The sequence below is a fragment of the Triticum aestivum genome, chromosome 6B, assembly GCF_018294505.1.
Source record: "Triticum aestivum cultivar Chinese Spring chromosome 6B, IWGSC CS RefSeq v2.1, whole genome shotgun sequence".
Lineage (NCBI taxonomy): Eukaryota > Viridiplantae > Streptophyta > Magnoliopsida > Poales > Poaceae > Triticum > Triticum aestivum.
In genome coordinates this window covers 724,681,094-724,753,182 of record NC_057810.1, presented here as the reverse complement: position 1 = coordinate 724,753,182, position 72,089 = coordinate 724,681,094, and positions in this window count along the sequence as shown.

Sequence of the window (72,089 nt, the reverse complement as noted above, 5' to 3'; positions counted from 1 at the left end):
CGTCTACCACAACTTCCTGGTAATCACTGCTGCTGCTGGCCACTCTGCCTTCCCTTCAACACCCATAATCACTGCTGCTGCCGGCATGGTTCATTCGGTCCTGCACCTGCTCATGCATGCACACTATCCCGTGTTTGTAACTATTATAGTTACTATGAACAGCAAGCAACCATTCTAGTTACTACCTAGGTGTTCAGAGATTGTTGTATTATTTATGTTCTTTTTACTCCTAGAGTTATTGTTCGCATTGCCTGTTTTTCTTGGTGCATACATGTATCTCAAGCATTGCACTTCTGTGTTTGCTTAGGCGGATAGTGGGCAGATCTACTTTGCTGCTTTCCTGCTTACGTTAGTGTTGCCATTGCATTTGTTTGGTTCTGGCCTTAGCAGCAGTATACTAATGCTTCAAGATCTATTTATTTTTCTGTTCATTATACTAATGCCTCAGCAACAGTATACTAATGATTGGTATTCAATTTGCTGCTTACGTTAGTGTTGCTACTGTTATCCATGCCCTCATGATTGTGTATCTGTTTATTATTCTGTTCACTATTCTTTTCCTAGTTGTTCTTTGTTGGAAGATATTGCTTTCATTGACAGCCATGATAATGATAATTTCCTCTCTTCTATAGGAGCTCTGGGTTGAAGAAGTTCGAAGAAGGGAACACTTCATCTTTGTAGCTAGTTTTATGTTCCTAGGTGTTTACTTCATAGATGTTCCTAGGTGTTCCTGGGTGCACTAGTAGAAAAAGGACCTAATATGTGAAACATTAGTACCGGTTCGCATATGAGCCGGCACTAATGCTCCCATTAGTGCCGGTTCAAATGACTTGGCGGGAGGTGACCTTTAGTACCGGTTCTTTGGGAATCTTTAGTACCGGTTCGTGACACGAACCGGTAGTAAAGATGCTGGTGCCCAGCCAGCACCTTTAGTACCGGTTCGTGGCACGAACCGGTACTAAATAGGTTGTGGCAGGCGCTATGTTTAGTCCCACCTCACTCCCCTAACAAGAATTTGACCACCTTAAGTATGTTACTTCTCAAACTATCCCAAACATTTGGTCTTCATTGAACTCTATGTGTAGGATCTGTGGCTGCAATAGGAGTCTTCGCCGGTTCTTAAATCGGTGGTAGATTCCTATTGACGATTTAGATTCTATACAAAAAGATCTTTGATGATCAATGTATTTTTTATATGTACTTCTGTGTAGCAGTAGCGCATTTTGGCTGAAAGGCGGTACTGATCAATGTATTTTTTCTGTGTTTAGATGCACAATTTAAATATGTTATTATTCGAACTATCACAAGCATTTGGTCTTCATTGAACTCTATATATAAAAAAGAGGAAGAAGAAGCAGAAGAAGAGGAGGAAGAAGAAGAAGAGGAGGAGGAGGAAGAAGAAGAAGACGAAGAAGAGGAGGAAGAAGAAGAAGAAGAAGAGGAAGAAGAAGGAGAAGAGGAGGAGAAGAAGAAGAAGAAGAAGAAGAAGAAGAAGAAGAAGACGAGGAGGAGGAGGAGGAGGAGGAAGAAGAAGAAGAAGAAGAAGAAGCCTAGGAAGAAGAGGAGGAAGAAGCGAAATAAGAAGAAGAAGAATAAGAAGGAGAAGAAGAGAAAGAAGAAGTAGAAGAAGGAGAAGAATAAGAAGAAGAGGAAGAAGAGGAGGAAGAGGAGGAGGAGGAGGAGGAGGAGGAGGAAGAAGAAGAAGAAGAAGAAGAAGAAGAAGAAGAAGAAGAAGAAGAAGAAGAAGAAGAAGAAGAAGAAGAAGAAGAAGAAGAAGAAGAAGAAGAAGAAGAGGAAGAAGCCCAGGAAGAAGAGGAGGAAGAAGAAGAAGAAGAAGAAGAAGAAGAAGAAGAAGAAGAAGAAGAGGAAGAAGAAGAAGAAGAGGAAGAAGCCCAGGAAGAAGAGGAGGAAGAAGAGGAAGAAGAGGAAGAAGAAGAGGAAGAAGAAGAAGAAGAAGAAGAAGGAGAAGAAGAGGAAGAAGAAGGAGAAGAAGGAGAAGAAGGAGAAGAAGAAGAGGAGGAAGAAGAAGGAGAAGCAAAAATATTCACAAAGAAACTAAATACAGTAAAAAAACTACTCAGAAATAAATAGAAGGAAAAAAAAGCAGAAAAGAAATAACTATATAAAAAAATTAATCAAAAATAAATAGAAGAAAATAAATAATGCAGGAAAGAAAAAATTTGTATAAAGCAAAAATATTCACAAATAAACTAAATACAGCAAAAAAAACTACTCAGAAATAAATAGAAGAAAACAATAAAACAGAAAAGAAATAACTATATAAAAAAATTACTCAAAAATAAATAGAAGAAAATAATAATGCAGAAAAGAAAAAAATTTATATAAAGCAAAAATATTCACAAATAAACTAAATACAGCAAAAAAACTACTCAGAAATAAATAGAAGAAAAAAATAAAGCAGAAAAGAAATAACTATATAAAAAAATTACTCAAAAATAAATAGAAGAAAATAAATAATGCAGAAAAGAAAAGAATTTATAAAAAAATGTTGGGGCACTGCCCGGTGGGCCTGCCAGACCTAGGTGTGCAAATTCAGGCCCAGAAGGGCCAGCAGGCTCACAGGGTAGCGCACCCTAGTTAGGCCGCGAAGCCTGCTATATAGAGGAGTTCGAAAAGGCAGCCGCGACTGGGTTTATAAACCAGTGCGGCTGCCCTTCGCTCGGCGAGGTGGGACTAAACATAGCGCAACGCGGGTGGCAGCGCACGACCATTAGTACCGGTTGGTGGCTCCAACCGGTACTAATGTGTTGCCCGTTAGTACCGGTTGGAGCCACCAACCGGTACTAACGGCCCATTCTATATATATGGCACTTACGAAAATTCAGTTATCGTCGCCAGTTCGTTCCACTTCTCGCGCGCGCGAGTATCGATCTCGACAACGCCGATGCCGCCGCGCCGTCGTCCTAGACGCCTCCGCCGCCCGCCGTCGTCGTCGCCGCGTGCACCCGCCGCCCATCCTCGTCGCCGCCCCCGCCGCCCCTCGTCGTCGCCGTCCCCGGTCGCCGCCGGCCCGTCTCGTCGCCGTCCCCAGCCGCCGCCGGCCCGTCTCGTCGCCGTCCCCGGCCGCCGCCGCCCGTCTCATCGCCGTCATCGGCCCCCCGCCGCCCGCCCGTACGCGCCCGGCCCGCTCCATACACACACACATGCACACTACACACACACACACACACACACAGAGAGAGATAGACACACACACACACACACACACACACTACACACACACACACACATACACACAGACACACACTACACGTACACTACACATGTACGTACACACATATACACACACACTACACACACACACATTTTTTTACTTATTTTCTGTTTAATTTCTAATGTTTAGATGAATTAGAACTATCTAGTTTATTTTAGAATGTTAGAAATGTTATCATCGATGAATTAGAAATATGTTAATGTTTAGTTCAACTAGTTGAATTAATATAATAACTAGTTTATTTTTAGTAAATATAATACTTAGTTGAACTAGTTGAATTAATATATAGAACTAGTTTATTTTTAGTAAATGTTTAGTTGAACTAGTTGAATTAATATATAGAACTAGTTTATTTTTAGTAAATGCTTAGTTGAACTTGTTGAATTAATATATAGAACTAGTTTATTTTTAATAATTAAATGCTTAGTTGAACTAGTTGAATTAATATAACTAGTTTATTTTTAGTAAATGTTTAGTTGAACTAGTTGAATTAATATATAGAACTAGTTTATTTTTAATAATTAAATGCTTAGTTGAACTAATTGAATTAATATAACTAGTTTATTTTTAGTAAATGTTTAGTTGAACTAGTTGAATAAATATAACTAGTTTTATTTTTAGTAAATGCTTAGTTGAACTACTTGAATTAATATGTAGAACTAGTTTATTTTTAGTAAATGTTTAGTTGAACTAGTTGAATTAATATATAGAACTAGTTTATTTTTAGTAAATGATTAGTTGAACTAACTGAATTAATATAACTAGTTTATTTTTAGTAAATGTTTAGTTGAACTAGTTGAATTAATATATAGAACTAGTTTATTTTTAGTAAATGTTTAGTTGAACTAGTTGAATTAATATATAGAACTAGTTTATTTTTGGTAAATGCTTAGTTGAACTAATTGAATTAATATAACTAGTTTATTTTTAGTAAATGCTTAGTTGAACTAGTTGAATTAATATAACTAGTTTATTTTTAGTAAATGCTTAGTTGAAATAATAGAAGTAGTTGAATTAATTGAATTAGTAAGTGTTTAATATTTTGCCTAAGAACATAGGAAATGTCGTCTGACGACGGAAAAAATTTCATTATGTGCGAATACTGTGAAGACCAGCGCGGCTAGTGCGACAAAAATTTCCTTATTGATGGTAGGCGATTCAGCATCAAGCTGGATGAGACTTTCGAATTCGATACAGTAAGTCACAACGACAAGTCTGTTTTCGTAATTAAGCATGACTTATATATGCTTCATTTGCCTGACTTATAATTTTTAATTTTCACTATTCTACTAGCGCATCCCCTGCCATGCAAGAATTTTTGTCTTGGATAAGATAGGTTTCAAAGATATGGAAACTATGGAGGTAAAGAGAGCTTACCTGAAAACTGAGCATGATGGTTATACTTTCAACGTCAAAGTATACAATGCACACACGTACACCTATTTTGAATACAAAACTTGGCAAGCACTATGCAAGGCTTATGCATTTAAGCCTGGTATGGTTATCACCTTTGATATTCGTCCGGAAGATGATATTGAAGGTAATTGAGACATATGGGTTGATGTGCAGACGCCTCCAGTTCTACCATTATGTGAGTTCTTCTCAACTATATTTTTGTCTTTGATATTGCTTATTCAAAAATAACTGACAACTAATTTCTATTGACAGCTTATCTCCATTCAACCAAACGTGTCCGGCGCTTGGTAGACAGGACCTACTACTGTCCCGGAGCTGAACTAAACTGCGAGGAGATAAGTCATTATGTTTCATGGCTTGAGGATCTTCATACTGTCAAGACAAATTGTCTTCCTGCACTTAGAAATGTTAGTACTCAAAACGTGCGACCAATAGTTATGGTATTGAACTACGGTCACATCTATTTAGGAATGATGGTAAGATATTTACTATTTGTCCTTAGTGCATATTTTGCATACATAATTTTTTTGCTAAACTTTCATTCCTAAGTATATTAATTAAGTACTATACAATGTTCTTCAACAGGGACTCCCGATGACAGTTGTCCTCAGGGGATCGAGACTAAAGGTCAGATGTCAATTGTTAGCTTACGACCAAGATATCATGCATTGCACATGAATGCATTCAGGATTTCTAGAAGCGATAAATGCTTAATAGTGAAAGATTGGAGGAAAATTGTTAATGATCGCAGAGAAGTACTAGGGGTCAGCAATGAGAAGCGCAGCCCACGATTAGGAGACAGGTTCATCGGCATGCTCCAGTATGATCAATCAGGAGAGCTATACATGTTCTATGCTATTTTATCAGAGAGAGAGTAGCTAGCAGGAGTGATTTAGCTAGTTTCATTCTGCTCTTAATTAGTACTTGTCCTTTCATGTCCGTGTTCTTCATTCTGAACTTAAGTGATTTGTTTTTGTGGTGTTATATATGAACGCTTATAATATCATGACAATCATGTTGAACTCGATGATATTTTTGCTTCTGGTACAAGTGGATGTTTCTTCTTTAAGCTAGTAGCTAGTGCTGGTGGTGATCAGCTAGTTAATTATTATATCATTTAATGAAACAAACCGCAGATCACTGTAGTTGATCAAGTATAATATATATGGATATGGCATATACTTGATCACTTTGCTAGCTAGCTAGCTAGCTAGAGATATATCCATCCAGTCGAAACTAATCCGCGGTACTTTCACCTAATGATTTAACAACTCATTATAATGTAAAACAATCACTAAATTAACTTGAAAACACAAAATTCAAGAAAAATTAAAAAAAACACCCAAACATTTACTACCGGTTGGTGTTACCAACCGGTACTAATGCCCTACACGCAAACGGGCCTGGCTCGTGCCACGTGGTGGCACTTTAGCGCTGGTTCATGATGAACCGGTACTAAAGGGAGGGGACCTTTAGTCCCCACTCTTTAGTGCCGGTTGGAGAACCGGCACTAAAGCCCGTCACGAACCGGCACTAAAGGCCGGTTCTGTACTAGTGGTGTTTGTTTACTTCATAGATGTTCCTGGATGTTCCTGGGTGTTCTAAATTCCTGGATGATGTGGACTACCGCATGATTGTAATATATATAATATACTCAATTTGGACGTCATTTGTGAAAATTTGTGTGGTTGAAATATTGGAAATATTGATCATTTATTGTTTTTTTGAGGTGCTGATCCTTAATTGTTGATACACCAGAAATGAAGCAAATACTATTTGGGCCCTAAAAAGGCCACAAATCAAACAATTCAGAAAAAATGAACAAAAATCGCTTAAAAATCAATTGTGAAAAGGTGAAGGCCAAGAAAATAAAAAGGCCTAGGCCCAAAAATAACGAGGCTGAAATGTTGGGCTTGGCCCATCTACCGAATCAAAATTAATATGAGAAAAAAACACGAATAGGCCGAATTGTTGGGCTCGGCCCATGTAGAAAACCGAATTGGACCGGGCTGAATCTTGTGCCACATCAACTTGCCACGCTGGATGCCTACGTGGCCTGGGGAGGTTGCTAGTGACCAAAACACCACAGTAGGCATATTTTGGTCCTAAACGTCTACGACCTTCTCACAGAGAAGGTCGCTATAGTCAGTTTACGACCCTCAGCTTTTGACCTTCTGTTTTTGGTTACAAAAAGGTCGCAAATGAAAAACCATGACCTTTCGGTGACCAATAGTGGTGGTCGCAAGTTGACATATTTCTTGTAGTGAACGAAGAAGAACTAAAGCTCAGAGAGCTCTCCACCATGGCATCTCCCCGATCCCCGTAGTCAATGTTGCGCCACTCCCGCTCGCCATCATAGCCACCTATAGCACCAGATCTCAGTTTTTCGGCCTGCAGCAATGGAGGAAGCATGGTATAATTAGAGGGATAAGATACACAGCCCACGGTTTCCTCCTCCCCAGTTTATAAATATGAGTGCGGAACACGAAATAGTGGCACATCCCCCAAGGCTTGCACCAGAAATAGGACGACACGTTGAGCTCTGGTGCGGGAAACAAGGATAAGACACTCGTTGTGCTCGTCTTGATTCGTGGCTAGGCAAGAAATACCTCTTCAGAGATCTTCGATGACCATGATCCAACTCATTTAGTGGGACCCCATCTTGCTCCTTCAAAAACCTTTTGGACCAAATGCGTGTTCGGAAGCCACAATGACACAATTCCATAGGCCCCCAGCCCGGACATGGCGTATGCCCGAACAACAAAGTTTCATGATTATGAAGCCGCGAGCTCAACACGGGAGCACCGAAGAAACACATGTTCTTGAAGCCACACCCAAGAGGCCGCATGCTTGGCAAGCCCACATATTCCTGAAGCCGGGCTCATGGAAATGGACCACGATAGGAGGAGCCCGCGTGGGTTCTCATTCACGAGAACGAGAAGACTCAAAGTCTAGACACGCTCGGGGGCTAATGACGGTGTAATACACCAGGGATGTTCCTGCAATGGGAAGCCCGATAGCAAGCCTGCCTAGGGGCCCAGGTGGTCTGGCAGATGTCCGGCGTCAGGGGGAGCCCGGAGGCCTAGATAGGGATCAGGAGACCATCTTGGAGTGCAGCCAAGATGAAGGCGACATGAGATTTGTTAGGCCCCCATGTAAACCCTAGCCCTCGCCACCTGTATCAGGCGAGGCTAGCAGTAGCCATAGACATCTACATCATAGACTATACTCTCAGTAGTCATATACTTCTCCTCCATTGTTGCCCCCCCTAGACCATGTGATCTGCCATTAATACAGATCCAGAGTAGGACACGAGTATTTCCACACCATGAGGGCCCAAACCTGGGTAACCCCCTTGTGTGAACTCCCTTCTGGTACTTCTGGCCGGATTCACCACTCTACCGAGGGCATTGACAGATTTCGGAACCGTCAGCAGCCAACTGAGCTAGCTTTAATTTTTTTTGAGACAAAGCTAGCTTGAGAGCTCCTAACCGGTCCCTTCAGCGCCGGTTTCACGTTTTGGCGCTCGAAGCGCATGTTACTGGGCCGGCCCAGGTGAGCTAGATAGGGATCAGGAGACCATCTTGGACTGCAGCCAAGATGAAGGCGACATGAGATTTGTTAGGTCCCCATGTAAACCCTAGCCCTCGCCACCTGTATCAGGCGAGGCTAGGGGTAGCCATAGACATCTACATCATAGACTATACTCTCAGTAGTCATATACTTCTCCATTGTTGCCCCCCCCCTAGACCATGTGATCTGCCATTAATACAGATCCAGAGTAGGACACGCGTATTTCCACACCATGAGGGCCCAAACCTGGGTAACCCCCTTGTGTGAACTCCCTTCTGGTACTTCTGGTCGGATTCACCACCCTACCGAGGGCATTGACAGATTTCGGAACCGTCAACAGCCAACTGAGCTAGCTTTCATTTTTTTTTGAGACAAAGCTAGCTTGAGAGCTCCTAACCGGCGCCTTCAGCGCCGGTTTCGCGTTCTGGCGCTCGAAGCGCACGTTACTGGGCCGGCCCAGGTGAGCTTCGACCGAAAACCACGACGCGAAAAAATGAACATGAAAGAAATTGCGTCAACTGGGTTTCGATCTCAGGATCACAGTATTCTTTGTCTGACACAAGAACCACTGGACTGTTGTTCTATAGCTAGGAAAATGTGCTACTTAACCGTTATACAGTGAAAACATTAACGTAAACTCTGAAAATTAGTTGAAAAGTTCATTGATTCTGAAAAATAAGTTCATCGATTTTGAAAACTAGTTCACCTTTTTTTTAAGTTCACAAAATTTTAAAAGTTTCATCGATATTGAAAAAAAGTTCGTCGGTTTTGCAAAAAGTTCATTGATTTTGAAAAAAAGTTCATCGATTTGGAAAAAAAGTTCATGGAATTTGGGAAAAAATGTTCATCGAACTTGAAAAAAGTTCATCGAATGTGGAAAAAGTTCATCGAATTAAAAAAAAATCATCCGATTCAAAATATGTTCATTGATTTTAAAAAATAGTTCATTGAATTTGAAAAAAGTTCATTGAATTTGAAAATAAGTTCATTGATTTTGATAAAAGTTCATCAAAATTGAAAAAAAGTTCACGAATTTGATAAAAACTTCATTGAATTTGAAAATAAGTACATCGATTTTGGTAAAAGTTCATTGAATTTGAAAAAAGTTCATCGAAATTGAATTTTTTTTCACAAATTTGATAAAAAATTGGCGCATTTAAGGAAAAAAAACAAAAGGAAATGAGAAAAGAAACATGAAAAAGTAACGAGAAAAGAAACGCCCAGAAGCTGACCAGCGAACGACCTAGATAAGATTAAAAATAAAAAGAAAGAAGTTTGTGGGCATAGGCGCGTTGTTATCCTGATGGTGAGTGCCCTCCACTTTCAATCAAGTGATCCAGTGTTCGAACCCTTGCTAGACCACGTTAATTTTTGCTCTAGTTTCAATAGGAGAAAAACGAAACGGGCCGGCCCAGGCGGCGCGGGGTGCGGCGGGCGATGTGCGCCCGTTTGCGCCAATGCCTGTATCGGGCGCAACGGGCGCCGAATAGGAACCAGCAGCTAGCTTTCATATGTGCTTAGAAGAGGAGGTTTGCACCATTCATATATGTGGGCCAAACTAGATGGATACCCACGTAGGGGCGCTGCAGTGGTGGCCCAGGAGGCAAAGAAATAGTGAACAATAATAGCCACGGGTGGCGGATTGAACTCCAAACCTATGCCCAGTCCCAAAGGCCATGTTCAGTGGAGATACCTCATGGTTGTGTCTAGGAGAGGATTCATTCAGTTATTAAATTGTCCCACCTCACTTCCTTACACCTCATCTGACCAATTTATATATGTCTATGACTTGAAATCGACAAGCCGCCTCAAGGAGTGGATCCTTTTTGGTCACAAATATGAGCAGGAAGGAAATGAATTGAAAGAAGGATAATTTATGTTCTTTTGTGCAGGAAGAAAAGGAATTAAAAGGAGGAATTAAAAGAACAAACAAATTCTGTTGTCTATGGCTACATGGGCCAATGGAAGAGAAGACCAATTAAATAAATTGTGTCATCATCCGTTGCGCGTGGGCACCTGCAAATGCTAATTAACCTACATGTACGTTGCATGGATAGCTTGGCAAGTGACCATGATGTTTGCCTGCCTCTCCATTTCTTTATAATGATGCTTTGAATCTCTTGCTAGGTACATATAAATTATGCTTGGCCATGTGAATCTGAAGTTAACCATTGATTGATTTGTAACCAACGGGAATGAACTTCCGTGAATATTATTTTCCGATTTTTCTTATACTTGATGGTTTGAACAATTGGTTTGATCTCACACTACTTTGTCATGGAGTTATCATCATGTGATAATAGTGATTTCTATGTATGTGAGAGCCTATTGCGAGAGACCAAAAATATAATGTTGCAGAATCATTATTGACCACGGGTATATGGAAGTTAGGGATGCTCACCAGTTTGGTTTTTTAAACTATGGTTCAATGGCCATGTCAGAAGAACACTACATAGTTCGTTGTCAGAAACATGCCCAAGTTCATGGTACAGATGAAGAAGGTGGAGGGTGCCGACGGTGATGTGTATGCAACTTATGTTCAGTCAACAAGTTAATAGCCTCACACCTTCACATAATTTGTACTAATTACATGGTCAAATAGGAAGTGCGCCACCTGATATGTCAAGACATGATTGGTGCTGAACCACGTGAAGATGAATGTGACGGTGGCAACACACGAGGAATTATAAAGGCAACACATATGACTTGCTTGGGGTGCACAAGAGTTTGTTTTTTCCTGTCAGTGGCGGAGCTAGGGGACGAGCAGGGGCCGACCCCCCCCCCCCCCCCCCCCAACGCGGTCAAGCATACGTGTTAAGCTTCTATTTTTTATGGATCCCCACACTTGATTAATTCGAACCAAAGATCAAAGGGATACAATGAGTGTCATGCGGGTGTAGCACGTATGGCGACCCGTATTAAGTAAAACAAAAACTTTTACAAGTCTGTGTACCTCCTGGTTCGACGCTCAGCCTTCAAATATGAAATCACATCCAGCAAAACTTGCTCTCCTTTTACCTATTTGTGATATGCCGGTCTCCCGGACCTTGTTTGATATTATCCATGATTGGTTTTCAATCACAAGCAATCACTAGATTATCCAAAGACAGATCAACAACTAGTGCTAAGCTCTCATGACATGCTAGGGTCTCAAGTGTTGTTGGATTATTCATTTCGGGGAAAAAGATTGCTGAAGATCCTTGGTAATTACCATGTTCATCTTTGCACAGTGCCACAACAGCACCATCACATCCATTAGGGGACAGTCCACCATCGACATAAATTTTTGTGTGACCGGTTGGAGGCGGATTCCATGTGTTTGGCGTTGTGATCATATGAGCGTGTCTCCTTGGCTCCTTGTGATCCTTCTCAAACAATCCAAATCGCCGATAACTATTTCTACAAAAAGGTGAGTTGGCATCTTACTTTGGTAAATGGCTTTGTGTATAGCTTTCCTTTGTGCGGTCCACACCGCCCATAGTGCGACGCACATCTTCACGAAATCCACATGCGATAATGATTCCAACATGTTAAAAACCAAAGCTTTGCATTGGGTTCATGGGACTCATATGTGTGGTCTATCAAATCTTCATCGCCCAACGCCCACACACACACACATCTCCCGGCTATGCAGTCTATCAGTGAGTGCCTCCAAGAATCAACCCCACCGCAAAATTTGCAATTATCTGAGTCACTCACATTCCAATGGCAACGCGAATCTTGAGACTGTAGTGAATGTTTGTCCAGCCTCCAAAGGAATGTTCTGATCTTCCCGGGGACTTGGGTGTTCCATAAATAAGTTCAACTCTTCTCTTCTTCCGCACCATTAGAAGAAGCTCTTTTTTGTACAAACAAATCTTCCCTGCAATTCCTTATATTGACCAACATGTGAGATGCCGATCTAACTGAAAAATCACCTTTCTTTTTGAACTGCCATGCCCAAAAGTCTGCCATTGGCGCTGTGCAAAGGGGGACATTTTTTGTTTCTTAAGCATCAGAGTGAATAAAGTATTGCCTCAGCTTGTCAACTCTCCATGCTGTCGAGGTGTTGTCAATGAGAACACTAACAAAGGTAGGAAGATCATTAGTCAGGCACACAACTTGCCTCATAGATGCATCTCTTGGGATCCTCCATACCCGCATAGTAGTAACGTTGCCGTTACACCCAATGAGGCCATGCAAGAGAGAATCTCTGCCCTGCAAGATGGACCTCCAAACTTGAGATTGGTGAGACCCCAGTTCAACATTGAGAATGCCACTGTTAGGGTAATAGACAATCTTGAGCATCCTGGCACAAAGAGATTCAGCTGTGGCGAGGAGGCACCATGATTGCCTAGCCAAAAGAGCTATGTTGAAGAGCTTGAGGTCCCGAAACCCCAAACCGCCACACTTCTTTGGTTGAGTCATAGAACTCTAAGAAACCTAATGTTGTTTTCGCTGCCCCTCTCTGCTACCCCTCGTAGAGACACCTTGGCAATATAAAGCATGACATCGAGAAAAACAGAACAACCTGCACAATTGATTTTACAAGGATTCTTTTACCCATTGCTGAGATGGTTTACTCAGTGAGTTAATTACATCTGCAACACATAAACTTGTAGGGAGATAAAAAATCATACATAATCTTGAAAACCTCAGAAAAGTGGTATACGAACTCTGGTTCGGGCAACAAAACCATGCATCCACAAGCCCGCGGTTTCTTTACCCAAAACCCCCCGAAACTAATGTACTTTGTACGATGAGGTTCTCAACTAAAGTCCTAAAATCTACCACCGTGTTGGTTGCCGCAGATGGTGGTTGTGCAGCCGAATCCCAGCGGTGGTCGAGCGAACCCACCACCACCAGCGCGTCGACGCCGCACGTGCAACAAAAAAAATCGGCAACCCCGAAGTATCAAGATGCACGTCCTGTAGCCGGGACGCTTGGGCGGGCGAGCCATGCTAGATACTACGGGAGAAAGAGGCAACTGAAGAAGCTACTTTGGTAGCAACAACAGGAGAGCGAGGCCACGACACTGTGGTGGGCGAGTTGTCAATGCCATGGTGGTCGTTGTCATTCAGACTTCGGAGGTTGTCCGGTTGCTAGGGGTGCCACATGGTGATGCACCTCGCCCTCGGCAGTGGCGGGAAGCGCGCCGTCATCTTGCCCCTGCTACGATTTCAGATACATCTTCGTGGCTTTGTGCGTGCCGTGGAGTTCAGCCCGTTCACCGCCATTATCGGTGTTGTCGATGAGAAGTGATGCCAGGACACCCTATTGAGCATGGCGAGCATCCGACCATTGGCACGACATTGTATGGGCACTCCTCCACTGCCTCATGCGTTGCTATCGAGCATGTTGTCCCTCTCATGCGTGAACACCTCATCATTGTCTATCGATGCCTTTCTGCCTGCTCACCTCACAGTGCCTGGCGTCACGCCCTTGCTCATATTTGTAAGATAGCCAGAGTAGCTCCATGCAAGGAGGGTGCACCAGCTGAGGTAGAGAAGACTAGCGGTAGTGGCCTAGTCTGATCTATGGATGTAGCTGTGTCGCCCACGCAGCAGTGGCAGTAGGCGCAGTCACAAATGAGGCAGTGGTACTGGAAGATGTTCACGCACCGGCAGCATGCCACGCACAAATCCGAGTGTGGGTGCCTGCACGCCTTCCATGACTTGCATGACTACTGGCAGCACCAATAAGCACTCTCCAGCCATGAGTAGGTTTCACTACTGGGGCTTGTAAGCTAGAACTCAGGTTCCTATGCGGACGGACTAAAACACTATGAATATGCTAGCGGTCATGATTGAGCGTGCCAAAGTTGATGGCCAAATTGATAGGGTGGTAAATCATCTAATTGATGGTGGTCTCTCCATACTTCAATATGCGGACGATACGATTCTCTTCATGGATGATGACCTTGAGAAAGCGCGGAATATGAAACTAATTTTATCAGCATTCGAGCAACTCTAGTCTTAAGATCAATTTTCATAAAAGTGAATTGTTTTGCTTTGGCAACGCTCAAGACTAGGCCCACCTGTATGCTGAACTGTGCGGATACTGGTTGGGCCAGTATCCGATTACATATTTGGAGATATCGATAAATTATCTGAGACTCACAAATGCTGAATAGAAACACGTCGAGGAGAGACTGCAAAAAAGACTTAGCAGTTGAAAATGTAAACTGTTGTATCTGGATGGAAGATTGGTATCATAAATTCAGTACTAAGTAATATGGTACTATATATGATTCCCTTATTCCAGTTGTCGAAAGGAGTTTCACATAGATTGGATTATTTCTGGTCAAGATTCTTTTGGCAAGGAGATTGGGAGAGAAAGAAATATCGACTGGCTAAAAGGAGTGTGGTTTTCCTTGAGGTTAAGAATAGGGCCGTACTCGAGAAATGGTTGTTTAAATTATTGACGGAAGATGGTGTATGGCAACCCTCCTAAGGAGGAAATATGTGGGTTCCAAGGTGGTATCCCAAGTATACTAGAAGCCTGGGGATTCCTACTTTTGGGCGGTTCTAATGGCTATGAAGAAATATTTCTTCTGCTACAGATCCTTCTCAATCAAGGACGGCTCGGAATTTAGATTCTGAGAGGACAAGTGGCTAGGAAATGCCACACTCCGGGAACAATATCCAGCTTTGTACAATATTGTGCATCACAAGAGTGATACTATCACCACGGTAATGGAAGCACTTCCACCAAATGTGACGCTCAGAAAAGATTTAATTGGACCCAGACTCCAATCATGAAACATCCTGCTTTAGCGGTTGTCGATGGTGCAATTGCCACATGGACCTGATGTATTTCGTTAGAACCTACATGAGAATGGTCAGTTCTCAGTGGAGTTCATGTAGAGAGCTTTGATCCAATCTGATGTGCCAGTGATAATAACAACAAGATCTGGAAGATGAAGATACCTCTTAAGTATAAAATCTTTGCATGGTATCTTCGTTGCGGAGTCATTTATACTAAAGACAACCTTATTAAGAGGAATTGACATGGAAATCCGTTATGTGTTTTTTGTCACCATGATGAGATAATAAAACATTTATTATTCCAATGCAAATTGGCTCGTTCTATATGGTCAGTCATCCAAATAGCTTGTGGCTTGTATCCTCCTTGTAGTGTTGCTAATGTATTTGGCAACTGGTTACATGAGATTGATTACAGATTTATAACTCTTCTTAAGATGGGAGCGCTTGCCGTTATTTGGTCGCTTTGGCTATGTAGAAATGATAAGGTTTTTAATGGCAAAAAATACTTCTTTGATATAGGTTATCTACAGATGTACCAGAAATCTTCGTTTATGGTCCTCTCTACAACACGTGGAGAATCGAGACCTATTTATGAATGTGTGTACACGATTGAAGGCTGCGGCGAGGGCTACTTTTACCCAAGATGGGTGACAACATGATCTTAGGATTGCCCCCCTCCGCTTTAGGCATTATATGGATCTTTTTGTATTTTGATTCTTTTATTTTTTGTTTGTGCGAGAGGACCTTATTTGACTGTGTGCATCTTATTATCCAGAGGCCGGGTGTAATGCTTAAATCTTTTAAGTAATAAAGCACCCCTTCTCAAAAATGAATCAGCTAATCAATAAACTATCTAATCTCTAGTGTAATGTTGTGATCGTTCGTTCATAGTTCATAGCTAAGCCAAACAGAGAGATAGCTTATCCTTTGGCCCTTTGCTGATGTTTGTGTGCTTCTTATCGTACCTGCCGGTCACCACCACCTTGAACTGTAGTGACTTTGGTGGCACTTGGCTCGTGCTCCACGACCCCAGTGCCTCGACGACGAGCCCACCATAGTGCCCGACGCTTGTCCTAGCTCATCAATGCCCGCCACTTGAATGGCTCGCACTTTCCCCGTCATTCTGCCCTCTGACGACGGTCATCGTTCCTTTGAAGGCTATCGTTGTTCTTACTGCTCCACATCCTGGTTGCGGGATTGTGAGTAAGCGGCAGTGCCACGTTGCTGCTAGTGGGTTCACTCGACCACTAATAGAATCCAGTTGTTCAACTATCCTTTGCTCCGACCAAAACGGTGGGGGGATTTATAGCCGAGGACCTCATCGCACAAATTCCACTAGTTTCAGAGGTTTTTTGGTAAAAAACAATGACACGAGTCAGCTCATTGACATATTTGTATAAATTTGTTATCTGAACCAGAGTTAGTGGACCAGTTTTATGGGGTTTTCAAGATTATGTATGATCTTGTTATCTCTCTACAAGTTTATGTACTGTGGGTGTAATTATGTCTTTCTTAGTCTATCCGTTCACTTTTAACCATAACATGTTTGTTAGGTACTTGAAAGCACCCATCCTAGAGGAACCAACGTCAGATGGCAGACACAAATATTTCTCATCCGGAGTCTCAGTATGGACACTGAGCAGCCCTTTGACTTCATGTCTGACATTACCTGGTGTTTCTTTACTGAAATAAACCGAAGACTTATTGGTATTGATTTGTTGCCATGAAGCTTTACAAAAGGAATCAAGTAGGTTTGCCACTTCCATCGCCCTGAACGGTTTTCCTTAAAAATTAGCGGGCTATAGTCAGCAAATAACAAGTGTTTAACTCGTACCGCTGAAGGAGGCACTTGAATCCCACTCGAATGCAATGACTGGTCTCTTTTGAGGAGGCTAGAAAGGCCCTCTGCTGCTAACATGAAAGGGTAGGGGGATACCGGGTCTCCCTGCCGAATACCTCTCTCAGAAAAAGCGAGCTTCAACATCAAAGCCTCAAGGTATGCCACTCCACCCTGTCATATGCCTTCATCATGTCTAGTTTCAAAGAGCAATGACAGTGTTTCAAAGATATGTTTAGTTTCATAAAATGTAGACACAAGCTATTATGATGTTATCCGTAATAAGCCTCCCGGGGACGAACGCAGACTGCTCTGCAAAAATAATATCTGGGAGGGTCTCTTTCAACCAGTTAGTAATGACTTTGGAAGCAATTTTGTGTAGGACATTGCACAAGCCGATGGGGCGGAATTGAGTTAGCGAAGAGGTGTTCTTTACCTTTGGGATCAAAACCATATAAGTATCATTGATGCACTCGGTGCTCTCTATGCATTCCACAACGCGCATTATTGCGCTTGTTACCTCATCTCCACAGATGTCCCAATCATTCTGAAATAGTGTGCCGGGTAACCATCTGGGCCTGGTGCTTTCATGGGAAACATTTGGAATAGTGCAGTGTTAACCCCCACATTAGTATATGCAGTATTTAACGAAATTCTCATTGCGCCAGTCACTTTAACCGGGACCGCGTCCAAAACCTCCCGAATATTAGCAACACCCTCTGTCGCAAATAGATCTTTGTAAAATTATGTTGCCATCTCCTCGAGCTCATTTATTTTATGGATCATGTTGCCATGGGATGCAGTGACTTTATGAGATTTTTCCTTCTCCTCATCATATCTCTCAAGTGGAAGTACTGAGTGTTTTTATCTCCACAACTAAGCCACTCCACACGCGATCGTTGCTTCCACAGTAGCTCTTCCCAGTGGTATAGTTCCACTAGCCGCTCCACAATTTTCACATCCTGGTGTGACAGACAGACTCGACAAGGAAGGTGTCTCAATATCTCCAGCTCGTGCTTGATGCACTTGATTTCCCTACGTACGTTCACAGAGGTAAGGTGATCCCAACTAGAGAGATCACCTGACAACTCCAGAAGTTTATCTTGCTCCTCCAAAACTGAAGCAGCACCCGGGCTCCTCTTCCAGACCCCATTAAGACAAGTTTTCAAACGGGGGTTAGTTTCCCACATCATCTTGTCCTTAAAGGATCTAGTGCCCTTATTATTCACGAGCTCATATGAAAACTTCAGTACGATTGGGCTATGATCAGAACATGCTGTCGAGGCTTGATCGAGCTATGCCACCGGAAACAAGGAACACCATAAGTTGTCCGCCACTTCTCGATCTAATCGGACCCTTGTTAAGAGCCACATGCTACTTTTTTCTTGAAACTCCATGAGATCCCACTGTAACCCATATAAGTTGAACTGCATAAGTCCAAGGCATATCTGAATCCATCAATGAAAATGAGTCTTCAAACCCACTTTGTCATGCTCTAACTGATGCAAGACTTTGTTAAAATCACCTATGGCTAGCCAGGGGAGAGCTGAGGTCCCGGCCAGCGAATGATGGGTGTCCCATGTTTTGTGACGATCAACGACTTTGGCCTGGAGCTGGTCCCAAATATGAAACAATGACAACAGTATGGTACTTTGAGTAACCTTTAACATCCAAATTTATTTCATCATTCAAGAAAATTACTAGGCCTCCACTCCTGTCTGAGCTACTAATAGCAAATGATTTATTATAACCAAAAGAAATCAATAAAATTTTGGCTCGTGCCCTATCCAACTGGGTTTCAACTAAGCATAACATGCCGGGGAAAACTTGTTTGAAGCTTGTGAACTTCTCGTACTATCGCGGGGTTGCTCAACCCGCAACAGTTCCAGCATAAGAGACTCATTGATCCTGGCGGCGCTCCATCCGGGAGCCCACCAAAAGTTCAGAAATATTCATGTCAACTTTACCAGCATGGTCACCACCCTTCTTTGGTTTTTTGTTACTCCTTGGTGAGACATAAACCAGAGGAAGAGGGGCACTCCCTCCGGACGCTTTTTGTACTGTACCATGACAAGGTGGTCATTTGAAGAGCTAGTAGTTGAGCTAGCTGCCTCCACATCAACTGTAGCTGTCGAAAATAATGCCTCTTGAGAAGAACGCTTTTTAGCCGCCCTGTTATTTGGTTTAGGTGCACCACTGCCTCCACGGCTGCCACCACCTCTTCTACCACCATTGACCATCATGAAATCACCTCAATCTAGCTTGGACTCGTCATGCTCGCACATACCACATTCCTGATGCCAGTGGCCGAGGAGACCACAATGGCAACAAAAAGTAGGAAGCTTCTCGTGCTGCACTTGATACTAGACCTTCTTTTCTTCCTTGGTAATCGACACAAACCTGGTGAGCCTCTTGTTCACATCAATCTTTGCATGCACGAGGACAAACTTGCCAACATAGCTAGCCCGGAGTCTAATACGAACTTCTAGTATCTCACCCATAGGACGACACATGCCTCTGATCACCTCATCATGAAGATAGTTATTTGGCAGCCTTAGAACTCTCTCCCAGACGGCAAACTTATCCAGTACTACCTCTCTTGGGTTTTCGAACCCGTCGTACTCTTCTAATATCACACCTTGATACCGGGGCAACCATGGCCCCATGTTCATTGCCTTGTTTGAGGCTCCCAGGCAATCCAATTGCACTGTGAATAGATTCTCACCAAGTCTCCTCCACACAACCTCCTTTGCAGGGTTCCACGCCGAGCGCATGTTCGCATACAACGCAGTAGGGCTGAAGCCTCTGGTGGTGTTTACACGAGAAATAGCTAGCCACGTGGCCACCGTCGGTAGCTCTTTGATCTCCATCTTCCATATGAAATCACCTTCTTCTTCCTCATGCAGTGTAGCCTACTGAGCAGATCATCAATCTTCTCCTTACACGCTCTTGAACTTGCTCCCCCAGCGTCAGCCATCAATCAAACACGGTCTAGGTTAAAGCCCTAGATCAGATGCAAGACGCAGCCAAACCCTCGATACCCACCCACGCAACCAAGGACATGAAGGTGTACTGGATGCCCACTAGATCAGCCCGAGTCACATATGGAGGGACCGCTAGCGGGTCTGACGGTGATGAGGCAACCCTCGGCAGCGCCGGAGGACAAAGAGACCCTAGGTAGGTTTCTCGCTAGGGGAGGAAAAAATCGCCGAAGCTTTACTTGGACGAGGCGTATAAGTGCGGTAACTTGCTAAGCTTCTGTTAATTGAGTTTAAGAATGATTGGCCCCTACCAAGGCCTGAGCCGCCATAGAGAAGCCGAATTACGTCCTAGGTAACCCAAACCCACTAGCGAATAAAACAGGTTTGATCGAACGCAGTTACTATATGGCGCGTACCGTGCCGGCCAACATCGTAGCGCATACCCCTTCACGCACGCTACTGTTTCAATGGGCCATCCCATTTCGGGTTTTCCCACACAACCGGTTTTGGGAAGGTTCTAGAACCTTCCCTAAACCGGAATTTTTTTTCTGTTTTTTCTTTCTTTTCCTTTTTTCCTTTTTTCATCTTTTTTTCATTTTTTCATTTTTTGCGTTATTCTATTTTCATTTTTATTCTTGTTTTTCAATTTACGAAAATCTTCTAAATTCACATTTTTTTCGTGAATTTGATTTCAAAGATGAACATGTTTTTGGAAAACATGGTTTGCTTTTACAAATTTTTGAACATTCTTCTTAAACCATTTACATTTTTTTGGAAACCGTGAAAACATTTTTATAACTCATGACCATTTTTTCAAAATCGTGAACATTTTTTTATAACTTTATAAACATTCTCTTAAATGATGAACATGTTTTGAAATTCCTGAACATTTGTTTAAACTCGTGAACTTTTTTCAAATCATGAACAACTTTTAAATTTAATACAATTTTTTGAAATCATGACATTTTTTAGAAATTCTTGAAAAAAATCAAATTCATGATTTTTTTAGAATCATGAACATTTTTTGAATCATGAATATTTTTTGAATCACGAATTTTTTAAAAATTCTAGACAACTTTTTGAAATCATGAATATTTTTGAGAAATTCGTGAACATTTTTCAATTTCACGAACATTTTTTGAAATCATGGACATTGTTTACAAATATTGTGAACAATTTCCAATTTCATGAACATTTTTTGAAATCATGAACATTGTTTGAAATTCATGAACATTTTTAAAAGTTGTGAACATTTGTTGCCAAATTCATGAACAATTTTTGAATTTTCGTGCATCTTTGTGAAATCTTGAATATTTTTTTGAAATCATGATTGTTTTAAAATTAACAACTTTCTGAAATTTAGAAGCTTTTGTTATCGCGAATTATTGAAAAAAAGAAAAAAAGGAAAAGAAGAAAAAGAAAGCTGGTCATTCGCCAAAAAAAAGGCGGCGTCCCAGCCGCAAATGGACCGGCCCAGAAGGGGAGCGGGGGGTGCGCGCGTGCTGCGCCATATAGGAGGCCTCTTGATGGAACACAGAGCTTCTATTCTACATTGCAAGCGCGGGTAAGCGTTGTTGCTCGCAAGGGAAGCGAAGCGGCCAGCCCAGTAACCTGCTGAAGAAAAGCAAACGCAAAGAGAAAAAACAGCAAAATAATTCTTCATCTATTTTGGAAAAAAATCAGAAATTTTGAAAAATAGTACTCCCTCTATTCCCTTATACAAGACCACTATGAAAAATACGTTTTACATCTATACAAGCTACTAACATTAATCGAGGTAAAAATTCATGATGTTTCCTCGTAGTAGCAACTTATTTAATACTTGCATGCATGTAGTCATAATGACACTATATTATTTCCTTCTCATTCCTTCCTTGCATGCATGTGGGTATATTAATGATCCCGGTTAACGAGAAGAAAAGTTAGCTTGCAAAGCAGTCATTAAATTTTACCTTGGTAGCTGTAATATGAGTTTGTGACCTTGTATAAGGGAATGGAGGGAGTACATTGATCTGAAAAAAGTTCATCAATTTTGAAAAAAAATCATGAAAATGAAAATTTCATCGATTTGAAAAAGTTCATCATAAAGAAAAGAAAAAAAAGAAATAGAAAAATCAAGAATTAATCAAACAAAAGCGGTCTTAGAAAATACCAGATCGAACAAAAGGTTGGGAAGCTTCCCAAAAGCATAGATCCAACTCCCGCGTACCTTTTAATGGACCAGCCCATGCAACATCGATGGGGGAGGGTTGGGGGGTGCCCCCGTTTGCGCCAATGCCTGTAACCGGCACAATGGTCGCCATATAGGAAATGCCTCCTTTCTATCGATTTGTTTCGGCATGACAATGTCCTCAATGCGGCTAGGGCAAGTTGTGGAGGAGAAAACTAGCACACAAGCTGGCACCGGCAGTAGGGTTGCGACCAAATTGATTGATGGTTGCCGGTGAGGCAACCATGGGCCCTGGCCGTGACTGCGCAAAGACGCAACGGCGGGAGGCTATCTTGCAGTTAGTCTATTTTGCTGGTGTGGGCTCAATAATATTGATGTTTATTCTACGGTTTAATCCTTGATTTTGATCAATTAGCTTTTGTGCGTAGCAATTTTGTTTTATTATATGATTGTAAGAGGATAACAATTTAGCAGAATTGGTTTCGTTATATGATTGTAAGTTTCAGTAATCCTAGTCCAACAAATGAACACTCTTAATTTAGCTAATTGTAAAGCAAAATGAGTAAATGATTGGAGATGCAAGACTAAGGTTTGTGACTACAAATATTTTGGGTGTGTCTAATTTTTCTCTTTGTCGTCTCCTGTTGCAACTCACCGGTATCTGTGCTAATAGAAAGGGAAAGGGAACTCTGCTTTTATTCAAAGCATGCATGCATGCACGCCTCCGCCGGCGATGAACAATTCCTCGCGGAAAGGCAAGCTTGTACCTGCGCACCGATGCGCTATCTGTCGACCGCTCACTCGATCGGCCCGTTTGGTTGCATGTAAGTTGTAGACCTTCATCAGAAATGTACATTTTGGTTGCTTCCGTTTCCAAGTTATTACCACCACCACGTTTTACCTCACCTGGTACGTACGTTTTTTTCACCACGTTTGATTCATCCATCGGTCACATGTGCTGTAGTAGTCCCGCCGTTTTCTTTTTACTTCGTCTATAGGATTTGTCTGACAAAGTTTGACCATGTTCATAAAAAAAATCAATATTTACAATACAAAATTAACATTATTAGATGCATCATGGATTAATTTGCTTATTATATAACTTTAATATTGTAGATGTTTTTACTATAAATTCAATCAAAGTTTAGGAAGTTTGACCTCAGACAAATCTTATATGTGGAGTAAAAACAAACAGAGAGAATACATCAACGAACCCTAGCCGCCGCTGCCCCCAACCCACCCCGACCCACCCTCCCCCACCGCCGTCGGAGGAAGCCGTCGAGCAAAGCTTGTCCGGCGGACGGCGGTGGCGGGCTCGCCCTTCATCCTGGGGGCGGAACCGGGTTGCGCGCGATGGCGACCTTGGACGCCAGGTGTGGCAGAAGAAATAGGAAGCTGGAGCGGCGGCTCCAGAGCTTTTTGGCGGGGCTGTGCCTCCATGGCTGCCAGGGCAGCATGGTGGCCAGCCATGGCGCCCCCTGCCCAAATTTGTCTTGCTGTGGGTGGTGGCGGCCCGTGGTGTCGTCGGCGCCTGGCTGCGGGTCCGGGTGGTTCTCCACTCCCGCGTGTGGAGGTGGTCTTCGGCGCGGCGGGCGCAGCGGATCTGGGTGTGGCCAAATCTATGGCCGGCGTTGTCGGGTTCGGCCTGTTCGGCTGCCGGTGCGCGCGAGCGGTGGTTTCTAGCGCCAGATCTGGCCGCAGTTATCCGCCCCTAATAGGTGGGCTTCTCTCCATCGGGTTCCTGACGTTGTCGGCGTGGTTGCCTAGACCCTGGGCGCAGGTGAAGTTGGTGGAGGAGATCCAGATTGGTGGAAACCCCTTGGTCGGCCCCGGCTGGCCAAGCCGATGGCGACGCTCAACGGCATCGCTTTTCTTCTTGGAGATGTCAGTCTATGTCTGCTCCTTCATTTCCCCCATCTCTGCCTCTCGGGTGAAAGCCTAACTCCGGTGGGCGGCGGCGGCGTCCTTAACGACGTGACCTTCCTGAAGGCTCTGCCTTGAGGGCTAAGTGGTGGTGGACACTGTGTGGGTCCTTGACGGTTGCTGGTGATGGGCACTGCTTCGGGGGAAATCATAGGATCTGGTTTTCTAGATCAGATGATGGCGGTATTGCGATGTCGTTTCTCTCCTGGGAGCATCGTTTGTGGAGCAGCGCTGGAAGACACAGGCACGAGGTGGAGCGGCTCCGTCTTGCACGGAGCTTCGGTGGAGCTGTCAAGTCATGCCTGGCCGACAGGTGCTACACTGAGTCATGCCTGGTTGGCAGGTACTACACACGACAGATCTTCCAGGGTCTTCACGTCTAGACAGACGAGCACAGGGCGGTGGCGCCGTTGGGCGCCGTGGTGGCGTCGACAGATGTCCGGACTGGGAAGGATGATGCGGATCTATCACCTGAAGATGGGTTAGTGGTCCGATGAAGATGACGGCTTCTAAAACGTGTGCATGTGGTGTGCACTTTAGGTCTGCTGCACCGGTTGTTAGTCCCGATACGTTATGTGGATGGATCGGTGCCGACATTGGTTTTAGATATGGGGAGTGAGAGCACTCCTCATTATCGAATTGTAGGTGTGAGCGGTGGCTTCGGATGTTTTGATGTATGTTTTTGTCAGACCTTTGTGAAATAATTAATAAAGATGGCTGCATGCATCTATTGAAGCAGAGGCCGGGGGCTCAACCTTCTTTTTAAAAATAAAATAAAATACATCGGTATGTATGTGTGCATTCACTCACTTCGCTTTGTTACACACCTCGATCGGTCGGGCAAGCCCGGTGAAGTTTCTTATCAACTTGGGTAAGCATGCATTATACTAAATTGGAAATGCCCCTTGGCGCACTCTGCACGTCCCAGCGCCATGGTCCAGCATGTAATATTTCAATATACCATAACTTATTTGGTGCATCCAAAGAAAATTACAACACACGCTCAGGACTAATGAGTTTAGTAGACCACCAGCTGTAGAGATATAACAGAAGTAAGGTAGGTTGAGTATTTGTTCCAAGCTTTATCTATAGGATAACTGATCTGAAAGCTCATGACAAAGAAGAAGCATTTAATTTGTTCCAAAAGCAAGGCAGGAAAATTCATCCACGTCAAGCTCAGCACAAAGAGTTGAGTTATACGACACCAAAAGCAAGCTAGTGGTAATGCAAAATAGGAAAAAAAACTGGTTCACATCTTGTAAAGATACCAAAAGCTTTAATGTTAATCTCCATGTTTCCTTAATAGGAAGGCAAGTTTAGCATATATATACTATGCAGGATAACTGATTTTTGGGTTACAAAGAAGAAATATCTAGTCTGTCACAAAAGCAAGACAACATCGAGTTCAAGACTAACAACAGGATACAGACAATAGCATCCACATGCATAATGCACGTGTAGAATTCAACTAAGAAGGCATGGGATATCATCCATAGTCATAATAATATGGTAGTCGAACATTCTTTTACATCCATTAGCAGCACACGGCTAAACAGATAGAATACACAAGTTAAGACCCACTACAAATTAAACATTAATTGCAGTGTATGGTTGTCGATGAACGGTACATTACAAATAGCCAAGAGCGGCAAAACTCAAATGTACCATAAGTGACGGGGTTTCCTGAATGCCAAGTTATACCAGAAAGACCATCTTCCGGTAAATGTGAGAGAGGTTGGGAGGAAGTATACACGATGTCGTAAGAAATCAGGTTTACAGAAAGCCTTGAAGGGTTATTTTTTTTCAACTCCCCATAAATGGTAGTTTTTTGTGGATGGTGGAGCTATTGGAGTTGCTCTTAGAAAAAAAACTTCCCTTATTTAAGGGCAAAGAGAGGTTCCACATTTTTTTCCACCCAAAGAACATAGTCCTGCCGAGAGTTTACTTGCAACATGACCGACCAATCAAACTGCAATGGAGATAGTAGATACTACTATTTATTTCAAATATGACTTCGGCATCACATATTACTTCTTCAAACAAAAGTTCAATTTGATAGGAGTGCACTTTTGCATTCCTGAACACATAATTCTTGTGGCGAATAGCACCTATTTGTCACAAGGCAACAATAGATGCCATTTCTATTGACGCACAACCCGCCTGGTAAATTGATCGGATCATTATCCATGTCGTCGGCAAGTTGACCTACGAAAAAATGTACAAACAAATGATCCACATTAGTATGATTTCGCATTGATTAACAAAGAAGCATCAGATGGCACAAGAATAGAGAACAAACCAGTCATCATGCACTAACAAAATACCTACTTCCAAACTAAATAGGAAACTAAATTATTACGCGGGTATAATGAATCTGTGCATGCACATCGACCAATTACCAGAAGTAGAATTGTGTAAACGCTTACATTGTGTAGTAGTAGCAAGGCATACGAGAAGAAGTAGAGAGAATAGGAGTGGAGCATTCATGTACTTGTCCATCTAGATAATGTAATGTAACAGTGGCGCTTGTTTGTGCTTACTAACAAGATTGAGATTGACACGAGAGTATGTGTTGTAAGCAAAACTGCAAGATGATTTGACCATCCACAGAAGCATAATCCTGTATATATAGAAATTTTCCGGGTGATTTGCATAAACCTTTCCATAGTTTGGAAAGATTTAAAAAAACAAGGTGGTGAAAATGATTGCCATTAGTATTGAGTGAATATTCTCCTAAAATGGCCTTCTATCATTACTTTTGTGGGACAGATTTCCAAAATAGGGTCACGAAAAAATGAATGCAGGTCAACAAGTTATTATTAGTAGCTAGATTTTACCACCTTCTAATTATAGACGTTTGCATAAATTATACTCTGTTTTTCTAGGGGTGGCAAATTACTCTGTTTTAAAATTGTACCGGGCAAGATTTCATCTGTATGCATCCATAGACTGCAAGACATGCACACATGATCAGACAAAAGCTTAATCATACGGTATTGAAGCGGGCGGGTGATGGCTCATGGCTTGATAATCAAATCAGTAGCCTACCATTACCCTGCAAATATTGTTATGATCCCACTTTTTAGGCAGTCTGGCCAACCTTAATCTGACGTCTGTAGTCACAAGAAACAGTAAATTTGGGTGACCTACGAGGCTTCACAACGCTTTGGGCCGCAGCTCCGTAGAACTCTTTAGATTGGCCTATTGAGTCGATGTCCTGATATGTCTTTGGGCCGCAGCTCCGTAGAACTCTTTAGATTGTTCGGCCAAGATTGCTTACTAGGCCGGTGGATTGCTTGATTTGCTTCAGCTGATTAAAGTTTAAAACGGGGCGCAGCTATACCTCGCTTCACGCGAGATGACAGGAGCGCTCGCTTCCATGAGTGCTCCTCTCCGGCGCCCTCAGCGCCTGCTAACGTAGTTGGCGCTCGAAAGGAGCGCGGTAGTGGGCCGGCCCAGTATCTCTCGCACCAGATGCTCAAAAACAAACGTGAAGAAAAATTCATAGCAGCCGCGCTCCTACCACTGCACTAGGATAGCTTCCTGTGTTTTGTGTGGAAACAGCTCTATTTGACCCATGTTTAAGCCCCAGAACAAATTATTTTGAAAAAAAGGAAGGACAATTTGACCAAGAATTCATGAATTTTAAAAAAAGTTCGTCGATTTTGACAAAAGGTCACGGATTTCAAAGAAATGTTCACAAAATAAATCATTATTTTTTCAAAAAAGTTCACGAATTTGAAAAAAGTTCACCGGATTTTGATAAAAGAAAAAGTTCACGAATTTGAAAAAAGTTCACCTGATTTTGGTAAAAGAAAAAGTTCACGGATTTCAAAAAAGTCCATGAATTTCAAAAAAGTTCACCGGATTTTGAAAAAGCTCATCGATTTTGATAAAAAAGTTCATGGATTTGACAAAAGTTAATCGATTTTGATATAAAAAAAGTTCATAGTTTTAAAAAATGTTAATCGATTTTGATAAAAAAGTTCACGAATTTCAAAACGTTCATGAAAATTGAAAAATGTTAATCAATTTTGAAAAGAAGTTCATCAATTTTCGAAAAGTTCATCGATTTAGAAAAGAAGTCGATTGATTCTCAAAGAAAGATCATCAATTTTCAAAAAAAGTTCAGCGATTTTGAAAAAAGTTCACAAAATCTGAAAAAAGTTCATCAATTTTGAAAAAAAAGGTCATCGATTCTAAAAAAAAAGTTCATCAATTTTGAAAAAAAAAGGTCATCGATTCTCAAAAAAAGTTCATCAATTTTCAAAAAAAATCGTCATTTTTTAGAAAAGTTCAAAAATCTGAAAAAGTTCATTGATTTTGAAAAAAAATATTTTCTCAATTTGAAAAAGGTTCATTGATTTTGAAGAAAGTTCATTCAATTTAGAAAAAAGAAACAAAAACTTTCCAATAAAAAGAGGAACACGAAAAAAGAAAAAGGGAAAAAGAGGAAAGAAGAAAAGTGGTCAAAAGATGGAAAATGAACAAATCACGTGTTGTTGGTGGGGTGGTTAGTGTAGCTTAGGTTAGAGCAGCAGATCGCGGGTTCGAAACTAACCGGGCGTACAGTTTTTGCCATTAGAATCAGAAAGAAAAAACGAAGATGGGCCGGCCCAGCGCAGAGGGAAGGGTGTGCGCCCGCTTGCGAAATGTGAAGAAAGGGGCGCTCAAGGCGCCGAATAGGAACCAGCCGCTTCCATCACCTGCGCTAATGACCTGCCCAGGGTGCGATCGAGGAGTTAAGCACTTGTTTTTTCATTTTTTTCATTTTTCTGATTTTTTACTTTTATTTATAAATGGAAATGTTCTGAATATATATAATACAAAGTCACTTTATGCAAATATTTAAAAAATATTAATCATGCATTCGAAAAATGTTCAACATGTATAAAATATTTTTAATGTGTATGATAAATGCTCAATGAATAACATTTTGGCACCATGGACAGGAGTAGCTGTGTGACGAGAGAGTGAGAGGAACGAGCCGTTGTCCGCAGTGAGGATAAGGCTGCGTGTTTTTTACCAGTGAAGGTAACAGGTTGCATGTTTTTCTAAGGGGGATAAGGCTTTGTATGTGAAAAAAAAACAGTTTGAATTCGGAGCAAGTTTGAAAATATATAATATTTTAAATGTATAAAACTGTTTAGTAGTATGAAAATATTTTTTACATATGTTTCACTTTTGTTGATCAGAGATAAAATAGGGATGAATTCAGGCCATGCTTTGAAAATATCGACTGGCATAAAAATGATGGACTGGACAGAAAACCCATTGAGTTTTACAAAACCAGAAGAGATACATACAAACAATTATTCCTCTTTGTATGTATGTTACACATAATAAGACAAAAGGTGTATTTTTGTATATGATTACTTTTGTCCCATATGAGAGAGACAAAGATGGATTCGACGACTTTCAAATGGCAACAATCGACAAGGTTATGAGGCGACGTTGTTGGAAGCGGTAAATAATTCACCGAATTTTATATAACAAAATGATGTGCAAGCGATCATATTTCATAACGAACCAGAGAGAGGAAATATAATTGTTATCATCGTTCTATATAGTACATTTTTTGTCAACGAACATTGCGGGTGCTTCGGATTTCAGTTATTTTGCTATTGTTACTGGCTATCTTTTTTATACATGCAAAATTTAACATGCATGCTCTCTCTCTCTCTCTCTCTCTCTCTCTCTCTCCCTCTCTCTCTCTCTCTCTCACACACACACACACACACACACACACACACAAAAGAAAAATATTTAAAAATGGTCGTGGCAACGCACGGACATTCTACTAGTAGAAGGGTAAATTCATTGGTTGGTTGTTTCAAGAGTTAATAATGGACATTTTTCATTAGGATACAACGGTAAATGCATGGGTTGGTTGCTTCAAATGTTAATAATGGATACAGTGGCGTATAAGTTGCATGCCCAACAATGGACATCATATTTTTGTTTCATGATAATGCACAACATTCAACTATATGTTACAACGTGGCAATGGCTTAGGAGACATCGGATACGCCTTCTTGCCTTGGGGGGGGGGGCATCAAGGGTGGTGCACGCCTCCTCCCGGCGGTAGATCGACACGAATACCGGGGGTGGGGGGGGGAGGGGATCAAGAGGGAGAGCGGGGTGGTTCGCGGGAGACTCCTCCTTTGCGGTCCCTGGGGAAGTACGGTGTGAAGAAGAGAAGACGCCATGGAGAACATCAGGTGGACGCCATCCGACTTTAAAGGAGAGAGCTCCAACAAGAGATGTCCCGCTACGGCAAGAAACCGAGCAGGAAGGGGGTGGCCTGACAGGAAAAGGAAAGGGTGTGCCGTGGGGTAGGGTTTCTGTGTTGGGACGACATGTTGGAGAAAAATCGCGGATAGTCCGGAAAACTTTATTTGTCCTCCATGTATGGGTTGGATATGGGGGAGCCTGGATTGTCCAGATAGTTGAGTTTTGGGGAACCCGTTAAGCGCCTGTTTGATGTTTGAACAAGCCCAAATGTAAATGAGTATCGACCTTAAACATATGATTGATTCATTTATATTCTTTTAGCCCGTAACAACGCACACATGTTGTATTAATATTTATGATAGTTTTATTCAATATTTTATGGAAGTGTGTTGAATTACATGATGTTTGTTTAATTTATGAGAGATGCTGGAGGGCTATTTTTGGTTCAACTCCCCTTAAATGGTACTCCCTCCACCCGGAAATACTTGTCATCAAAATGGATAAAAGAAGGTGTGTCTAGACGTATTTTAGTTCTAGATACATCCTTTTTTTATCCATTTCAATGACAAGTATTTTCGGACTGAGGGAGTAGTCTTTTTACGGATAGTGGAGCTATTGGAGTTGCTCTTAACAAACAAAAGTTCCCTCATTCAAGGGTAAAGAGTGGTTTAGGATATGTTTTTCACCGCAAAAATCTAGTCCTACCCAGAGTTTACTTTGAAACACGATCTACCAATCAAACGACAACTGAGCTAGTACTCTTTATTTCTAACTACCAGACAAAGGCGCTGCGGCGCGCCGCGCCCATCATGAAGCCCGTGTGCGTGGCTGTGTTGTTTTTCTTATAGAAGAAAAGAAGACAGTGGGAAAGCGAGTTGGCACAATTTCACTCAGATAATACAAAAAGGTACCAAAAATTAGTTCACGCATGGTTAATATACTTGGCCGCTCCGCAGGCTGCAACTGCAGCCGCTCCTAGCCTTCAACTCTACTACTCCCTCCCCCACCGTCATCGTTGCAGGTCGTCGGGCTAAGCCTTGTGACGGACATTGGCAGTGGGGACGTGTGCTGCCTCACCTTGGTGCCTCCAAACCATTCCTCAGATCCAAGATTCTAGAGTCACCTTCTCCTTTTCGGCCGGGGATGCTGACCCTTTGACGTATTCTCGCACTCGTCGCCGCCATGGAGAGGCCTCGGATGAATCCGACGTGGATGTTGCGGCTAGGCGGTCGGCGATGCCACGGACTAATCTACCTTGCTCAAGATCTGGTCATGCCTGCTCCTTGGCCGACAGGTTTCGCCAAGGTTATCTTAGGTGAGATGGGAGTTGATTATGATGTGCACCGTCTTGGTGTTGGTCGGTGTGGTGACAACTCCGACCTGTGGCGGCGGTCTCACCACAGATATTGGGGCCACCAAAAGATCTTTGCGAGGGTTCCTCTTTCCAGATCTGGTGGTTGCCTCGGTAGTGAGATGCATTCCATGGACGACGACTTGCCGCCGAGGATATGATTGTGCAACTGCGACAATCGGTGTTCAAGCCCAACGCATGCATCTATTAGGATCGCGGGAAAGTGGTGGCAGCAACACATGGCTGACTTCGATGATGGTGCTTCCCGAGTACCCAGTCTCCAGCACTGTGGTGAAAACCTAGGCTTTGCCCGAGTTGGTTATACCTGACAATGGTGATGTTTTTTCATCATTACCTTGTTCAAGGCATTACTCAAATATGCTCGTACCAGCTATTCAGGGTGAAAACCTAGATTCCGGTCTTTGGTGGTTAGATTCGGTGGTGGCGACGCTTGAGCAACCCTCTTCTCCTGAAGGCGTTGTTGTTGAAGAATTTCATTGTCCTTGCGGTGTTACGATATGATTGGTGCATATATGGTCATTGATATAGTTTGCCGTTTGTGCATTTGATCGCTTCATTTTTTTCCTCTCGCTTAGGCTTAGCTTTGGTGTTATTGCACTTTTTTATTTGACGGTGTTGTGTGTGTGTGCGCGCGCGCGCGCATCCTATCTACGCAGAGGCCGGGTGTGTCTTCACCAAGTTTGTATCCATTTGATGCTTCATTTTGAGTATATAAAATCCATCCTTTGTTGAAAAACAAACACTTAGCTATACATTTTAGATATTCCAGCCAAAGTTGTTTCTAGCAAGATAGACAAAGTTTGAAAATCGTATGGGGCAACCAAAAGTTATACTTCCTCTGTTTTTATTTACTCTGCATATTAGAGTTGACTGAAGTCAAACTTTGTAAAGTTTGACCAAGTTTATAGAAAACAATATAGGCATTTATCATAATAAATCTATACGACGTGAAAGTACATTCAATAATAAATATAATGTTGTTGATTTGTTATTGCATATCTTAATACTTTTGTTTATAAACTTGGTCAAAGTTTGTAAAGCTTGACTTTGACCAAAGCTAATATGCGAACTAAATAAAAACGGAGGGAGTACGAACTGAAGCTTCCTTTGAACCGATGGAAAATTGCTCCTATATACATTTTAAAGATCATATTTTTTTACACATAATACCCCATATAGGGGTTGGGTGTGTGTGTGCGTTCATAAGGATGAGTATAACTAAGCATATGTGATGTACAGTTGACACTGGTCCTCGCACTTTCCTGAATTTATCCAGTAACGCATAGTCGTGAAAAATAGCACGCATGGGAAACGGAAGTAGAGATGCGTTATCAACCAAAATCAAGTCTAATTCTCATTGTCTAAATGATACTATCTGGATACTCTGAGGCACTTGATTTTGTTTGATTTGCTTATGCTATGGTATCCAGCAGAAAGAGTTGCTAGGTGTTGCATCATAATTAACTTAACTTTATATAGAAGGTAGAATGAGCAAAAATTGTTGCGCTTTGTACTACTAACAGCGTCATACGTGCAGGGTGTTGAATATATGGTTTGTACATGTCTATTGTATAGTCTGGCCCACCTCCTAGTCTTTGTATAGTTGAGGTTGTGGCCCACTTTGTACTCCATATATATGTGCGCTTTGCACCGATCAATACATCGTGAAGCATTGCCAAACTCTCGTTTCCAACATAGTATCATACCTACGATCCTAACCCTAACCCGTGCCGCCGCCGCCGCGATCTCATCGCCGCCGCCGCCGCCACCACCTGCCGCCGCCGCCACCTCGCGCCGCCGCTGCCACCGCGTCCCTACGCCGCCGCGCCGCCGCCCTGGTCCGCCGCCGCCGCCCACGCTTCCGCCAGCCCCGCCGCGCCGCTACCCGCCGCGCCGCCCTCTAACCCGTCGCGCCGCCCCCGCGCCGCGCCTCCTCTTCCCCGCCGCGCCGCCGCTACCCGCGCCGCCGCACCCACCCCCCTTCGGCCATGGCCTCCCCCGGCTCCACTGGCACCTCCCGCAGCCGCCGCACCAACCCCTTCGACGGTCCCGACCCGGTAGTCATCTGCGACCTCAACATCCTTGCCCGGGTTCCCGTCGTTCTCGACCACCTCACCTCCACGTACTATGCATGGAAGACGTACTTCTCCCTTGTGTTCCGTGAGTACAATCTCCGGGATCACATCGATGGATCCATGGACTCTCGCTTCAGGGAGGACGACGAGGAGTGGACGGCGATCGACGCCACCCTCATCCGCTGGTTCTACACCACCATCTCGAAGGACCTCTTCCACACGGTGGTCTCCGCCGACGATGACGCTCACGCCGTTTGGACCAAGCTCAACGGCCTCTTCACCGACAACGTGCTGCAACTCAAGGTCTTCCTGCACGGTGATTTTTTTGGGTGCCAGCAGCTTGAGTCGTCTGTTGACGATTATTGCATGCGCCTCAAGAAGCTCGTTGATCAGCTCCGTGACCTCGGCGAGAAGGTCTCCGATGAGCTCCTCCTCAGCACCCTCATCGCCGGCCTGAACGACGACTTCGGGAACGCCGCCTCCAACATCCCTCTCATCACCAACCCGACCTTCCCCAAGATCGTCGCGTACCTGAAGCTGGAGGAGAGGCGGATGCGGATGTCACGCACTCGGGCCACGCACACGGCTCTCACCGCCGGTACCCGCCGCGGTGCGCCGCCCACCGCCCCGGCCCCACCACCGCGGCCCGCCGCGGGCCCCTTCCAGGCGCCGCCGCCGCCCGGGTTCCCCTACCCGGTGCCGCCGCAGGCTCCTCCGCCTCCCGCCGAGCAGCAGCAGCGCCGGGGCGGGCGTCGCGACCGCGGTGGCCGCAAGCAGCAGCAGCCGCAGCAGCCCGCTGCCCACGGCGGGGCCCCCCGCCACCGCCGGCGCCCTGGCAGGCCGGCCAGAACCCGTGGACGGGGGTTGTGCACGCGTCCTCCATGCCTATACAGCGTGCCCCTATCCCCGGCTCCTTCGGCGCCCGTCCGGCCCCTCACCAGGCCCTGTACGCGGCCCCTCAGGCGTACCAGCCCGCGCCGCTCTACGGCCCCTCGGGCTATGGGTACGTGGCGCCACCGCCTCAGCCGGCGCCGTCTGCCCCGGCCCTCCCGCCGGCGCCTTGGGATCCCGCGCTCCTAGCGGCTCTGCACACCGCCCCCACGCCGCAGCAGTACACCGGCGGTGGCGACTGGTATATGGACACCGGTGCCACGGCTCACATGGCCGCCAACCCCGGTAACCTTCTCGCCGCTCACCCCGTTCACACCGCTGCTCGCATTACCGTGGGTGACGGCTCCTCCATGCCCATTACTCATGTCGGCCATGCTGCTTTTCCTTCTAACTCCATGCCATTATACCTTTCTAATGTGCTTGTTTCTCCTGACATCATTAAAAATCTTGTTTCCGTTCGTTCTCTTACACGTGAAAATCCTGTTACCGTTGAATTTGACATGTTTGGCTTTTCTGTCAAGGATGCCCGTACCCGGATGGTGCTCCACCGATGTGACAACCCCGACGAGCTCTACCCGGTCCACTCACCTACCTCATCCGTTGCTGCACCCATGGCGCTTTCCGCCGGAGTGGATCTTTGGCACGCTCGTCTCGGTCATCCAAACATCGCCACCCTTCGCCACATTCTTCGGAGTTTTTCATTCACGTGTAATAAGATCGACGATCACACTTGTCATGCTTGTCGCCTCGGCAAACATGTTCGTCTTCCTTTTAGCAATTCCTCGCATGTCGCGTCATAACCATTTGAGTTAATTCATAGTGATGTCTGGACCTCTCCTGTTGCAAGTAACACGGGCTATCTTTATTATCTTGTCATACTTGATGATTTTTCGCATTATGTGTGGACCTTCCCGTTGCGGCGAAAGTCGGACTCTGTTGCCACTCTCACCGCCTTCTACTCCTATGTCTCCATGCAGTTTGGACGTCCTATCCATGCGTTGCAAACAGACAACGGGAAGGAGTTCGATAACCTTGCGATCCGCAACCTTCTCGCCACACACGGCACGATCTTTCGTCTCACTTGCCCGTACACTTCGCAACAAAACGGCCGCGCTGAGCGCGTGCTACACACTCTCAATGACTGCGTTCGCACCCTCCTCTTTCACGCCAACGTGCCACCACGTTTTTGGCCGGACGCGCTTGCCATCACTACTCATTAACATTCGTCCCTGTCGCACTCGCGGGAACTTCGCTCCTCATCATCTCTTGTTTGGCACGCCACCCTCCTATGCTGAGCTCCGCATCTTCGGTTGCCTGTGCTACCCCAGCATCGCTTCCACCGCTCCTCATAAGCTTGCACCTCGGTCTGTGGCTTGCATCTTTCTTGGCTATCCTCCTAACACCAAAGGCTACCGCTGCTATGATCCCATCTCTCATCGGGTCATCACTTCACGGCACGTTTACTTTGATGAGATGATCTTTCCGTTTCAGCAGGTACCTTCGGACGATGTGGCCTTGCCCGCTCACGGTGATGGCCGCCCCCGTACATTTCTAGGGCCGCCTCCCGGCTTTGAGGGTGCCCCCCGCGCCACGGGTCGAGTCGCTCCCCGTTTGGCTGCCCTAGGGGCTGCACCCCCCTCGACGCCCGCGACGCCCCCGGCGTCCCCGGCCTCGAGCCTGCCGGCGGCCTCCTCCGTCGCCACGCCGGCGGCCTCCCCCACGCCGGCGGCCTCGTCTGCCGCCCCGCAGGCGGCCTCGCCCGCCGCATCGCCGGAGGCCTCGTCCGCGGCGGCCTCGCCGGCAGCCTCGTCCGCGGCGGACTCGCCGGCGGCCTCGTCCGCGGCGGTCTCATCGGAGGCGGGCTCGTCTTCATCCTCACCCGCCTCCCCTCCGGACCCACTGCCTCGCCCGATGACTCGCTCTCGGGCTGGCACCCTTTGCCCGAGCACGCGGTACCCTAGCGATGAGTATCTTCTCGCTGCTTCCGCCGCCGAGCCATCTCCTCTCCCATCGTCAGCTCGAGCCGCCCTTCGGGATCCTCATTGGCTCGCTGCGATGCAGGAAGAGTTCGACGCGCTCCAGCGGAATCGTACCTGGCAGCTTGTTCCTCGGCCGCCCCGTGCCAACATTATCACGGGCAAGTGGGTCTTTCGGCACAAGACTCACCCGGATGGCACTCTCGAGCGCTACAAAGCTCGCTGGGTGGTTCGGGGCTTTCGGCAACGCGCGGGCGTGGACTTCACCGACACCTTTGCCCCGGTTGTAAAACCGGGCACGATCCGCGCCGTGCTCCAGCTGGCCGTCTCTCGAGCATGGCCTGTGCATCAGTTGGACGTGTCCAACGCCTTCTTGCACGGCCACCTGGCTGAGCAGGTGTTCTGTGAGCATCCCACCAGCTTCGTCGACGCCACACATCCAGATCATGTGTGCTTGCTCTCCCGTTCTCTCTACGGGCTGAAGCAGGCACCTCGAGCCTGGTACCAGCGCATCGCCGCCTTCCTGCAGACGCTCGGATTTACATCGACTCGCTCCGATGCGTCCCTCTTCGTGTATCATCACGGAGCTGACACGGCCTACTTGCTGCTGTACGTCGACGACATCATTCTGACGGCATCCACTGTCGCGCTCCTCCAGCGGCTCACTGCTCGTCTTCGTGATGAGTTTGCCCTGAAGGATTTGGGTCCTCTGCATTATTTCCTTGGCATTGAGGTGGTTCGACGGCCAGATGGGTTCTTCCTGCATCAGTAGCGCTATGCCCATGAGCTTCTCGACCGAGCTGGCATGCTTAACTGCAAGCCCGCTCCCACGCCAGTCGACACCAAGGCCAAGGTCTCCGCTTTGGAGGGTTCGCCTGCATCGGATGCGGCTTTCTACCGCTCCATCGTGGGCGCCCTGCAGTACCTGACCCTGACGCGCCCCGACTTGCAGTATGCCGTTCAGCAGGTCTGTCTACACATGCATGCTCCGCGCGACTCTCATTGGACTCTGGTGAAGCGTATCCTCCGATACATACGCGGCACCCAGTCCTTGGGGCTCACGTTGACGGCTTCCGCCTCCACCGACCTCGTCGCCTACTCTGACGCGGACTGGGCTGGCTGCCCCGACACACGGCGCTCCACCTCGGGGTACTGTGTCTACCTTGGGCCGTCCCTGATCTCTTGGTCTTCCAAGCGACAGCCCACCGTCTCCCGCTCGAGTGCCGAGGCTGAGTATCGCGCAGTGGCTAACGCCGTTGCTGAATGCTCTTGGCTCCATCAGCTGCTCTAGGAGTTGCTTTGTGATGTTCACAAGGCCACGCTCGTCTACTGCGACAACGTCTCCGCCGTCTACCTTCCGCCAACCCGGTCCATCATCGTCGAACGAAGCATATTGAGCTCGATATACACTTTGTTCGTGAGCAGGTGGCTCTTGGGCGCATCCGGGTCCTCCACGTCCCGACGGCGCAGTAGTTCGTCGATGTTATGACGAAAGGACTGCCTACTTCTGTTTTCGAGGAGTTCAGGTCCAGTCTTTGCGTCTCTGACGACGCTTCGACTGCGGGGGGTGTTGAATATATGGTTTGTACATGTCTATTGTATAGTCTGGCCCACCTCCTAGTCTTTGTATAGTTGAGGTTGTGGCCCACTTTGTACTCCATATATACGTGCGCTTTGCATCGATCAATACATCGTGAAGCATTGCCAAACTCTCGTTTTCAACACAGGGTATGTGTGTGTTTATATCAGTGAATGTAATTAACCATCTTCGTTGTCGTGTGTTGGCGCTGGATTTCACATTTTTCCTGAATTTATTTTAGACTCTCCGGATAGCGTTACCGTGATAGATTGTGCATGCGTGCATTCATAGGAGTGAGTGTATGTGAACATCAACGTCATACATTATGGGCACTGATGCCCGCATTTTCTTGAATTTATTTCAGGCTCTCTATTGATATTCTTGGTAGGAGCAGGGGCGGAGCTACAGTGTTGGGACGTGCTCAATTGACCCCGATGACCTCGGCCCAAACCCTGTGCATTCAAATAGCACAGGAAGAAAAAAGGCCCATTGGGAAAAAGTATTTGACCCCAGTCCAGCAGGGGACCTCGAAATTTCCTATTGGGCGCACGGTGCGTCATACTGTCGAGGTTTTGCATAGGGGAGACCGAGCAATCGTTCGAGTGGGCCGGCCCATATAAGCTTTCATCATCCCCGGTTTTGGGAACCTTCTAGAGGTTTCCAGCCGGTTTTTTTGGTTTTGGGAAACTTCTAAAAGGTTCCTGGCCTCTTTTTTTCCTTGTTCTGTTTTTTTTGTTTTCTTATTACCTTGTTCTGTTTCCTTTTCTTTGTTTTTTCCATTTTTTGTTTCTCCATTTGTTTTTCTGTCCAGCTTTTTACATAAAAATGTTTAAAATTTGTTCACATTTCTGAAAATTATTCCGAAGTTTAATTATTCTCCAAAATTTAAAAATGTTCTCATTTTGAAAAAAAGTTCAAAGATGCAAAATAAAAAATGTGCAAAATTTTGGTAATTTGTTTGCCTTTCCAACAAATGTTAGGATATTTTCAAATAAGAGACTGCATTGTATGTAAAAAATGTTCGTGTTTTACCAAATTTGTTCAAAGAGTTCAAAAAAGTTTCTGGATTTCAATTTTTTGTTCACGTATTAAAAAATGTTTGTGCTTCCATATTTTTTCAGAATTTTCGAAATTGTTCTCCGTTTCAAAATTTGTTCTCAAGTTGTAAAAAATGTTCTTGCTTTAGAATATTGTTCACAAATTCTGAAAATGTTCATGTTATAAAAAAATGTTTGTGCTTTCATATTTGTTCAGGACTTTCGAAATTGTTCTCCCTTTCGAAATTTGTTATCAAATTTTAAAAAAAGTTCTTGCTTTAGAAAATTGTTCATAAATTCAGAAAATGTTCATCTTTTCAAAAAATGTTTGTGCTTCCATATTTATTCAGGATTTTCGAAATTGTTATCCATTTCAAAATTTGTTCTCAAATTTTAAAAAATGTTCTTGCTTTAGAAAATTGTCACATATTCTGAAAATGTTCATGTTTTCAAAAAATGTTTGTGCTTTCATATTTGTACAAGATTTTAGAAATTGTTCTCCATCTCAAATTTTTTTCTCAAATTTTAAGAAATGTTCTTGCCGTAGAAAATTGTTCACAAATTCTGAAAATATTCATGTTTAAAAAAATGTTTGTGCCTCCATATTTGTTTAGGATTTTCGAAATTTTTCTCCATTTCAAATTTTTGTTTCTCAAACTCTAAAAATTGTTCTTGCTTTAGAAAATTCTTCACAAATTCTGAAAATGTTCATGTTTCTGAAAAACATTTCGGAAATTCAAAATTTGTTCGTGATATCATAAAATTGTTTTCTCTTGGCAAAACAAAATCTTAAGTTCAAAATTTAATTATATTTGGAAAATTGTAAAGGATTATTTTCAAATAGTGTTAAGTCTTATACTTTGTTTAGTTCTTATAGTTTTCCGCTGTATATTGGTCAACCGAGCCATTCCGTCGTAGTGGCTAGTAGCATGCGTGCACAAGTAAGAAGTCATGTGTTTGATTCCCATCCATCACGTCCTATATATTTTTGCCATTTTTCACCTGCTATTTTTGGCGCATAGATAACAGAAGCTCATAACCACTAGGCCATGATCATTTATTTGGCTAAAACTAGGAACTAGTTCTATTTTACTTTTCCTTCAGTTAACATATATTATATATACCCAATATACTTTGAAAAGATAGTACAAATATGAAAAAGTGTTTCAGAGATTTACTTTTTAAAAGTTCGTGAATTCAAAAATGTACATGAAGCTTTCAGAAAAGTTCACACATTTGAAAAATGTTCATCGGATGTAAAAAAAAGTTCATCAAATTTGAAAGAGTTCATCGGATTTGAAATAAGTTCATCGGATTTCAAAAAAGTTCAACACATATGAAAAAAAGTTCATCAGACTTGAAAAAAGTTCATCGGATTTGCAAAAAAGTTCATCGGATTTGAAAAAATGTTCATCAAATATAAAAAAAATTCATTAAATACAATAAAAGTTCATCGGATTAGAAAGAAAGTTCATCCGATTTGAAAAAACATTCATTGGATTTGAATAAAGTTCATCGTATTTAAAAAAGTTCATCGAATTCAAAAAAAGATAATAGAATTTGGAAAAAGTGCATTGAATTCAAAAACACAGGTTCATCAAATCTTGAAAACAGATCACAAAATTGAAACGAAAATTCATTTGTTATAAAAGAAGTTCAGCAAATTAAAGTAAAATGGAAATGAATAAAAATAGAAAAAAAGGAACAAAGAGAAAAAAAACAAAGATGAAAAGAAGTAAAAGCTATTACTAAACACGTCAAGGGTGGGTGGCTGGTTGGTTATGGTAGCGAATGTTGGACCGCTAACCCTGTAACGGGCGCTGAGGGCGCTGTATAGGATTTGCCGTCCAGCAGTAATAACTAATAAGCCTACTGCACAGTGCTTGTACATGCCCAAAAGGAAGCAACACGTACGCACAGTGCCCACCACCGATTCAGACAGAGGCCAAACCCAATAGCTCCTCGATCACGGCTTGATTTTTTTTAGGTGCTTTTTTTTGAGGTGCCTCGATCAGGGCTTGATGCGTGATTGATTGCAGATCGCTCCATATATAATTTGTTAACAAAAAAATGATATGCGATGATCTCCTCCCCCTTCTCCTGTGTCGCCCGGGGCCCCTCTATTCGCCAGTTCGCCTAAACCACCGCCTACCGGCCCCCAATCTCTAATCCTCTCCATTGGGCCTGCAGATCCAATTTGTAAGTGGCGGTAAATTTGATTTATCCATAAAATTAATTTGAAGGAGCGAGATTTAACATCTTAAATTCTTATTCTCCTTATTAATTATCTTAGGGTTTGTTTGACATGTAGATTTTTCTTATGATTACTTGAAGGTATAAGTCGGTAATCACGTGGATTACTCAATCTAGATTAGGCCTTTTTAAGTCACACTCCAATCACAATGTCATGTAACCTAGCAGAATAAAAAGGTACCTACTTTTGGAATCGGAGTTTATTTTGTTATGATATATGGCAACTATGAGTTCTTATTTATGTGAGGTTACTGAAAAAACATCGTAGACATGTTAGTTAACAAAATTTGCGCATTTTTTATCCATATATTATTGATACTTTGATTTTAAGGGGATACAAAGTTTTACTTGTCCGTGTTGACCTTAACGACATGTTTTTCTAGCTTTGCCCCTAGGTGGGAGGAGATATTACTGTTGACTACAAAGACGTTTGTTGTGACTTCGACAATCTCAAGATGTTGTGCCAGCTCAGTATCTCGAAGATTATTCTCAGGTAGGGTAGAAGTGTGTGCGTTTATAACGGTAAGCGTATGTGCGTATATGTGAGCATCTGTGTTGTATTGTGTTAAATAACTGTAGCAAACACAAAAGAGAAAAATCCTACAGTAAACTAATTAAAAAACTACCACGTGGCAGCTTGAAATTCTTTTTTTCGGGAAAACTTCCAATCTATTCATCTTCAATCATGGTAGTACAACGAACACTAGAAATAATAAAAATTAAATCCAGATCCATAGACCACCTAGCGACGACTACAAGCACTGAAGCGAGTCGAAGGCGCGCCGCTGTCATCGTCCTTCCCTCACCGAAGCCGGGCAAACCTTGTTGTAGTAGACTTGGGAAGTCGCCGTGCTAAGGCCCCATAGAACCAACGTACGAGAACAACAACTGCCGTAGATGAAAAGTGTAGATCAAAAGGATCCAACCTGAAGACACACGAACGGAGACGAACGACGAACAGATCCAAGCAAATCCACCAAAGACAGATCCGCCGGAGACACACCTTCACACGCCCACCGATAATGCTAGACGTATCACCGGAACGAGGGTTAGGTGGGGAGACCTTTATTCCATCTTCAGGGAGCCGCCGCCGTCTCGCCTTCCTGAGCTGGACACAAACCCTAACAAAGCTCGATTTTTTTTTCTAAAAACAAAGCCCTCCCACCGGCAAGGGGCGAGATCCACCTCACCTCCATAGCTCTAAGGCCACCGGAGATGGGACGGACCGGCGCTGGCTCCGACGGGAGGCAGAGTGCCCTACCTTTTTGGAGGCGGCGGCTGGCTAGGTAGACCACCTTCGTCTATGTTGCACGGCAAGCAACTTATAGGAAGGTTGGCAGCTTGAAATTCACTCACCCAAACAGCCTGTTTGGTAAATAGTTGGGCAGGGGAATGAGAGTTTCCACGAGGGTGATTATGGAGGGATTAGTCATGGGAAGTAGATTTTTACTCCCATTCCCTTGTTTGGCATATGGTAGGAATTAACATGAGATAAAATTCTGCTCACGAATTAACAGGGTACCCCTGGGAAGAAATAGGTGAGAATTTGCTTCCTCAACTCCGATTCCTCTTCCCACTTAAACTCCTATTCCCCCCGTCCCTAACCCTCCCCGCCCCAAACCCTAACTGCGCCGCCAGCCGCCCCTCCCCGCTCCTCCCCCGCTTCGCCGCCGCCGGAGGGGACACCGGCGAAGCCCGCGTGGTCCCCAGCGAAGGTGGCGGCGGGGCGTACTCGCCGTTCTCGCGCAGATCTCGCGGTGGCCGGTGGCGATCTTGCGGCGGCCGGTGGCGCGCGGCCGTGTTCTGCCGGGGGCCGGCGCCTGCTCCCAGTGAGGCGGCGTCCCTCACGGCGGCGGGGCTGCCCCCGAACGACGCTTGGTGGTGGCCACGTGGCGGCGCGCGGGTGGGCCGGATCTGGGCTTCCGGTCAGCGTCCTCGTCGTGGCAGCGCTTGCTGTTGCCCTCAGCCATGAGGCGTGGTCCGGGACGGGCCTAGCGACAGTGGTGCTGGCCAGGACACGCGCTGGTAGTGCTGGTGGTGCTGGCCAGGACGCACGCTGGCAGCGCCCTACTTCATCTCGCGTCGTCTCGTTGGCCAATGGTGGTGGTCATCTTCGTCGTCAAAGATGGCCGGCCAGAGGCTTGGTGATCGGATCTCGAGATCCATCATCTAGTCCCGGCTGCGAGTTGGGGAGACATGGTTGCCGGTGAAAACCGAGCCGTTGGCAGGCGATGGCGGCGTTCTACGCCGTTACCTTGATGGAGGTATTGTCGTGTAACTACTGTCGACCCACTCGTGCTGCTCTGCGGGAAACCCTAGGATCTGGTGTTCCAGATTGGACGATTGCGGCACTACGGTGTCGTTTCTCTCGTGGGAGCATCGTTTGTGGAGCAGCGCTAGAAGTCAGAGGCAGGAGGTGGAGCGGCTTCGTCTTGCACGGAGCTTCGGTGGAGATGTCAAGTCATGCCTGACCGATAGGTGCTACGCATTGTCATGCCTGGTCGGCAGGTGCTACGCACGACAGATCTTCCAAAAACTTCAAGCTCTGTCGGCTGGTGGTACTTGGCAGCATGGTGCTGAGTTGTAACAGTGGCGACTGCGACGTGCACATCTGTTTGCGCGCAGGGAGGAGGTGTCGTTGGGCGCCGTGGTGGCGTCGACGATAGCTAGACCGACCAAGGTTGATGCATCAGTACAGTTCTGAAGATGGAGCGATGACAGTTGGCGGCGGCGGCCTCTGAGAGCACGCCGGACCGGCGAGATCCATGCCCGGCAGGCGTCCTGGATGGGTCCTCAGGTCTTAGATGTTAGGTTTGGCTGCGATGTCTGTTTGGTATTAGGCCCAGGCTATCTGCGCCCCTTCATCAACTGGATAGGTGTAGCGACAGTTTGTTGCTTAGACGGCGGCTTTAGTCTTACTGTGGTATTACTTTGTAAGGTCTTGTGAGAATAATTAATAAAGTGGTCGTATGCATCGCCCAGATGCAGAGGCCGGGGGTCATCCTCCTTTTTTTAAAAAAACTCCCATTCCCCCTAATCAAATAATGCATTTTTAGTCTCGTCATCCCTCAACTCTCATTCCTCATCTCTAATTCCCCCGAACCAAACACGTTGAAAGTACTTCAAATGCATGGCAAGGGCGCTAGCTTATCAGCTTTTATTCTTTTAAATATATGACTTCCCAATAACATATTGCTTATTCGAACAAAAGTACAATTTGATAGGAGTGCACCTTGGCACATTCGAACGCATAACTCTTGTGGGTAATAGCACAAACTCGTCACAAGGCAACAGTAGTAGTTATTTGCTCTATGGACGCACAACCCGTGTGGAAAATTGATCTTATCATTATGCATGCCTTCGGTGATTTGACCTATAGAAAAATTTAAAGACAAACGACTGACATTAGTATGGCTCGCATTGATTAACTAAGAAGCACAGATGGCACAAGAATAGAAAAAAATGTCATGCACTAACAAAATATCTACTTCCAGCATAAATAGGAAATTAAATCATTACATGATATAATTATCCTGTGCATGGACATATTTTAAAGACAGATTACCGAAATTACAGTTGTGTATCGAGCGCTTACATTGTGTGGTAGTTGCAAGGCATACGAGAAGAAGCAGAGAAAACAGGACTGGCAGAGTCACGTACTTGTCCTTGTCCATCTAGATAATGTAATGCAACGGTGGCGCCTGTTTGGCCTATCCAGAAATAAGAGATGGATGTCTTACCGAGCCTCCTCAGTGATTTGAAACATCCACCCGTCCATCTCGTTTGCTTGATGAGATCTAGGCCGTCGGATCGAGACTCGGGAGGACGCAGGCCGTAGGATCGAAGCGGAGGCACTATAGGAATGAATAGTTACCGTCTCGCGGTAAAAATCTCGTGCCACCGCGCGTAATTCCAGCGCCCCCCCGAGGGCATTTTAGTCATTCCACTATTGGGTATAAAAAGGGGACGCTGCAGTGGGATGCCCTAGCCGCCGCCTCCCTCCCGCACTCGCGCCTCCCCCGCCTTCTTAGCTCGCCGCCGCCTCCTCTCCCCTCCCGCGCGCCTTGACAGGACCTCAACACAACAACAACTCAAAATTACTCGAACTAGCCCCACTTGATATTATCTCGAAATTCAGAGTTACAGATACAGGGGTTCAGATCGAGGATCTGTCCAATTTCTACCAAGTACTCTAGGGTTCTTAAGGTAGCTAGCTATTACACTTGGAGAAAGGGGAAAGATGCTTTTCCAGAACGCTGGTTGGGCCTTTTATCGCTGGAGGCAGGTGACGAAGGCGTGGGATGGAAGGAATCGTTGCCGTCACTGTTACTATCCAGCTGGTGGCGGCAACGGTTGACGGTGAACAGGAAACTGGAGAGCCGTCGATGGTCACTTAGCCCAATTGATCACAGCCGTCCGATTCCCAGAGACTGAATTCTACTTCTTCAGAGTTAGTGTCTCGTTCTTCAGTTAACAGGAATAACTTGCCAGGGTCCTGACAACTGCCCTCTCCTGAAGACGATCCTTGTCCTCGAGGATCAGAATTTGGAAACTACGAACGAATGGTGATGTTGAAGAACTCCAGGAAGGTGACTTTGATAAAATCGGCGTCTTCCCATGTAGCTTCGTCAGGCGACATGTTCAGCCACTGGACTAGCCATTGTGTGACCAAATGAGGGTGTCTGGGTACAGCTCTTGTTTCCAGCACCGAGATGGGGGCTATTTTAACCTTACCAGTTGCATCCACCAAGGGCAAGTCTGGATCTGGAACTGCATTAGGCCCTAAGTGTCGTTTGAGTTGACTGATATGAAACACATTGTGTATCTGCACTCTAGCTGGTAGCTGTAGTTTGTATGAGGCATTTCCAATTTTCTGTAATATTCTGTAAGGACCATAGAATTTGGTGGCTAATTTGAGCCCTGATCTGATGTTGAATGCAGCCAATCTGTACGGTTGCATTTTTAAGTACACCATGTCTCCCTCTTGAAATTGTCTGTCTGTTCTGTTTCTATCTGCATATTTCTTCATTCTTTCCTGAGCTACCAGTAAGTTATGCTTTAACTGTTGCTGTACAAGTTCTCTTTGTTCCAAGAATGAATGTGCTTCAGTATCTTCAGGTCCTGGTATAGAAATCTCTCCAATTTGCGGTGGGGGAAAACCATAAAGGCATTGAAAAGGAGTAAACTTTGTTGCAGTATGGTATGAGGTGTTAAACCACCATTCTGCCAAAGATAACCAAGAGCACCACTTTTTTGGTTCAGTGAAAGCCATGCTTCTAAGATATGCTTCCAGACATTGATTGACTCGCTCTGTTTGTCCATCAGACTGAGGATGGTGGGCTGTGCTCATGTTAAGTTTAACTCCCAAAGCTTTGAACAATGCTTGCCAAAAGTTACTGGTGAATATCCTGTCCCTGTCAGTCACCATGGACACTGGCATACCATGTAACTTTAAAACATTTGCCAATGAATGCCTGTAAGACAGTGGTGACAGAGAAGGGATGTGCTAGAGCTATAAAATGAGAATATTTAGTAAATCTGTCGACTACCACTAAAATCACATCCTTGCCTTGTGATTTTGGGAGTCCCTCCACAAAGTCCATGGAAATGTGCCTCCAAGCCATATCAGGGATGGGAAGGGGGTCAAGCAATCCAGGGTAGTGGCAATGTTCTCCTTTTGCTCTTTGACAGACAGGGCACTGTTGAATAAATTGCTCCACTGCAGACTTTAGATTAGGCCAATAGAAAATTCTTTTAATTCTGTGGTAGGTGGCTCTAATTCCAGAATGTCCTCCAATTGGGGATGAGTGAAAAGTAAGGAGCAGATTATGTCTGAATTCTTCATTTGTTCCAACATAAATTCTGTCCTTATACCTGAGAATTCCAGCAGTATAGGTGTACAAGGGAAGATTGGCCCCACTGATGAGTTGAGCTATCAGTGTTTTGCATCTCTCATCAGAACTGTAGGAGTGCTCTAGCTTTTCAGTCCAGGTAGGCACTACACTGGAGATTGCCATCATTTGGGGTTTCCTGGACAGAGCATCAGCAGCCTTGTTCTCCTTACCTTTCTTGTATTCAATTGTATAAGTAAACTCAAGCAACTTCAACATGAGCTTATGTTGTATACCTTCAGAAATTCTCTGTTCTGTGATGAACTTAAGGCTCTGGTGATCTGTTTTAATTAGTAAGGAAGAACCTAGGAAGTAATGCCTCCATTTCCTCAAGGATTCCAAGATTGCTATGGCTTCTTTTTCATAGGTGGATAGAGCAGCTGCTTTGGGCCCTAGAGACTTACTGTAGTAAGCAATAGGTTTGTGCTTTGCATGAGAACAGCTCCAATCCCAGCTCCAGATGCATCACACTCAAGTTCAAAAGGAATGGAGAAATCAGGCAGTGCTAACACTGGTGCATGTGTTAGACTGAACTTCAATTTCTCAAAGCTTCTGTCTGTAGGGGGGACCATAGAAATGCATCTTTTTTGAGAAGATCATGGAGTGGTCTACAAATGAGGCCATAGTCCTTTATAAATCTTCTGTAGTAACCTGCCAGACCCAGGAAACTTCTTAATTCGGTTGTTGTAGATGGTATTGGCCATTGTTTTACAGCTTAATCCAGGTAACTCATCTAGGAGGTCCTCTATGACAGGTATAGGAAACTTGTTTTTAACTGTTTGTGCATATTCCCTGTAGTCTATGCAAAGTCTCCAAGTTCCTCCTTTTTTTCTGACAAGGATAGCAGGAGAAGCATATGGGCTCATGTTGTGCTGAATTATGTGCCTGGAAAGCAGCAGTTGAATTTGCTGTTCCATCTCATGTTTCTGTAAATGAGGGACTTTGTATGGTCTCACATTGGGGGGTGTGGCATCTTCTTTAAGAGGAATGGTGTGGTCACATTCTCTGGTGGGTGGCAAATCAGTTGGTTCTGTGAACAATTCCTTATATTGTTCCAAAACTGGTAAGAGTTCCTCTGTAATCTTTGGCTCAGGCTGGGCAGATATGCAACTGTAGTTATTGACTTGGGTCATAAATTGGAGACTCATTGCAAAACCCACTGCTCCCTGTGAACATAACTTCTCTGCTTTTTCTGCAGAAATGAGCTTGGGTGGTTGTGCCACTTTACAATCTGCAAATGTTACAGATTGTGCCTTGTCCTTGTTGATAGTGACAGTTCTTGCATCAAAGTCCATTGATAGAGGGCTGTGCTTTTTTAGAAAATCACATCCTAAAACAATATCATAGCCTTGTAAATCTAACACTGTTAGATCATTGGAGAAGTCCTCATTGTATATTTTGAAATTTGTGTTGGGTGCAACAGCTCCTGAATTTAAAGATCCACCACCAGCCACTGTCACTTTTTGAGTTGGGGTATTGACCAATTGGCAATTAGCCTTCAGGGCAAATTTGAGATCAATGAATGTATTAGTGCTCCCAGTATCAATTAGGGCTACTCCTTTTTTTCCTCCCAGAAACATGCTCACTGCTATAGTGGATTCAGAGGAGTCCCCTGATACAGCTTGTGCAGAGATGTGCATACATTTATCTGTTAGCTCTGTAAATTGCCCTTCTGCAGTTAGTACTGCTAATCGCACTTCTTCTTGAGGTGACATATCTTCAGGTTCATTCTCACTAACAATGGCATGTAGTGCAGGAGATTGTTTGCACTTATGACCAGGAACCCAAGGTCCATTGCATCTCCAACAAACCCCTGGTTTTCTTGTAGCTGCTACTGGAGGAGGGACTTGTAAGTTAGGAGCTGGCAGGAGAGTATTTTTGGACTGTCCAGAATGAGTTTGAGACTGTTTTTCTTGGTGGTTGATGTAAGACTGATATTTTGCCTGCAGTCCACTTTCATAGTCTCTGGCAAGCCAATATGCCTAAAGTAGTAGGTCTTTGTGGTCTCAAATTACATCTGATGCTGGGTTTAAGTCCATTGACAAAGCTCACTGTATAATAGTTTTCTTGCAGGTATGGATGTTCATCCCTAACCACTGCCATTACTTCCTCAAACTTATCAGTATAAGCAGCTACTGACATAGTGTTCTGTTTGAGGTTATGGAATTTTTCCAGTATTTCATAAATGCTGGATTCTGCAAACCTGTCACATAATGCTCGGCAAAAATCTGGCCATGGTAACCTGTTATTTTCCATTCGAGCACTTCTAACCCAATTATCAGCCCTCCCAACAATGTAAGTCAATGCTAAATCCACTTTGCACTCATCAGGAATTTGAGCCAGCTGAAAATATTTGTTGACTTGTCTGATCCATCCCAAGGGATTATCCCCGTTGAAAGTAGGGAAATCTATCTTAGGACCTTTGGAAATGCTCTTCAGAAACTGCATTGCTCTGTCAGTTTGGTGTTGCGTTGCAGTAATCACTACTGGTGGAGTTTGTTGACTGACATTTCTGCCTGTCAAACTGTTTAGCAGTTACGTTTGCTGTCCCTGTGGCGTGGTAAGAGTTTCTCCTGTGGAATTTGCTGCTGTGGCCGCTAGATCTGGTTGGGTTTGTGGTTGGATGCTGGGTTGAACAACCAAAGAAGCAGACGCTTGGGGAACATGGGAGGGAGGGTGGGTGTTCTCTGCTCGCATTTCACGCAGTATGGCAAAGATGTCTTGCTGTACCTTGGAATTATTCTCGACCAAGAGCTCAACCTTTCCCAATTGCTTTTCCAAGGATTCGACTGTCTGAAGGCACGTGTTCACCTGATCGATTTGATCTTGGATCTTGTCCTGCTTCAAGCCCAGCGCAGTCAACTCAGTCTGCAAGGCTTCGAGCTCTTCCGAGATCTCGTCCATGTGCTTGGTTCGGGTTGGCATGGTGATCTGCACGGCTCCGGAATTTCATTGCGGAACGAGTCCGAAACCCTCGCCGGTGACCTCTGCCCGCCGCCGCCAAAACTCCACTTCGCTCGCCTCTAATGCTGCACCAACAGGAGATACGCTACGGAATTTTACCAGAGCGGAATTGTTCTGGCCGCAACCGAGCTTCTCCCCAATCTGCAGCCGATCGATGCCTACTCCCGGCCGCCTCCGATCCGCTGGTCTGCACCGTCGCCGGGATCCGACACTGAATTTGGGGGATTTTACGAGAGATCCCAACCCCAGTTCGTGGTCAGATCCGATTCGCCTCCGAGGATTCACTGTCTCATGATACCAATTGACAGGACCTCAACACAACAACAACTCAACAATTACTCGAACTAGCCCCGCTTGAAATTATCTCGAAATTCAGAGTTACAGATATAGGGGTTCAGATCGAGGATCTGCCCAATTTCTACCAAGTACTCTAGGGTTCTTAAGGTAGCTAGCTATTACACTTGGAGAAAGGGGAAATATGCTTTTCCAGAACACTGGCTGGGCCTTTTATCGCTGGAGGCAGGTGACGAAGGCGTGGGACGGAAGGAATCGTTGCCGTCACTGTTACTATCCAGCTGGTGGCGGCAACGGTTGACGGTGAACAGGAAACTGGAGAGCCGTCGATGGTCACTTAGCCATATTGATCCCAGTCGTCCGATTCCCAGAGACTGAATTCTACTTCTTCAAAGTTAGTGTCTCGTTCTTCAGTTAACAGGAAGGCCACTGATAGGCGCCGGTGCGCCGGCCCAAATTTGGGCCGGTCGTACCTGCACCATACGATCCGCATAATTAGAACCGCATGATATCCTATCCTTCCTCCCCTAATTAAGCCTTCTTTCCCAGAGCACCGCCAGGTACGAGTGACGCGCCTGGTCTAGAAGCACCGTCGGGCCATCTCACCTGTCGCCGCCCTCGCCGTCGTCCGCCGGCGGCCGACCTCGCCGTCGTCCGCCGGCCGCCGCCCCTCCCCGTCGTCGTTTCTTTTGTTTCTGGCCGGCTCCGTATATGCAGCAGCATGTCCCCGTAGTTGCAGCTCCCCATTACGACGGACCTAGCTCCCATGGCGGCGGACGCATCCCCGGTGTGCGTTGGGCGCCGGTCGCAGCACCTCCGACGACGAGCTCGTAACAAAACTGTACTCTCCCTCGGGTTGCCGGTAGCAGCAAAAAAGTCAGCCAGTTGTAGCAAAAAAGTATATTGGTTCCAGCAAAAAAGCTCGCTGGTGCCGGCCGCCGTCGCCATTGTAGAAAAATTGTTAAACAGTCGTAGCTTCCATGGGTGACAGATGTAGCAAAAATACGAGCGCCACCACATCGTCCAGCAGCACTCCCTTAGATGTAGCAAAAACAATCGCAGGTTCCAGCAATTCAGGATGCCGGTTGTAGCAAATCTCGAAGCCGGTTCCAGCATTATCACGTTTGCCTGGCGTCCAACGGTTGTAGCATCATCTGTTCGCGCCGGTTGCAACCTTCGTCCTCCCATAGTTGTAGCATCGCTTGCCGTCGTGCAAAGAAGGTAGCCATGAACAGTCCCAGCAAATCACGCGGTCGCTTGCAGCAAATAGCGTAGACGGTTGCAACAAACAAAGACTAGTGCATCGGCGGACTCCAGCTTCTTAGGTCCAAGGTTCCAGCTCTTCCGGGCACGGTTCCAGCTCTGCCATGCGCCGGTTGAAGCTCCGGAAGCCAGTGGTTGCAGCAAAGACGTTTGGCCGTTCGGTGGGCTCCCAATTTCTTCGGCTCGCGGTTGCAACTCTACGAGGGTGCGGTTCCAGCTCCGCTGCATACCGATTGCTGCATCTCGCCATGCGCTTGAGATTGATGTGGGGTAGCAGTGGTCGCCTCCCGTGCTTGTCTGCAGGAAAGAGAAGGAAGGAGCGAGAGGAAGAAGATAACTAGAGAAAAAAAGAAGGGACAATGGTGGGCCCAAGCACGTGGGCTGAGGAGGTTTGCATGGGTGACTAGTCAAACTTGCAGAGTGCAAAAAGCGGGTCGCTGGATTTGCATGCGATCCAACGCGCGCGGCGCGATCGGACGAAGGTTCGGCCGGTGCGCCGTTTACGAATGTTTCCCTAACAGGAATAGCTTGTCAGGGTCCTGACACGCCTCCTCTCCCCTCCCCTCCCCTCCCGCCTCCTCTCCTCCCACCCACATCGCCGCCGCCGCCACCCACTGCCTCGAACCTCGCCGGAGCAGCAGCAGCAGGCAAGGGCGGCGCAGCAGCAGGCCTTGGGCGACGAGCAGCAGCGGAGGGAGGACGAGGAGCATGACGGCGGTGGCGGCGGGGAGCGGCAACAGCAGGCCAAGGTGGCGCTGCCCTTCTCCGCCATGTGCGTGCGGATCTCCCGCGACTCCTACCCCAACCTCCACGCCCTCCACAACGCCTCCAACGACAGCCTCACCGCCGCCGCCTACGTCAAGATCTCCGAGGGCGACTTCGGATACGTCCTCGACGACGTGCCCCACCTCGCCGACTACCTCCCCGTGAGCAGCCACCACTGGACGCGAAGAGCTTGCCTCCGGCGGCAGAGGGAACCTGCACACAGGGGGCGACCCCATGGATTCATACATGCAGAAGAGAAGATGTGGAGGGAGGATAGGAGGAGGTAGGCGCGCTGGGGCGGGGTGGTCTCGTCCGACGCCGGCGACGACAGGGCGGGCCTGCCAGAGTTGGATCGAGATCCCGGCTGGCACGCCTCGCCTCGCCTCCACTCCCTCTTCCACCTCTTCGCTCTGGTAAATCTCCTCTCAGTTTCATTGGATACTCCCTTCGATTTGCTTATCGCTTTCACCCCTTCTTGATTTGTCTTCTCCCTTCTCTATTCTACTTTTTTTCTTTGATTCAGTTTCATGTATGTGTAGATTCTGCTCAACCTCGCCGTATATGTCCCTCTGGTAGTTCTTTATCCCCTCACTTGCTCTGTGGCCACCACCACCAGCCCGAGGAAGTTTAATGCCAAGAAGAATCTTTTCCAGATCAATGTTGGTCCTCTAACTTTCTTCCATCAAGCATTCCATTCTAGGAGACTCTGAAAGGAGGAGCTTGTTGGGACAATCAAGTGAGGTATGCTGCAGTATCTTTTTGTATCATATCATGTGCTCCTAAATCAGGTGCCTTTCCGTTTGCAAATACATTAAACAACCAAACTATGAAATGCTGCTATTGGAAGACAAACCTACAATATTACAATATCACCAATTTTGCGGAAAAAACACTCTTCTTCTGAAGGGGATTTCCTGCCATATATTTGGTGGATAATTCATTGCAGTTGATTTTGTTTTCTGAAATAATTGCAATGACCTGACTGATATAAAGAGTTATCACCGCTAACCATCGTCTGCCCTTTCTTGACTGGCAGTTTATTGCACAGAAAGTTACATATATGCACTCGCTTAGGGCTTGAAGGTCATTGCAAGTGTTGGTGAGACTCTCGAGCAGCAAGAAGCTTAATTAACCATGGAAGTTGTCGCTGAACAGACAAAAGCAATTTCTGGTACTAACCTTTAGTTTGTGAATATACACAGATTTCCTTCAAATTGTTGGTATCATTATCTTTATATTCTCTTTAATTCTCTTAGCGTAGATCTTGATGGTTTTGGTGAATTGTCCAAGTATTGCGGGTTTAATTTCCTGGCAAGGAACTTTATGCTTGCAAAACCTAGCTGCTTTCATTCATTCAGTCACTTTTACCTTCATTGAAAATTTTACTTCGCGCCAGTTAAATCTTGACATACTTTAACACTAATCTGAAGGAACAAGCTCGAAGTAACTTCCATTATTGCTATTTGCCTCCCCAGTTGCAGTTGCGCGGCCAGCCGCCGATGATGGGATCTTGCCGGATATGTTGATGCATTCTTCTGTAGGTACTTGTTTGTCCGTCTAAATTCTGGTTACCTGCAGCTCATCAGTAATTTTGAGTTTTGTTTTCTTGCAGGTTTGTCCATCGTTCGCACGTGCTCGCTGTTCTGGTCGGTTCATCGTTTGATCTGTGCTAGTCTGTTGGGTCTTCGTCCAACACTTTGCAGGTCGACCCCTTGCTCCACTTCTTCTCGGCTTTCTAGGCCTAGGCTTATGTTTTTGCGGCTATGTGGTTTGCCTAGCTTGCCTATCTGGAGCTGCTGTTGTACTCAGTCCATGTCTGATTGTTGTTCCTGTTGGTGTGCAGGCTGGTCAATGGGTGTGCATGTTTCTTGTACTCTTATTGTTAGAAGACTAGCTAGAGTCCAAGAGTATTATTCCCTGCTTGTATTTTGTGGCCTCCTTTTCTTCCTTGCTTGTTTTTTTTCTGGAATACAAATGTTATTTTTTTCCTTCTCTGATTTTGTACCTTTAGCTATGTCCTAGAAGTAACCTATTTATGTGTTTGTTGGTACTGCTTGCACATGTGGTGCTGTTGGGGATATCAAACAAGCCAATGTCATTGCGGATATGATTTGTAAAAAAATATTCCTTGGAGCGTAGCTAGAGTAGTGTGCTGTTAGGATGATGCAATCACTTATATAATCTGAGCTCTGCCTGTGGTGCATGCATTGTATGATTGTTGTATATGTGTGCAATTTAGTGAGTGAGTTATAGGTTATTCTGGTTAGGTTGAGCATTATAATGGGAGCCAGATTTTAGTCCTCTTTAGCTTAGGTTTGAGCATTATAATAGGTGGATTTGCCGCTTTTAAATATTTCTACTACGATCTATCTTGGCTTTCCAGGCTAAAACTACTTTCTGCTATATCAGATTTTATATTAGCATTACCAGTAGAAGTCATGGTTGGATCAGATTCTTTTTGCACTGAAAATTTGTGTGTCAACCTTTTTCTCCCTAACCTATTTGTTGTTTGCCAATGCCCTTCACTTTCTAATGCTGATATAATTGTTGCATGCTGGCAGGTTGCACATCATTACAAATTCTACAAGATCAATGCGCTTATCTGTGAATGAGCACAAGAGGAAGACAAAGGAAGAATAACAATTAACAATACAAATGGGGATTAATCTACCCTAAGTAAAGACTGGATGTTCTTTTTATGAGGCTATATTTATCCCTGTAGGATGTTCCCTATAACTTAGAAATCTGAAGGTATGGTGGCATTGAAACAGTTACCTATCTCCCTTTCTATTAGTGCCATGCCATATGGTTGTGAATTAAAATGCCCGATGTTCCATTACTTCTTGATTATTGACCTCTTTTTATATTGGCCAGTCGTATATGAAAGTTGCACTTACATTTTTTTATATGGAGAATGTCAAAGATAAGATGGGCGCATTTGCTTTATTTTAAAAATATACTGATCACAAATATTTACAGATTTCTTATTAGTATCTTGCATAATGGTGTTCTCTAACTGATCTGGTATTTCATTTTTAGCATGATACTTCTTTGCAGATACAAATGAGAAATTATCAATTGATATTTAACATCACATTTGGTAGTGGAAGATTTAGTAAAATAAGGTGGGTACATATCATTGATCAGTTCTGGTATTTTTCGACCATATTAGTTAGTAGCTTTTTTAGTTTTGGTTTAATTTTTGTTCCAGTATATTTAAAGTGCTGGTATTTGCTTCTGAAAATGGCTTTGGTAACACTCGTGTTGGTCAGGTTCCGGCGGCTCCATGAGCGTCGGCCCAGGCGGTTCCTAAGCAGATGGGTCCGCCGCATCCGTACCTGCCCTAAGTCCGTCCAACCTCTCTACCCTTCCCCAACCTCCGGCCACTGCCAAGCGAATGGATCCGAGCGCCTCTGCTCCTCCCTGACCTCCGGCAACGCCCAAGCTAATGGCAAGCTCCGTCGGCAGCGTCCGCTCTTCGAGTCACTATCCTCTGTTTGCGCCATCCCCAGCTCCGTCCACTCTCCCCCAAGGACCAACTGCGCCATGCCTGACCTGCATCGCACCACGCCCCAAGCTCGGGCGGCGATACCCACAAGGTCAGTGTATCCGGGAGTGTTGCAGACATTTCACAACACTTATGATTTTCCTAAAGCAGGGCAAACAAACATGCTGCTTTAGATTTTCAGAATCTGTAGCTGCAGCTGATTCTCAGAATCCAAGCCGAAGCTGATTTTCAAGAATCCGTAACCCAAACAGTGGCATTATTCCTTTTTTGAGTTATATGTATGGAATCAGTGACGGCCAAAGCACGCAAATTTACTGTCCTAATTATAAGTAATGTGTCTGTTTGGGTTGTTTGCCTCTTTAGTCTCCAAATTGTATGCAAGGCAGACATGTTTCACATGGTATTCAATAGGTAACCTTTTGCACATTTACTAATATGACACTTCACCTGCTGCTTGCCAGTAAAGCTTAAAATTTTCTCTTACATAAAGTAGTTCAGCATGAAGCAACAAAGGTGTTGTTTGCCCATGGAGCCCCATATATTTGGATTCATTTCATGGCGAGTTTACATTTATCTTTTTCATTCAATATAGATAACAAACTTTGTTCCTTATATCTATTGAGACATGCCTTAATTTCCCTTTATAGGTATTAGTTTCCTGATTGAGTTGGTCGCAGCTATCGTCATGTTTTAACCCTGCTGCCCCAGTTATACTTCAACATGTAGAGTCGTTTGTTCTTATATCTGTTTGACACATTTTACGTGCACCTAATATCGACCCGTTTTCTTCATGATGTACATCTTTAGGTTGCATATTTGCTGACTAACCTCTTACTGATAAATGACATTGCCTTCTTCATGCACGACTCTACATGGTCGATTGACGTCGAGAATCATTTGCTTCAGCCTTGATGACCAGTTATCTAGATGGCAAGATGTTTCGATGAAGTTTATATTGCTATGCCATATTAAAATAGTGCTCTTAGATTGGCTCAAACTACTACTATGGCCTGCTTGTGTTATGTCGTACTAAACCATCTCGATTCTCTTGGTAGTTTCGGCTGCATTTTCTACCACTCCCCAAACTAATTTAAAGGAAACATACATGAGTTGCTTGATGTCAGTTTACTAATCTTGCCTTCTTGATAGTTCCTTTTTGGTCTCTGTAGATATCTATTGTTGTAAAAATGTTGAGATATCTTCCCCAGGAATATGGTTTTTTCTTCACTTTCAGGCCAATGCTACCCAACTTTTCTTTGAGCGACCTTTTCTTTGAGCGACGAGGAACTTCAACCGTCCTTGGCGAAGGACTGCTATCTGATTGTCACTAGCCTCCTGTGTAAATGCTTCACTTTCAATATTTTGTATTGTCTTGCTGCCCTATGGGCTACTCAGGCCTGATCTATTAAACATTACTTGGCCTATTCCTTTGTGCCGAGCTTGATGTGCCTAAATTGTACTCTGTGAGATGTACTTTGATTGGAAAATTCACGAGGTTAAAGATTTGCATTTCTTTTGGTGTTGAACCGTGCATTGATTACATACTTTAGGGCGTGCTTCTTACTGATTTAGCATTACCTGCTTGACAAAAGGTTAGGACCGGCACCCTCGCACCAAGGCGCGTTGCCGATCTAGTTAACAGGATGGAGAGTGACAGGACAAATATTTGTTGTAAGCAAAACTGCAAGATGATTTGCCCATCCACATATGCACAATCCGGAAAAAATAGAAATAGTTGAGCAGGATTTGCATAAACCTTTTCATATTTAGGAAAGATTTCCAAAATAAGCTGGCAATAAATGATTGCCATTAGGATTGGATGAAGATCACTATCACTAGTATTAAAGGAGAAAGTGCGCATGTAGCCGTAGCTCACACGGAGATATTAATGCGATATTTTTTTGGAAACCAAGGACAAAACTAATCTGGAAATCAAGCAATTTATGCAATAAATTAGTTAGACACTTAGTTAGATGTACAACTAATTCAGTCCATTTAAATAGGGATTTTTCCGTGTGGAATTAATTTGGATATGGAGTCCTTGATGGAATGCGTACGTTGTTGTCGTTCGCAAACAACCACTAATGCAAAAACTATTTGGAAACCCGGTGCCGAATCAACATTAATGCAATTAATTACTAGTTAGATATTAATTAGGTTCATTTAAATGTGACCATATGTGCCCGTTTGAGTCAAGTTGAGTGACTGCAATTCCGTATTTTGAAAGTTCTAACACCAAACTTTTTTTCAAATGACTCCCGGCGATAGTACCTATTTTTTCAAATGTATTTTTCCTAATAGTCTGGATGATCAACTTTTCTAGCTGTTCTTTGCAAAACTGCACATAACCTACCATTTCTCATGCCACCACTCATCAAATATTGTCTCATCTCGTAGAAACACATGAATATTAAACTAGTTCTCCTAAAATATGCTTCTATAATTACTTTTATGCTAGTTTATCTCCCTTCTTTTGGACAAACTTTCAAAACTGAGTGGCGAAAAATGAATGCCGATCATCAAATATTATTAGATAGATTTTATCGCCTTCTAATTCGACATGTTTCCAAATTATACTCATCCGAATTTATGTCTAGCGAGAAAATAACCAAACCCAAATTTCCAAAAATCCTGGTTTAAGTAATTCGGTTTTTTTTTTGCGAGGGGGTTTAAGTAATTCGGTTACCCATGAAAACTGAAATATTGGAGGAAGCAGTCCCTAGATACCCTGCACCAGGCGATCACGTGCGGGATCCACGTGTAGGAGACCCTCAGTCGTCGTCTTCCTTGAATATGGGGCCGAGGCTCTCGTCCTCGCCATTGGGATAGATGAGGCAACGGGAAGCGGGTCATGGGCTCATCAAGAAGGTTGGTGTCAGTTTCAACTTGTTGCCATAGGCAGAGGAGGTGCTCCTCAACCTAGGCGACGACAAATCTAGCAAAACAGTGAGAGGTCGAGGAGGAGGTGGACTGTGTTGGCCATGGGGCATGGTCGAGACAGGAGCTCTGCCTGATCCAAAATTCATGGGCGCGATATGGAGAGACAAGAGAGGGGGGTGGTGGGGGCGTGGGGTGAGTAGAAATGGTCGGTTTGGGTATCTTCTCTAATGGGTCGGGCCTATTTTATGAGGTGGGACGTCGGATGCAGGTTTCTTTTGTTTATTGTGGTCTACTCTGGTAACGAGCGATGATACCCGATTAGCGCTTGAAACCGAAATTGAAGATTAAACAAGAACTAAACCCAAACAAGAAAACCAAAATACCAGACAATTGGGAAATTCAGGATTGGGTTCAGTTTTTAGTACCCTGGTAGGAGGCAGCGGCAGCGACGGAATGACGGGAGGTGACTACATGATACTACATAGAGAGGCTATGTCTTTCGAGACGTCCTGAAGGTGAGGACACAATGTCCATGAGACATGTTTTGGTGCCAAATCTCTTCGAGCTAATTAATTTATTGATGCTCCGATTGCAATCTATTGATGTGGCCCATAGTCAACATATGGAGTGTAGGCAATGCAACTAGTTAGCGCCGGTGTTGGAAACGACAAAATTCATAGTCAGGATTCAGATTGCTCGGGTCATGGCATAGATCACCAGATTTTTACCATTGGATATAGCACCTTCGACACCATTTTATTTTCTAGGCCGATCCTTGAGGTCCTAGCCAAAGTCATAATGTGGCCCTACATGATTGCATTACGAGCGTGGAGATATTGTTGAAAATGGAATAGTGGAGAGAAGTGGTTATCAGTTTGCCTCTTGCCTTGGCCTCTCCAATGCTTCGGCCCTCCCATTTACTATTTCTAAAAACTAAGTGGCAAGGTGGCCCTCACAAATGTGAGGGCATCATCTTTAGTGTCTTGCATGAGTTTAAAATAAATCATTATTCATAAAAATATTATGCATTTAGAAAATAATAATATTCCATGGCCACCACATACGTTAGTTACCACTTGGACTGAAGAAATGTTCATTTGTAAATTTAGACACTACTATAGAATCATGTTAGTTCACAAGAAGCAACCTAATAGTGTAGTTATGAAGATCTGGTTGTGTATGTGTAAATGAAGTTGCCATGATCAGATGACAGTTTTGTCTACATACAATTGTATCCCCTTTTATAGGTTAACAAAAGATGTTTTATAAATTGATCAATCAATGTATTATTTACATATCTCTCTATGATATTTCCTATTATGATTTTATCACAAGTGATATACTTGTGTATAAAACTTATATTCTCTCTTCTTTTCCCACCTAAAATTTGTAATTCTAAAACCACTTAATGGGCTTAATTTATGGTATAATAAATACAATACAAGTGAAGTTTAGTGCAAAAATATAACTGCATATGCTCTATACAGAAAGGAGACATTTTCTCATAGTTTGCACCAAAATTTTGCATACATATGAATAGTATACTATTAAGGACTCAGGTTGTTCCGGTCTGTATTTTTCCCGAAAGAATTATATAGTCCTAATATGCCTGAAAAATTTCATGTTGGAATGTAATAGTGAGACATTTGTTGAGTTATCTCAGATATATTTATAATTTTTTTAGTATGTGTTGTCCTGGCTGCTTCGTGCATTATCTGAAATATATTCCCAAGTTTTCAACTCAAAAAAAATATTCACAAGTTTTGAAGTCATGCTCTCAAAACCATTCGTATTTTAGTCCAGCCCTGACGGTTGCATTTTCTTTTTGTATTTTTCAATTGTTCAGTAACATGTTGGAAGTTTAAAAGACGTTCAAACAAAGAACAATATAGGTTGACATCATCTAAGGCCATTTCTTTTTAGTTCTGCAATAGCTTCTTTCAGAAACTGCCTCCTCCTCAGCTTCTCCCAGAACCCGCTCCCCCACTCTTTCATAGTTTCATGTCTAGTATCTGGATCCGCCGCTATCTGTCACATGTCTGTACAAGATGGACCTGTACCTTATGTGGATCGGGTTTCCCAAAACCTGCTTCCGTGCTCCACGTGCATGGAGGTTGGTTATCATTAACTCGACTCTCATTGCTACGGCGATCTACCTTATGTGATTTTAGATCTTCCGCCATGGTTTCATCTCCTACGTCGACAAGATTTGTAAGGGCTTTCTCTGCTGCGGACATGCCGAAGCAAAGGGGAAGGTTCTTGGAAAATTGGAAGAGAGTTTGTGCTCCAAAGGAGTTTAGTGTGCTTGGGATCGAAAACATGCATCTCCAGAACAACACACTAATGATGAAAGCCCAGACAAGGCAGGAGTGGACAAGCCTTCGTGTTGAATATCATGATTAGTTAGGAAACAAAGGATAGTTTAGGATTTATTTCTTCCTTGTTCTTGTACTCCAAGTTCATCATGTATGTACTCCCCGCCCACGAGGCTCAAGCAATACAATCATAAACTCCACCAATCTGCCCTCTATTCCTATTACATGGTATCAGTCTATCCCCGATCCAAAACCCTACTCGTTGTCGCGGCTTGCACACTGTGCCACCCCCGGGGTGGTCGATCTCCAAGATCGCCACTGGGGGTTGTGCCGCTCATACTTACGATTCGTCCGTCGGTCGTGTTGATTGGCTGCCCTGGAGAGTCATTTCCCTGATTTCTTGATCCAAAATTTTCTCTTTCACGCCGATCTTCTTGATCGATGCTTCCTTTTTGGTTTTTCTATCTAAGATCGGTTTGCGTTGCCTGCCGTCGTTCGTCATCAACTACACGTCTCTACTTCATCATTGACGTCGACTCCATCGCCATGATGTGGTGGCTTGCTTATGTACTAGCACTAGCTCGGACCATGTGTCCTGCCGCTTCTCAAGCGGCCTCTCATGTGGTTTTCCCTGGCAGTCGTCCCGCAGATCACTCACTCACCCTGCACAGATGAGTTTTTCTATGCGACTATGTTGTGTGGTGGGCTGCTCAGACATCAAGCACAATAAGCATCGGGGAAATGGCACCTCCTAATCTATGCCACGTCAAGAGATTTACTCTCGCGGGTAAAAGGAAAAATTATTTAATCATCCAAGCATAGAAAATTTCGAGGAAACTTCCTCCAGCATCGAGCGCAGCGCACGCAACCTCATCTCTCGTTCTCCCAACACACGCAACCTCTCGCACCACACGCGAACGCAGCCGCCTCTTTTCTTCTACCATCATCGTTGGATTTGGGTAGAAGGAGAGTGTGAGGGCGGCGACCCGAAAAAACTACATCCTCGACGAGATCCATCGGCCCTCTATCAGGAGAACGGGAACAAGGTGGTGGAGGCTGGTGGGGAGAGGGCGTACGGGTCGACGAGATGCTGCGTTACGAGGTGAAGGACGGGGTGGGGTTCAACGTTACTACACACGACTGAATTGGCAGTGAGCCCGTTGCCAACGCTAGCAGCATTGACACTAGCAGATTCGTGCTTGCGCCAGCATATTCAAGAGGAGCCGCTGCCGTCCGACTATGTGGCCCTCTTCCTCCTTGCTTGGTTCTGGTGCCCCATCCATTCAGGAGGACGACGAGATCTGCCATCAGCCACGCGCCAGGTAGGAGCTCAACCTCGCTGTCTCTAAATGTGCCCAGGTACAACAAATCTTCATCTCCTGCATTTTAATTTATTTCTGTGCTCTCCCTTGCTACACAATTTCAGGGTAAAGTGCAACATGGTCCATTTGGTTTGACATTTGGAAGGCACAACTGTCGGTGTACATAAGTCTGGGCCCTTTTGTACCCCTTACTTGTGCACGGGCAGTTGTAGCCCCACCTGCGGCAAGGCTTGATGGGGCAGTAGAAGGCAAGATACAAGACTACCAAGGCAGCATTCAAGGCAGTAAACAGAGAGCAGAAGACAAGCTAGATCTCCTCGGGCAAGATCCTTGCTGGGGCGGCTTGCGTAGCCCCGGCAAGATCCTCGTCGGGACAGCTTGCGAAGCACCAGCAAGGCCACCACCCTTGAGGCTGAGAGCTCTAACACCATCGATAACGTCAAGACCAAGACTCGGGGGCACATGCATAGTAGCATGCAGATCTTAGTGAAGACTGGTGGCATGCAGATGTTCATGGAGACCAGAGGACGAAGCCCCCCCGGCAAGGCTCTTGTCGTGGACGACTATGAGACCCCGGCAAGGATCTTGCCTGGGACAACTGCGAAGCCACAACAGGGCTCGCACATGACAAGGTTCCGTCGCCCTGCGACCATTCCAGCACAGCAACCAACCTGCCAACTAGGCAAGCACCTGCGTGGTGGCATGTAGATCTTCGTCAAGATCCTGCCATCGCGCCAGCACAGCGGCTAGCCAGCCAGCTTGGCGCTGCATGCCTCGTCAGCCTGGATGCGTGTCAAGACGGGGTGAGGCGGCAACGGACGGGACGGGCTCTACTACCGTCCCCGACAAAGTTGAAGGGCACGTAAGCAGCGCATTTAATACGTTTGTCCTACAATGCCAGTGATAAGCATACACACTGTAGCTGCTTTACAGCTCCTGTGTGCCACTGTGGCGACCCCTTGTACGTATAAAAGGAGGCCCAAGGCGTACTGGAGAAGGATTCAAACTTTTGGACCAGAGACACATAGCAGCTAGTCAAGGTTCAAGAACAGTAAATATACACTCAAAGCAAGACTAGGGTTTTACGCTCCTCGGCGGCCCGAACCTGGGTAAAAATCCTTCGTGCTGATCACCAGACCTGCTCTTTGTGCATTCCTCCTCCCCGCCAACGGTAGAAGGGATCCACGTGATCCCATAGGTGTCGCTTCCCCGACAACAACTAGAAACAAGAACACCATATATGCTCTATAGGGCTTGCTCTAAATTTTGTGAGTCTCCGAAGACGTGCTTTCTCTTCCAATTGTTTGGCTTAAAAGTACTTGATGTGTCCCCGCAATTTGTTTTCGATGATGTGCATGCCACTTTCATCAGAAGAAGTAAAACAAAATCAGGGCACAAGTTGACTCTTCCCACCCATGCAAATAAAATGTGCAATCCATGTTTATCTACATTAGGCCATCGTCTGATTCTAGGTTGGCAGATGATTCATCTGTTTTCAGCTGAGCGATTATATAATTATATTGGTTATATCGTCTTTATTTGTTCAGTATTATCTTGACTCACCAAGAGAACATGGTGCTGTATAAACAATATTGGAAAGCACATGGCTGCTGAGATTTAGGATTTGTTGGTTTCAGTTTGTTTTAAGTTTTACTCCTGAAAACTTTGAGATTAGTTTGTCTGCTGAGAACAATATAGGGTTAGTATAAAGTTCGGAGATACATAAAAAAAGTCTGGAGATACATCAAGAAATTATGGCATGATTTGTTTCCTTTCTTCTTGAGGTGTTCAATTTCATACCATCTGCTCTGCCCTAGGTTCGAAAGACAAAATCTGGAGCCTCGCTCTCAAGGTCCAAGAAGGTGGAAGCACCAACATCGCCCTCAACAGAGCAGCTCAATTGGATATGAATCCAAGGATGACATCCAAGAGAAGGTACCCAACTTCCTTTGTTGCTTTAACCATACTAGAGTAGCTGTATATGGTGCACTTCGCAGAGATATTCTCTAGGAATTCCAAGATAATGGATGCATTTTGCATTGAAATTGTGAGGTGCGGCTCAGAAAGATACAGTGGTACTAGCAGCGGCCGCGGTACCGACGACGAAGACTGGCCCGGGGGATCTGGGATAGTGGATGCATTGGGCTCTAGGTGAAGATCAGCCACTCCATCCACGGTCACTGTTTTGTTCCTTCTTTTTATGGAGATGATTTCAGTACTCTTTATCAATGTGATGTTAGAGCCAAGGTGCATGTGTCACTTGTTTCATCAAGTGTGTAATGAACTTTCTATTTTGTTCCTGATGATCTGAAATCCGTGATTTATCCAGGCTCCTTACTGCTTAATATACCTATAATGCAATAACACTACAAACTAAAAAAGTGGAAGGTGCGCCTTCCACCTGGCACCGTCCAACTTTCTCTCAGGCGATGCCATCGGGTGGCGCCCTCAGCACTTTCGCCATGGTTGCGCGCAGCAGCGCAGGTCGCTGCTGCGTTGCATGTACGCGCTACCCGTGTTTGCATTGCATGCATGTACGTGTATGTGCACCGTTCGGTTGCCTGCTATTGGGCTGTTGCCTCACGCTCCTCCTGCCACGTCCGCCTACCAGATGCACATCGCAGGTGCCTCGTCCTCTGTCGGCATCTTTGTAATTTTGCTCGTCGCGCCTTCGGTCTGATCAACCGGATATGCTTGTCTCTGCAGAAATTCATGAAAATCGCCACTGTGTATATGCGCAAACCCACTGATTGAGCGATGGGCTGCCGCAGCGCGGCCCCGTCGGGCTGTAGCGCCCCCGCCTCGTGGTTCTTCCTCTGGCTGCATCGACTCACGGGTAGCGTCGCCCCTTCAGGTGTAGCGCCGCAGCACGGGGTCCACATCATTGCTCTAAGGTCGTCCCCGTGGTTGCACTGACCCACGCACTGCCACTGCATCGCCCCTATGGGTCGTAGGGCCGTGATGCGTGGTCTGCGATGGCCCTGCGGTCTCCCCTCGTCGCCCTGACCCGCATACTGCCGCTGTGTCGCCCTTTCAGACCATAGCAGCGAGACACGCAATCCACTCCGTCGTCCCCGCGCATCGACTTCTACGTGGTATGCGCCGCATTGTCTCTCTAGACGCGAGAACGCCACCGTAGATGCTCGGTCTTCGTCCTGCTATTGGGTTCACCTTGCACTTCGAGCACCGCCGTGCTGCTACCGACAACTAACGTGGCCCCCATGGGTTGCCTCTACTTCCACCACCTACTTCGCCGTCAACCTCTTCGTTGTCGTCTTGCACTAGCTCATCGCCAGTGACACCATCATATTCCTCGACCACTTAATCTACTCCAACAACCGCGGTCGACATCGGCACCTTCTAAGCTTCTTTCGTAATTCTTGCCGCCTGCCGTCACCATGTTTGCACACCCCGATTCCATCAAATTGCCTTCGCTTTTTCCAAACCAAAAAATAATACAATCTTGCAGCCAAGACCCAACATTTTGTAACCAACATCCTAAAGGTTTTGTTTCCCAGATTTAAGCTAGATATGAGGGATACATGTCAGCCTTGGCGTTTGAGGTCGTTTTGAGGTGTCCGGATAGCTTGGATTTTTTGACCAGTCAATGATCAGTCTGTCCGCCCGGGCATTAGGGGTCGGTTTGAGGTGCCCGTCTATAGATGCTCTCTAAAATGGTCATCATGGGCGGCGTTACACTGGTTACTAACATCATTTCCTTAGGAAACTCCTCCCTCTGTTCCTAAATATAAGCGTTTTAGAGATTTCAATATGACTACATACGGAGCAAAATGAGTGAATTAATATGTCTATATACGTACATCCGTATGTAGCCTATATTGAAATCCCTAAAAAGGCTTATATGTAAGAACGGAGGGAGTATATGCCAAATTAAATAGAATCAGTGTTGTCGTTTTCTTTGCTACTGAACTTAACTGCTTGATCCTTAACTGCTCAGTTAGAAAAAACATGGAAGAATGCTGAAGGATGGACGTGAGAAGCTTGCTTATACTGGGAATAGAGAGATACTAGAGGAACAGGCCCGCTTCTAGCTTCTAGCTTTGTTAGCCTTTCTTCTTGCAGATAACAAGATGGCTGCAACCTTAATTCTTCAAACCATAAACATGTAGCAACGCACTCACCAAATCACAACGCAGTGGCACAATATGTCACAAACTTACAGTACATCACATGAACAATGCAGGAGATTTTCATAAACAAAAAACCATTTCATCACGACTCTGGACAACATCAGGATCAACTCTCTCACCATCCTCCTCGCTGTTGCCAAACGCAATTGGGAAGGGAGTCAACGATGTTGCTTTTATGACCAGAATGAAACAATTGAACATCTACTTATTAAATGTCCGATTGCTGGATTACTTTGGAGAACGATTCATGTTGCTTTTAACATCACTCCGCCAACTTCAATATCACAGTTTTCCATGACTGGCTGGATGGGGTGGTACCTCAGACAGCTGCACAAATCAGAGTCGGAGCATGTGCATTGCTTTGGGCGATATGGAATTGTCAGAATGATGTTGTCTTTAACAGACAAAACATTACTAATTTTTTGCAGGTCATCTTCAGAGCGTCTACATGGATCCGTACGTGGTCCTTGCTGAGCCATACGGACCACAGGGCGCACATGGCTATTGGGTGCAACCGATGGGAAACGGTTGCACGGGATACATACAACCGATATGGATGGCGGTCCAGTAATAGGCTAGGTGTGTAGACATCTTGATCTATTATAGCCGGTTGTGGCTTTTTTTATTTTTGGCCGCGTGTGGCATTTGTTTCTTCATGATCTTTTGAGACCACTTGAGAAGACTTTTGGACCTCTTTTCTTAATAAAATGGCTGTGTGCATCGAATGACGTTAACCTCCTTTTCGAAAAAAAAATCCACCTCGCTGTTTAATATTGATGATTATTAATCAGCAGGGACACAATTGTGATAATTCAAGTTCTTTTCGTATGACGTAAGTAACCATTTGCTTGGAAAAATATGTATGGTAATTAACATCAGGGCATTCTCGATCTCCTCAGCTTAACCGTCAGGTACTTGGCATGCACGGCCATCCATCCTATTAATTTGCTATAAAAGTAATACCTGGTCCAGATTTAATGGATATAATTACATAAAAGGATGAAATTTGCTGTGAGGGAAGGTCGCATGAGCAATTGAGTAGAGTCCCTTCCAGTTCTAGCGTAGCATAGAATGTCACATTTTCTCCTCGTCCTTCTCATCACCAGGCAGACAAGATCATAAAGAACATCAGAGATGGGGATGGCCGTTGTCCCATATATTGTAGCACCCAATCGGCCACCCCAGGCGACAGCATGGGTGAACCTGTGCGTCCAAGGCTTTGGGCATTGGATCAACCGGCTAGCCACTGCTCGTGTAAATCACCCTTGCTGATTAGGGGAAACGAAATCGATGGAGAGGAGGAAGAGGGGAGTTTGGGAAAATAAATTAGTAAGAGAAGGCCCTGACGACGACCACCTTCCCGTTCAACTCGGCTTCTAGGTCGTCGGCCTACAGCGAGATTCTCCTCTCTGCAGGGAACCTCCCTCTCAAGGGAGCTTAATTAGAGTTTTAGGCATAGATTAAAATAGCCCGCGAAATAGCCGCTATAGCTGCGCTATAGCTACCCGGGAGCCTCGCCGCTACGCTATGGCTGCTGCCGCGAAATCCCCCACAAATCCCTCTAAATGGCTCAACAATGAGCAAAATCCTATAGAAATCATCTCTTCCACCAGAAAAATTTCCGCTATTTGCCGCGATTGCCCGCTATGGTGGCCGCTATAGCTGCTGGGAGAGGCCGCCGCGAAATCGTTTCTCCCGCGATTTCAATCTATGGTTTTAGGTGATGCTCGATGACCACAAGGCCGGACTAAAGCATATTTGATTAAGTCGGTTTCCGTATATGTACCCGTGTCTGACTCCAGACCCCTATATTACATTTAGACAATAAGTACGGTAGTTAAATTGCAACACGATTGGAACACCTCGTCCATCGACCGACAGGCGCACAACTCATCAATTAAACAGGTCACTGAACGATCTCAAGCGCCGATCCATCCATGGGCCTGCGACGGCGCCGCACCTATCGCCCCAAACCTACCACGCCATGGATGACGATGCCTGTCCGGTGGTCCGATCTCCCCGACGATCTCCTCCCCCTGATCTACGTCAAGGTCGACAGCCTGCTCCATCGCGTCCGCTTTGCTGCAGTGTGCAGATCGTGGCGAGCGGCTGCGATCATGTCGCGTCAGGCGGCACCGCCCGTCCTCCCATGGCTCATCTTCTCCTCAGATGGTGGCAAGTCGAGGCGCGCATACTGCCCTGAGGAAGGTGGGATTTTGCGCATCCGGATCCGAAGGCAAGTGCTCACCGGCAAGCGGTTCGTGGGAGCTCACGACGGGGGCTGGGTCGCTGCAATAGGAGGCGAATCGAAGCTTGTAATCGTGAACCTCTTCTCGGGCACGGAGGTATCCTTACCTGCAAGGAACGCATACCCTACATACAAGATTGTCTTCTCGGAATCCCCCGCCTCAAGTGGTTGCATCCTTGCCGCCATCATGTCTCAATACGGCGTCGCCGTATGCCAGATTGGTTGTCCGAACGGCACGTGGACGGTCAAACAATTGGATGGATTATTATGCCTTATGGACATTGTATTCTACAATGGACACCTCTACGGCATCACTTCCTTCGAGCAACTTCTCAAGTTCAAAATCGGGGTGAACAAAGACGGCGTGCTAGCGTTCATTGGTGAACCGCACCAACTCCAAATCCGAAAGTGCAGCGGTCCTCCGGCGTATCGACGCTACATCATTGAACTGCAAGGCAAGCTGGTGATGGTGGCGAGGAGCTACTCACGACGCATCAACTCTGAGCCTATCTTCAAGGTGTTTGAGCTTGCTGACAAAGCGACTACAGAATACACTCATCAGTGGGAGGAGTTAATGACCTTGGGTGATTATGCCTTATTTTTGGGGGCAAAGTCATCCAAGGCGGTGTACGTGCCAGCGTCTGGGCACGACGGAGTGCAGAGAAGTTGCATCTATGCTGACGACATGAAATACTTGACGCAATTGGACGGTCATGGTGATTGTGTATATCCTGTGCAAGATAAAAGCAGTCACCACGCCAGACACATGATCAAATCAGCAGGTTCGTATGTAGCTGCCGGTGCTGATACAAGTGGCATGTGGGTTTTCCCTCCGAATTTCTGGGCGGCCAATAGTAGACAAGCGCGACATCTTTGATTGTATCCCTCATCTACAATATATTGAGATCAACCTTTACCGTTAATTGGACAATATAAATTTTTATGATGGAAAGTCACATTTGTTTTCCTATGATGATAAGGTTTCCATTCCTTGTTAAAAACATAAAATAGTTACTACCAATCCATATGGTATGGTTGGAATAATGTGTTGTAGTCTAGAACCCACATGATTGAGATCAAGTATCGATCATTTGAGTTGTTCACAAATTAACAACCCAACCATGAATGCAAAAAAGTTTGTATGTACAAATGTAATTAATTAGTGTTAGAAGGGAGAGAGAGATTTGGTGGAATAGTTCGTTGTATTGCTTGAGCCTCGTGGGCATATATATAGGAGTAGATGATCTACTTGGAGTAAAGGCAAGCCAGAATATTTCCTAGTCTAACCTATGTTTTATAATACAATCACGTTACTCAACATCCCCCCGCAGTCACAACGGTAGCGACGCAGGCGGTGCGACTGGAGAAGAATCCAAAGGCAAGCCGACGGACACCCCCCACAATAGTAACGGTCGACGCATCACGGAGTCGTGGCTGGAGTGGAAACCAACGAGGTTGCTCAAGCAGGCGGTAGCCCTTTGTGCCATTTGTCGATGTAGCCAAGAGCGTGGGTGGTGGAGCCGTGGTCAAGGTAGCCGTGCGAAGAATGCCGTGGTCGATGTCGAGTCGGGATGCGCCGACCAGGCTTGCCAGGCCAGGTGTCGAGGAAGTCGCCGTGGAGCCGCGGGCGCAAGAGGGCGCCGAGTTAGTCATGGGAGCAGTGGTGACGAGGTAGTGGTGCGCCGGAAGGATGATGGTGTTGACGACGCGTCGCCCGCCAAGCCCGGGGACACATCATGGACGAAGGCACGCACCGGTGTTGCCAGCACCGGGCATGCGTAGACGGACGAAGACGAAGTTGACGAAGCGCCGACCAAGCTTGCCAGGCCCGGGGACACGTTGTGGATGAAGGCACGCATCGGTGTTGCCAGCACCGGGCATGCATAGACAAGGGACCTACACGAGCTGTACGCCATGTCAGAGAAGTCGGAGGGGCCAGCAGAGAAGAACTCGATGACGATTGCGGCGTCCATCGGCGCGGGGCCGATGTCACCAACGGTGGTCAGAGTAGACGAAGTGGTCGGGGTAGATGACGGCGACGCTGGCGACGGGCTAGTGTTTGGACGAAGACCGAAAGGGGGTGGACAGGCGGCGGCGGTAGCTACGAAGGTAGCGGCGGCGGCGGCCAAAGAAGAGCGGCGGAGACGGCCCGATGGCGCGGCGGCTAGGTTAGGAGTGCGGCGGCGGTGCTCGAAGTAGGCGAAGAACCCTGACAGCGTGACGAAGACCGGCGCGGAGGTGGCGTTCTCGCGCCAAGGGAGACGGCACAGCGCATACCACGGGAGGTCGACGCGCGGTGTCGGCGGAGTGGATCGCGGGCCGCGGCGCTACGGCCCGAATGGGCGACGCAGCGGCGGCAGGAGGGTCGGGCGACGACGGGAAGACCTCGGGGCGGCGGCGGGGACCGCGGGCCGCAACGTTGCGGCCCGAAGGGGTGACGCAACAGCGGTTCACGAGTCGGTGCAACCGCGGGGACGGCCTCGGGGCGGCGGCGGGGACCGCGTATCGCGACACTACAGCCCGAAGGGGCGACGCAGCGGTGACGCACGGGTCGATGCAGCCGCGAGGAGAACCACGGGATGGCGGCGCTGCGGCCCGATGGGGTGACGCAACGGCAGCCCAATGCTCGATCGGTGGAGAGGCGCGCTGAACTCGGGGACGATCTTCACGGGACCTGCGGAGGCTCGCGTAACCGACGGGCCAGGTCGGTCGCGCGGCGTAGATGAGGCGGATCGCCGCGGCGAGCGGGTGATCTAGCCGATCGCGCGCGAGGTCGGGGATGCCGCTCGGTGGAGGCGTGGTGGTGGCGGAGTCCAAGATGAAGCCGGCGACGACGGACGGCGTGAGACGTCGTGCGGACGAGCTTGTCAGCACCGGCACCCGGGCTGCCAAAGCAACGCTGGCGCCCGGGCAGCGAGGCCCGAGCGCCCGAGTTGAGGCAGCCGACAAGCCTGACGCAACCGTCCCGACACAGCCGAGGACGAGGCCGGCGAGGTAGACCGCCGAGCCGCCGTGGAGACGCGACGGAGGCGGGTGATCTGGATCAATGGGCGGGCCGGCGCGCGAGCGACGACTATGATTGGCCGTGGCATGGTGCGTGGCCGCCGGGTCGGGCGATGCAGGTGTCCCGGTCGGAGCAGGGTGGTGACGGCCGGCGCAGGGCGATGGGCGGACCGACGCGCGGATGACG